This window comes from Giraffa tippelskirchi, chromosome X (genome assembly GCF_054371585.1).
Source record: "Giraffa tippelskirchi isolate mGirTip1 chromosome X, T2T-mGirTip1v1.2.pri, whole genome shotgun sequence".
NCBI classification, from domain to species: Eukaryota; Metazoa; Chordata; class Mammalia; order Artiodactyla; family Giraffidae; genus Giraffa; species Giraffa tippelskirchi.
The window spans coordinates 42,762,806-42,834,894 of record NC_137289.1 but is presented as its reverse complement, the minus strand read 5'-3'; the positions used below and the strand labels follow the sequence as shown (position 1 = coordinate 42,834,894).

The window sequence follows — 72,089 nt, the reverse complement described above, 5'->3', positions numbered from 1 at the left end:
GACATCGTTCCTCTCTAGAACGTGACACCGCCTCTCACATCTCCGTGCTATCTTTCCTCTCTAGGACATGACGCCGCCTCTCACTGATCCAGGAGGTCGTCCTCTCTAGGACTGGACGCCGCCTATCACTGATCCCAGACGTCTTTCCTCTCTAGGAGCGAACGCCGCCTCTCACTGATCCCTGACGTATTCCTCTCTAGGACATGACGCCCCCTCTCACTGATCCCTGAGGTCGTCCTCTCTAGGCGGCACGCCGCCTCTCACTGATCCCAGACGTCTTTCCTCTTTAGGACTGGACGCCGCCTCTCACTGATCCCAGACGTCTTTCCTCTCTAGGACTGGACGCCGCCTCTCACTGATCCCTGACGTCGTCCTCTCTAGGACGTGACGCCACCTCTCACTGATCCCAGACGTCTTTCCTATCTAGGATGTGACAGCACCTCTCACGACTCCAGTCTTTCCTCTCCAGGCCGGGTCGCCGCCTCTTATGGCTCCGTAGCGTCTTTCCTCCCTAGGACCGGACACCGCCTCTCACTGATTCCTGACGTCTTTCCTCTCTAGGAAGTCATGCCGCTTCTCACTGATCCCTGACGTCTTTCCTCTCCAGTATTGGACACCGCCTCTGACGGCTCTGTGACGTCTTTCCGTGACGTCTCTCCTGTCTAGGACCTGTCGCCGCCTCTCATTGGTCCTTGAGGTCTTCCTCTCTAGGACTTGAGGCCGCCTCTCACTCATCCCTGACGTCGTTCCTCTCTAGAACGTGCCACCGCCTCTCACATCTCCGTGCTATTTTTCCTCTCTAGGACATGACGCCGCCTCTCACTGATCCCTGAGGTCGTCCTCTCTAGAACGTGACGCCGCCTCTCACTGATCCCTGATGTCATTCCTCTCTAAAACGTGACGCCGCATCTCACATATCCGTGACATCTTTCCTCTCTAGGACGTGACGCCACCTCTCACTGATCCCAGATGTCTTTCCTCTCTAGGATGTGACACCGCCTGTCACTGCTCTAGTCTTTCCTCTTCAGGACGGGACGCCGCCTGTTATGGCTCCGTAGCGTGTTTCCTCTCTAGGACCGGACGCCGCCTTTCACTGATCCCTGATGTCCAAAGAGTGGGACACGACTGAATGACTGAACTGAACTGAAAATCTAACAGCACTCGTATATTCGTATGTGAAATAATAGAGTATTGCATATGTAGACCAAGGAAACCTGCATCCAAATGTCTTTGCGTGAAGTATAAAATATACCAAATTTCAGGTAAGATAATCTGTACCTCGATTTTCATTTTTGAAATGTACAAAGTTTCTATTTCATGAGTGAAAATTTGCATCGTGCTTTCATATTTGAGCTATGGACAACATACTTCATGTCAGAAGATGTTAATAGAGATTTTCATATAGAAAATATATAAAATTCCGTATTTCAAGCAGGAAAATGTATGCTCAAATTTTCCTATGTAAGATATACACAATTCCATATTCATGTAGGAAAAAGTGTGCACAGACATCCAGATGCGTAACATTCCATAAGCCATGTATCACGACCAAAAATATACAACTAGATTTTCAAAAGGGAAATGCAGATTTCATATTTCATGTAGAAAACTCTGAACCCATATTTTCATCTGTGAAACATAGAAAAGTACATATTTCATGCAGGAAAATCATCCTTCAGGTGTACATATGTATGAAGCGGGGCATCCAAAGCCAGTGATCTGGAAGAACCCAGAGGAATAATGTGGGGAGGGATGTGGGGTGGGCTTAAGGATTTGTTGGACACATGTGTACCTATGGCTCACTAAGGTTGATGTATGGCAAAAACCGTCACAATGTTGTATAGTAATCATCCTCCAGTTAAAATAAAGAAATCAACTTAACTTACTAACAAAATCAGAAAGAAAAGCACAAGGAACTCTAGTCAGTGCTCTGGAGACACAAATGGGAAGACAATCCAACACGGAGGGATCTATGTTAGCATATAATTGATTCACACTGATGTGCAGGAGAAACTAATACACCAATGTAAAGTAACTATACTCAAATAAAAATTGATTTAAAAATATTACAATGCAACTAGACCTCCAGCAGTGAATAAATAAATGGGTCCCCCATTTGCAATGTATATGTCTTTAGGGGCATTCCGCTAAGTAAAATATTTCAGTTAGAGGAAGACAAAAACTTGATCATCACATGATATTGTTAGTTAAAATACCTGAGTTATAGAAACAGAGAGATGAATGTGGTTATCAAGGGCTAGTGGAAATGGACCATGATGGCCCAAGATACCAACTTTAGTCATACGTTGAATAATCTCACCAAAGAAGATGCTGTAAGAGGGCAGGAGGAATATGGAGCTGCACACTTAGCTCATGTCCATTAGTGAAGTTCGAAATCCAGCTCCACCAGAGTCAGCCTCTCAGAAGAGTTTAGTTAAAGATATATTGCAGGCTTTGCCCAGGGCCCTCCAGGTCCTCTGGCCTCGTGCCGGGTAGCAAGCCAGGGCACCTGGGGACAGGCTAAAGGCTGTGTCTTGCAGTGGCCCAGAGCCGCTTGCTAGAGCCACTCACTGGCCTGGCTCCAGGTTCAGAGCAATAGCCAAGCGCTCCCATCCCCACCTCCATGACTGAACGGTTGTGGCTTCTGCATGAGTCAGTCTACCGAACCCAGCCCCTGCCCGCTGAGGAGACTGAGGGTCAGCTGCATGCTGGACACCTGGCTCCCTCATTGAAGATGGCTGGGCAAAGTATGGGGACCTTGGTAAGAGGAGGGCACAGAGAACTGAGAGCTGCCTCTTCAGCTGGGACTGGCTTCCTGTGGGAGGATCAAGACTGGGTGCTGGATGAATGCTCCCAGTCAGGATAACCAGCATGCCCAGGGCCCCCCCCCACTCCTAAACAGGACCTTGGAGTGTGAAAGTCACGCTTGGAAGCTTTTCTTTCAGCATAGGGAATCATATTTGTTTCGATAGAGGCTTACATGAACACTGTTACCTCACCGTGACCTTATTTCACTAGCAGAGGATCTGACAGGGATACGTTTGCAACGGTTAATCACACCCCTCCCTCACCTCTCCCAGAAGTGTATTTGGCTGAAAACCCTTGGGGAGTTCAGGATTTTTAAAGCCATATGCCATCCTTTCATGGCCCTGCAATAAAACTCTCTCTGCTTTAAGCTCCAATGTTCTGATATTGCTTGGCCTAACTATACTGGGTACGTTGGTATTCATTAACAGTAGCACCTAAAGTCCTATTTCTGAAGAGGGTAACTATCTGAGAGAATACCTCACTCCCAAACCACATTCAGTCATTAAATTATGTGCAATTGATCATTCTTCCAAACACTGATGGCTACAACAAATTACCAGGTGAATTTAGGACAAAAGAACGGTGACAAATGTTGTCATCAGGTCTTCTTTGAGGAATACATGTTACTTTGTAACCTTTGTAATGACTGTGCTTTAATAGGATCATTTCAGTCACTCAGTCGTGTCTAATTTTTTGCGACCCATGCACGCCAGGCTTTCCTGTCCTTCTCCATCTCCTGGAGCCTGTTGAAAGATATGCCCATTGAGTCAGTAATGCCAATCCAACTTTAAATCAGTATTGAAAGTAAGCAAAACGTACATTTGACTCATGATAACATATTAAATAGAAAAATATTCATCAGGCACAGTACCAGACATATGAAAACATGTGTCTTTAGATTTCTCTTCTCTTGAAAATCAAAAGCATATGAAAAGGTTGATTAAAATATCTTCCCCCCCAAAGAGAACTAGCACATTCTATTTGCTGACACGAAACCAAGGCTGTGGATAACTGAACTATAACAAAGCTCTAAGTTGAGCTAGTTAAAACTGAACATTAGATTTTCTGTAAATCTATGTTCTATTGAGGTGCTTTCTAATTTATCTTCTCTGTATAGACTACATGCAAGAACATTTGGACTTTCATAAATACAAAATACACTGAGAGAAAATTAATTCGGCTATTCAATAGCAAACAGTTTAGTTACTGTTCTTTTTGAAGTCTATTTTCTTCAATAACTATACCAACATATTTTATGGCTGTTCTCTCTTTCAAAGATTATATCAATGGGTTCGTTTGAATCTCGATGGAGAAGAGGCACAGACTGTTAAAAACTGGAATAATGAGCAATAGTTTTTCAAACACTATGAAGAACACACATAATACAGTGAAGACTCATATAAAATACACATATGCTTGTAGTGAAACTTCATGATAAATGTAAAACTGCAACTGCAACTGGTACGCATACCGATTTGGTTAACATCTCGAAAGGATAGAAGAGAATCAAAACAAACCAAAGAAAAAGGGGAGAAGTTCATCCTGAACTTCAAGTTTTGTGTGGAAACGCTGAAGAATAGTGGACAAAGCAATACTCAGGAAAAGAAAATGTGCTCAGTGTTGTTCGATTAAAAATATTTTTTTCTAATATGCATGATTTCAACTTACGGGTCCTTCATGAAAAAGTTATTAGAGGACTAATGAAGGAAAGTAATCACTGATGGCATAAACAGAAGCAGAAGTTTTGCTGAGCAGAAGATCTATTTAAACCTCAGAAAACCAGTGAAGTTGGTCAGTCGTGTCTGACTCTTTGTGATCCCATGGACTGTAACCTACCAGGCTCCTCCATCCATGGAATTTTCCAGGCAAGACTACTGGAGTGGGCTGCCATTCCCTTCTCCAGGGGATCTTCCCAACCCAGGGATCGAACCCAGATCTCTCGCATTACAGGCAGATGCTTTACCGTCTGAGCTACCAGGGAGGCCCCAAATGTAGGCGATGTCAGGAGTGAGATTAAACCTCAGGTTAAAGAAAAAACACCCGAAGAATTTATGGTAATAAAACACAATGGAAATATGGAAATAAGATAACTTTTTAGAGTAGACTGGTGAAACTAGAACACTGAGATACAACGACAGACTTATTGGAATGGTCAGATACAAAAATCTGACAAACCATTTGCCGGCAAAGATGAGGGACAACAGGAACTCTCATTCGTTGTTAGTGGGAATGCCATTTGGAAGCAATTTCTTACAGAGCTAAACATTGTCAGACCGCATGATCTAACCATTGTGCTCCTAGATAGTTCAGCAAACGATTTGATAGCCACTGCCCACACAAAAACATGCACATGAATTTTATAACAGCTTAATTCATGCTATCTCTCTCCCTGTCTCTCTCTCTCACACACACACACACAAACACAAATTGGAAGCAACCAAAGTGTGCTTTAATAGACGACTTGATAAACTACTGTAGTACATCAACATAAGAAAATATTATTGAAGAATAAAACAAAGTGAGCTATCAAATCACAAAAAGAAATGGATGAAACCTGAATGAATGTTATAAAGTAAAATAAGCTAGCCTGGAAAAGATCACACACTGCATGCTGCCTATTATATGACATTCTGGAAAAGGTAAAACTATAGAGTGAATGAAAAATATCAGAGACTTTTTTGTTTTGCTTCAGAATAGTTTTATTAGTTTGGATAATGTATGTCAACGTTTAACAATGCCTCTCCTACTTTGACTCACAAATCCAGTCAGTTGGATTCTTCGTTGCCCCAGAGCTCATAGGTCTGCAGGAACCTCGACATTGTGGGGGCGGTGGTTACCACCAGTTGACGTGGCGAATTTCAGATTCCACACACTGGACACAAATTTCACGAGGTCCATCTCGAGCAGGGTTAAGGTATGGAAAAGGTAGTCTTCTTCAGAGGAAGACTTTTCCTTTTTCCTTCTGAGAGAGCCAAATGAACGGTCCTAATGGGCTGCAGGAGGAGGCTGCACTTTACTCTCGCCACTCTCTCCTGCCAACTTCACTGTCACGTACATCAGCACAATGAAGAAAAGCCAAAGCAACGTGATCTCAAGCAAGTCTCGGACATGCTCTTGTAGATTCTGCCGAATTAAAAAGTGCCCTCCACAGAGCAGCTTCCCCTGGGGTTCTTCAGCTTTCTCTCTCAGAGAAGTAAACTTTAAGGCGTAGACACAGGTAACACCCATGGAAAAGCACAGGAACGATTTGAGAGACCACATGGTGAGCCGAGAGGAAATGGCTCCTGGTGCGCTGGTCTGCCCTGGCACCTGGAGACTGAGGTCCAGCCAGGGCTGGGCCCTTGGTGACGTTTTAGAGGCCCTGCCCCATCCAGAACCCATGAGGCCATTGTGATGACTTCAGGGCAGAGGATAAGGAGGCTTGCAGAGGTCAACTGGTAGTAGGGCTTAAAGGAAGATGGTGAAATTTCCAGCGGGTAGTTGCAAAAGGGTTGGGGGGTGACAGAATGCCATCTCCTTGCCAGTGTATTCTTTCTGAACCTGGTGCTCTACTGGGAGGGTGGGTCTATCTTTCATTTTTATTTTTCCATTTGTTAAATCCAGACACTGGGTGAGCAGAGCAGACCCATGGGCACGTGGCCCTGTGGAACAGAGGGCCAAGTGGGAAAGAAAGATAGTAAAGGAGAGACCGCAAACTAGGAGCCGCTGAGGTGTTTTGTGTGGCCTTCACTGTTCTAAGTCGTGAGTGACTCCTTGGGACCCCATGGACTGTAGCCCAGCGGGCTCCTCTGTCCCTGGGATTTCCCAGGCAAGAATACTGGAGTGGGATGCCATTTTCTTCTCCTGGCAGAGAGGATGTTTTAGGGCAGTGAAACTATTCTGTATGATGTTATGGTAAATAGATGACACTGCATATTTCCCAAAACCCTCAGAATCTTACAGCACATAGAGTGAATCAATGTATGCATATTAAACAAATTTTGACCTCAAGAATGGAATACAGAATCTGTCTAAACTATCCAATTATATTGCAAATATTTAAAACAACCTCAATCAGATTCCCTGACTTAAGTAACTTTGGAAATGAACAGAGTTTGAAAGACTGAAAGCAAAAGATAAAAGCACTGTAATCTAGTTGATCGTGTTCTTTCTAGTAGTGATACAGGTTAACAATCTTGATATGGTTGCACATGCGTACATGAATTAAACTGTTAAATAGATGGCACATGAGTATACATACATACATTTCTTTGTTCTGTGAGCTGAAAGAGTCTAAGAGGAATGATACTCCCCATACCTGAAAGAAACAACGATGTAGAAATAAGCACACATTTTGGTTCCCAATACTTTCCCCAAGGAAAGGAACCAGGCTTCTAGGAGAAATTGCTGATTATAGGGCTCAGAGAAGAAATATAGAAGAGGAGTCTGGGGCATCTTATGGTATCAAAACGGAAGTGAAAAAAAAAAAAGCCCCACAGTAATGGGGTTATGTCAAAGTAGACAGGAATGAGCTTCCAATGGCCAAAACTAGAACAGGATGAGCAACGGAATAAATTAAGTAAGTCATCCTTTGGGATTATACCCCAAAGTATAAAGCAACTATTCATAAAGCAATTTGGTGAGGTCTATCAAGACAGGCATCCATGATAGGGGATGTGGTACTATAGTGGGCCAGATGAGATGGTAGGGATGAAGAGGATATCCATGAAGACAAAGTAGCCTAGTATGGGGAGTCAGAACCCAAATAGGGTGAAACGCTAAGATCCACAAGAACAGGGAAAAGAGGTGTGTAGTATGAGATGTGATCACACCATTGGACTTATCTGTGTCATTAAGATCTTTTCTGTATAGATCTGTGTATTCTCGCCACCTCTTCTTAATATCTTCTGCTTCTCTTAGGTCCATTCCATTTATGTACTTTATTGTGCCTATCTTTGCATGGAATATTCCCTTGGTATCTCTAATTTTCTTCAAGAGATCTCTAGTCTTTCCCATTCTACTCTTTTCCTCTATTTCTTTTCCTTCATCACTGAGGAGGCTTAAACTCTTTGCTCTTCTTTGGAAGTCTGCATTCAGATGGCTATATCTTTCCTTTTCTCCTTTGCCTTTCATTTCTATTATTTGCCCAGTTATTGGTAAGGCCTCCTCAGACAACCATTTTGCCTTTTTGCATTTCTTTCTCTTGGGGATGGTTTTGATCACGGCTTCCTGTGCACTATGACGAACCTCCGTCCATAGTCCTTCAGACACTCTCTCTATCAGATTTAATGCCTTGAATTTATCTGTCACTTCCACTATAAAATCCTAAGGGATTTGATGTAGGGCATACCTGAACCATCTCATGGTTTTCCCTACTTTCTTCAGCTTACGTCTGAATTTGGCAATCAGGAGTTGATGATCTGAGCCAGAGTCAGCTCTCAGTCTTCTTTTTGCTGACTGTATCCAGCTTCTCCATCTTCATCTGCAAGGAACATAATCGATCTGATTTTGGTATTGGCCATCTGGTGAGGTCCATGTGTAGTGTTGTTTCTGGTGTTGTTGGAAGAGGTTGTTTGCTATGACCAGTGCGTTCTCTTGGCAAAACTCTGTTAGCCTTTGCCCTGCTTTTCATTTTTTACTCCAAGGCCAAACTTGCCTGTTATGACAGGTATCTCTTGACTTCGTGCTTTTGCATTCCAGTCCCCTATGATGAACAGGACATCTTTTTTGGTTTTAGATCTAGAAGGTCTTGTAGCCCACCAAAGAACCATTCAACGTCAGCTTCTTCGGCATTATCGTTGGGGCATAGACTTGGAGTACTGTGATATTGAATGGTTTCCTTTGGAAACGAACAGAGATCTTTTTCTCATTTTTGAGATTGCACCCATCCCATCGGAGGCAAGTAGCCTAACCTATCCGTGCTTCCGTATCTCAGCCGTGTGATCTTAGGCAGGTTGCCTGACCGTTCTCTGCTTTCACTCCTGAGCTCTATGATCCTAGGCAAGATGCCTGTATGTGCTGTTCTTTCATATTTCAGCCGTGTGAGCTTAGATAAGTTGCCAAAACTCTCTGTGCTTCTGCATGTGAGCTGTGTGATGTTAGGCAAGATTGCTAACCTCTCTCCTTCCACTTCTGAACTGTGTGAACTTAGGTAAGTTGTCTGATCTCTCTGTGTTTCCACTTCTGAGCTGTGTTCTTTGTCAAGTTGTCAGACCTCTCTGTGCTTATGTGCTTATGTCCTTATGAGCTATGTGACCCTAGGTAAGTTGCCCGACTTCACTGTTGTTCCGCATTGAAGCTCTGTGATTTTAGGCACGTTGCCTGACCTCTCTGTGCTTCTTCATATGAGCTGTGTGATCTTAGGCAAGTTGGCTGACCTCCCTGTGCTTCCACTTCTGACCCATGTGATCTCAGCACCCGGCCTGACTTCTCTGGTCTTAACATTAAGAGCTGTGTGATCTTGAACAAGTTGTCTGACCTCTCTGGGCTTCCACGTCTGAGGTCTTTGATCTTAGGGAAGTTGCCTAAACTCTCTGTTGGCTTCCCTGTCTATCAACAACTCCCGGAGCTTGCTCAAACTCCTGTACATCGACTCGTTGGTGCCATCAACCTACTCATCCTCTGTCATCACCTTGGCCTCCTGCAAACAAACGTTCCCAGCATTCACGTCTTTTCCAATGAGTCAGTTCTTCACATCAGGTGGCCAACGTATTGGAGCTTCAGCTCCAGCATCAGTCCTTCAAATGAATATTCAGGACTGATTTCTTTTATGATGGACTGATTTCATCTCCTTGAACTCAAGAGACTGTCAAGAGTCTTCTCCAATATTCCAGTTCAAAAGCATCATTTCTTCAGTGCTCAGCTCTCTTTACTGTCCAACTCTCACATCCATACATGAGCACTGGAAAAACCACAGCTTTGACTAGAGGAAAGTTTGTCAGCAAAGTAATGTCTCTGCTTTTTTCATATGCTGTCTAGATTGGTCAGCGCTTTTCTTCCTGCACGAAGCATCTTTTAATTTCCTGGATGCAGTCTTGTTTCCTTTTATTTTATTTTATTTTTTTGTTAGGTTTTACGTGTGTGTGTAGGGGGCTTCACAGGTGGGGCTAGTGGTAAAAAAAAAACCCACCTGCCAGTGCAGGAGACAAGAGATGTGGGTTCGATCCCTGGGTTGCAAAGATCCCCTGGAGGAGGGCATGACAACCCACTCCAGTATTCCTGCCTGGTGAATCCCTGGACAAAGGAGTCTGACAGGCTATGGTCCACAGAGTCTCAAAGAGCTGGTTGTGACTGAAACGACATAGTACGCACAAATGTGTGTATGTATAGCGAGAACACAATTAGATATACTCTTAACAAATTTCGGGGCTTCTCAGGTGGCTCAGTGGTAAAGAATCCACCTGCCGTTGCAGTATATGCGGGTTTGATCCCTGCACCAGGAAGATCTCCTGGAGGAGGAAATGGCCACCCATGTAAACTCTAGAGCCTGGAAATTTTCCAGCTAGCATTCTTGCCTGGAAAAATCCCATGGACAGAGGAGCCTGGCAAGCCACAATCCATAGGGTCACAAAGAGTCCAATACGACTAAACAAGCAACAGATTTTGAATAATACTTTAAAAATCTTCCTTCATTGTGCATTTAATATCTGAAAGCTCTGTATTGATGTCCCCTATGGCATTACTGAAATTGGTAATTAGTGTCACTACTTGCTTTTTCTCTCTCTTTTTTTAATCAACCTGGTTGAAAGTTTATTATTTTGTTAATCTATTCAAGGTATCAACAATTGGTTTCATGGAGTTTTCTGGTACTACTGATTTTCGGGTTTCTATTTAATTGATTTCTGTTCAGATGTTTGTTAATCTTTTTTTTTTTTTTTTTTTGCTGGTTGTGGATTAAATTTTATTGTACTTTTCTAGCTTCTTCAGTAAGAAGGTTATTGGTCTTTGAACGATCATTGGCCTTTTTCCTTTTCTAATACAACGATTTAATGCTATAAATTTCCCTCTTTGAAGATTTGGTGTCACCTCATAAATTTTGATCTGTTGTATTTCCTATTTCTCCTTTGATCTTGGCATTAATTTGAAGTGGTTTTAATTTACAAATAGTTTGTGATTTTCTAGCTATCTTTCCACAGCTAATTTCTACTTTAATTCTCCTGTGGTCAGGGAATATACTTTGTATGATTTCAGTCCTTTTGAACTCATGACGTTTTTAAAATCGCATATCTCATGAACTTCCATATTCACTTTAGAAGAATATGTATTTGGTTGCTGTTGTTCTGTTGGTCTTTCCAGGTGGTGCAGTGGTAAAGAATCTGCATGCCAACGCAGGAGAGGCAAGAGACGCAGGTTCAGTCTCTGGGTCCGGAAGATCCCCTGGAGTAAGAAACGGCAACCCACGCCAGTATTTTTCCCTGGAAAATTCCACGGACAGAGAAGCCTGACAAGCCACGATCCATAGGGTCACAAAGAGTCCAATACGACTAACCATGCAACAGGCTACAGTCCGTGGGGTCTTAATGAGTTGGACACAAACGAGTGACTGAGCACATTCTATAAATATCAATTAGGTCAAGCTGGTTCATAGTATTATTCAAGTCTTCTATATATTTTCTCATTTTTTTGCTCTCTTATTGTATTAACGACTGGGAGTGAAAAGTTAAAGTTTCCAGCTGCAACTGTGGATTTGTCTGTTTCTCCTTTCCATTCTATCAGCTTTTGGCTCCTATATTTTTAAAATAGCCTACACATTCATGATTGTTACGTCTTCTCAATGAACTGAATTCTCTATCATTATGCACTGTCCTTCTTTATCTTCAGTAAAAGTCCTCATTCTGAAGTATAGCTTAATGGGATTAATTCAGCCTCTCCAGCTTTGATTTGATTTGGAATTTGAAGGTGTAAGTATTTCCACCCATTTAATTTTAAATTATTAACTTTTTTAGGGTGAGATCATTTTTGACCATACATAATGTGATCTGACCAACTAGGTCTTTAAGTATTTATCTGGCTTCATGGGCCTTCGCTGCTGCGTGCAGGCTTCTCTCTAGTTGCAGTGTATGGGCTTCTCTTGTTGCAGCACAAGGGCTTCGTTGCCTCGAGACATGTGGGATCTTTGCTCCTAGACCAGGGATCACACCTGTGTCACCTGCATTGGAAAGCAGATCCTTAACCACTGGACCACCAGAGGAGTCCCCCAAAGTAGGTCTTTTAGTTGACATGTGTAGGCAAGTTACAATTAGTGTGTACACAGTTCAGTTTTAAATCTCCCATCTGGATATGCTTTTCTTTATATCACATATGTTCTTTCAGTGACCAGTTGTCCATTTCTTCTCTTCGTTTAGATGGTTGTTTTCTTTAATTAGTCCATTCTATTGCCTCTATTGGCTTTCTAGCTATACATCTTATGAAAAATCTTTCTAGGGAATTCCCTGGCACTCCAAGGATTAGCTCTTGGTGCTTTCACTGCCATGGCTCCAGGTCCAGTCCTTGGTTAGGGAACTAAGATCCCACGAGCTGAGTGCACAGCCAAAATAATCTTTCTAGCGGTGGCTCTAGAGTTTACAATATGCATTTTATACTTCTTCCAATAAGCCCTCAATTAATACTATACCCAGTTCCTATCGAAGAACCTTAAAACTGTGTGTTTCCCTTTCCTTCCTGCTATTCTTTTCTTACATTTTATTTTTGCATATGTAACAAACACCACGGTACGCTTAATATTTTTGCTTTCAATGATTATCATATGAGATTAACTACTTTTAAAATGTATATTTATAAAAAGTATTACTATTTCCAGTATGAGTCAATTCTTTGTACAGACCCACGTTTTTCTATCCTTTTCCTTCTTCCTTAAGAACTTCATTAAAAGACTTTGTATGGCAGATCTGTTAGCAATGAATATTCTTAGATTTTTAGTTTGATAGTCATTGGTTTAAATATTTCCACTTCATCTTCACGTTTCAAACAGCATTTGCACTGATTAGACAATTCTGGGTGGTATAAATTCTGATGAGAATTCTGCTTTCTCAAATTTGTTCCTGTGTATGAAACGTGTCTTTTTGTTTCTCTTTCTGCCACTGCTGATGTCACATCAGAGTCGCTGCTGATGTTTGAGTCAATCTTTTCAGTAGTTGAGCTGGCCTTCAGTTGTTTTCTGTCTATAGACATTTTCGATGCAATACAGTTTTTTACTATACTCTAGACATGGAGAATTGTACCTTGTTGAGTTCTGGATTTTATGATAATAGTAATAGCAATAATAATAATTCCTTTCAGTAGTTTTGAGACCGAGCCTGTGATGCATTTCAGATGCTTAGAAGGAGATTTATCCTTTTCAGGCTTGCTTTCAATCATTGTTAGATTGGACCAGAGCAGTCACTAATCTAGGGCTAATTTGCCCCGCTACTGAGGTAATATCTTGCTGAGTAATGTGCAAGATACCTGCATATTATGAGTGTTTTCTTCCCTCTGGCAGGTAAGAAGAAGAACTATCTCCATCCCTCTGTGAACTCTGAGATCGCTCCACCCACTCCTTTTCGGTGGTTCTTTTCGTGGCCTTAGGTGCATTCTTCACACATATGAGCTGATCGGAATGGAGCAGGGGGCTCCCAGGGAACCCTGTACAAATATCGGTAGCGCTCGCTCCTGTTCTCTCTCTCTCTCTGCAGTCCTCCCTGCTAGGTGCAGCTCCCCTTTCTCTTGTCCTGTGTTCCAGGATTTCTAGCTGTGTTGGCCTCCCTGAATGCTGTACTCTGTTTCGTCAGATCTGGCAGAGTGCTGGCCTCTGGGTGGGTTCCCTCTTCCTGCACTAATGCTTGAAAACTTCTTCAGGAAGTAAGCCAGGGAAAATTGTAGTTCTCACCTCGTTTTCCCCCTTCTCTCAGGCATCAGCATCTTGCAGGTTCTACTATGTATGAGAACCATCACAAAATTTCAGTTACTTAAAGTGGGAGGATAAATACAAGCCTGTTAACTCCTCATGGGCTGAACCAATTCCTAAGTCAGTCTTGTTGTTTTCTAAAATGTATTTATTTATTTTAATTGGATAATTGTTTTTTTAAAAAGTTTATCTTTAATTGATGTCTTTACAATTTACATTTCTGTATCTATTTTGTAAAAGACATAATTTATTAGCACAATAGTAAACCTGTACCATAAATAGAGTGTCTGTGCACCGCAAGGAAAGATCCGCAACTCAATTTGGGGTGCACGGACTCGCTAGCTGTGCCACAGGCTCAGTGGTTGGAGCGAATTCGCATGCCCTGCACTGCAACGTGAATTCTTAACCATAGGATTACCAGGGAAGTCCCCTCAAGTCCATCTTAGTTAGTTATTGAATTCTGGGTTCAGAGGGTCAGTTATCTTTCCTTATGACGTGTCTGTGTTTGTGTGTTCTGCGATGAAATGGTTGAGGGAAACTCCCAAGGAGTTGACATGAGTGCAAAGACGTAACAACTTTGATGCAGTCCTGAAAATTACCTCTATTTATGATGCGGCGGAGGCTGTCACGAGGGTCTGGAGTCTGCACCAACCCCATCTTCTCTATTGTACCTACACCAGAAGCGGATCAGCAGGGAACATTTACCGTGGCCATGTGCTGCTCTTCCCTACCCTCACATGAGCTGGGTTCCCTTATGCACACTAACTGCCTGGCCCTGGGCCATGTAAGTTTGAGAACCCTGTTCCTGGACATCTTCCAGAGGCCCTCACATACAAATGCTCTGTGCTACAGGTATTGTTTTCATCATATGACCTTGCTTTATATATTAATAGTTACTCAAATATTATCTGAGTACGGGGCTGGTGAGATTCCATTAGTATATCAGTACATGGACTACACAGGTCATCTCACTCCACGTTCTCTGCTCCCAGGACCTACCACTGGGGTTAGTTATCACTGCCTCCTTGTTCCTTTCAAACAGGTTTCTCTGTATTTAAACCACACACACACACACACACACACACACACACACACACGGCTTTCACAAACACACACACACACACACACACACAGGGCTTCCCTGGTAGCTCGGCTGGTAAAGAACCAGCCTGCAATGTAGGAGACCCCGGTTCGGACCTGGGTCAGGAAGAACCCTGAGAAGCAATAGGCTACCGACTCTGGTATTCTTGGGTTTCCCTGGTGGCTCAGATGCTAAAGAATTCACCTGCAATGCAGGAGACCTGAGCTTGGTCCCAGTGTTGGGAAGATCCCCTGGAGGGGGGCATGGCAACCCACTCCAGTATTCTTGCCTGAAGAATCCCCATGGACAGAGGAGCCTGGAGGGTTACAGTCCATGGGGTCGCAAAGAGGCAGACACGACTGAGCGACTAAGCACAGCAGAGCACACACACAGACAAATACACACACAGAGCAGGCCCCACTATGAGCATCTCCCATTTGCTTCCCCTCCCCACAACTATTAACAGCATCTCCTGAAGCAGTTCCATAGGATCAGTACACACTGGTCCCCTCATTGTGTTCCACGGCCAGTGCGTGCTGCATGCTCTACCATGAACCCCTCACCGTTAGTTTACCATCCAAAGATCATTGACAATTAATGGACATAAAGAGGTTTTGCACAATTATTTGCTACCACCTTCCTTCTACACACAGGTCTACGAATGTGGGTGTGTTGATTATACATTTTTAAAGTGGAGCTGCTGGATCAAGACTCAGTCGGTCACCAATCACCCAATGAGCACCTACTATGTGCTGGGCACTGGGGTGACTGACAAAACTGGACAGAAAATATCCTTCCTTCAGGGACAGGACAAGGATTTTGAAAGGAGTGTTCACTTTGATAGATGCTGCCACAGCGCTGTCCAATCTACAGTGCAGGAGAAGTCAAGCTTGCTTCCTACCTCCTCACATCATTCTCAGGGCGGACAGAGGGGAATCCCCTTTCTCAGATGTCCAGGAGGCCACTCCAACCCCCATTTTGCCCACGCCCGTCCCCTGCACATTAGCATACACAGGCAGCAGTTTTTGGTTGTGGGGCTTGGAAGGCAAGGAATACTAGACCACTCTGCACAGCCCACGTGGAAAACGCAGGTTCAGGCTCTCGCGGGGTACAGCGACAGAGACCCCAGATCAGACCAGGGCTCACACAGGCACTGAGGCTGATGAGCAAGAGCTTGCAGTGGGGGCCTGGGGCCTGAGCACCGAAGGGCCAGTGGAACCCAGTTTCCAGGAGTGTTTGCTGCCCAGTCAACAGGCTGGAGAGGCTTCCCCAGTCAGTGGCTGCTTTAGCGAGGTCACTCTAGGAGTCAGCAGGCATCCTTGGGCGGGGCTCTGAGTTTCAGGTAATCATCCTTCTGAGTTGCAGTGTCCTAAGCACTTCTAAGGTGCCATCTCACTTCTTCTTCACTAGGTCCCTTGAAGAAAACCCTGTCACACCTGTGGGACCTTGAGTCTGGCTCTTTCTCTCACAGACCCTCACCCTTTCCCAGCAGCCCTGAGGGAAGTGCCCTGGACTCCTGGTCTGGGTCTGGATATTCGCTGGATCTTGGAGAGATTTTCCGTTCCTCCCTCAGCAGGAATTTGTGACAGACCCCTGTGTGTGGGCAGGAGAGAGGTGTCCTGAAGAATGCAGGGAGTAGACAGGGTCCTCACGGGATCCTCTGAGGAAGGGGGGTGCCAGCTGAGAGGCCACAAATGGAGTGAGGGTGTCAATGAGGCCCTGGGAGTCGGGCTGGGGGAGGGGCTAAAGAGGCCCCTGAGGTGGGAGGGGAGGCCTCTTGGAAGATGAGGGGAGGGGTGGGAATTTGCGGAGAGAGAGGAGTTGTGGCAGCTGTCACCAGGAGAGGGACTCTGGAAGATGACAGATGATTAGAGGGATGTAAGGGAGTTGTCATAGGCACAGTGAGGGGAAACCCTCTCCGATCTCCAGAATTCAGTAGCCCACAGTGGGTGCTGAGAGAGACGACCAAGTCCCCGGGGCTTCTTCTCTGGATCTGGGATTCACTCTGAACCTCCCATGGGGCAGGATACAAAGTTACCATGACCAGAGGTGACCGGTGATGGGGGGAGGGTTAGGGCCTAAGTCAGGGACCCAGACATGGGAAATCAGTTTCAGAACCCCTCAGCTCTAAGGCACACCACACCCCTGGAGTGAAACTGCCTTCCTCAGAATGACATGCTGGTGAATGCAGACTGCAGGGGTTGCAAGACTTGCGGCCTCTCTCCCTTGGTGTTGACTTAACAGAGTCTCAGTGCCACTGCCCACACGGAAGTCCAGAGGGAAAGAATTGGGGCTCTGTGTCCCAGGGTGCAGCCTGTCGGCCCTGTGCGGAGGGGTGTGACGCCTCCGAGCTAAAGGGGAGCTGTTAGCTTGAGTAGTGTCTACTTAGAGAAAAACATACGGTGGAAGTGTTGGGAGTCTAAGTTGGATTCAGGGTCTTCTGGGGACTAGAACCCAGGACACAGCTACTCTGTTAGCTCTGAGGAACCTGCTCTGAGGAGGTAGCAGAGAAGTCAGTATGATTTTGGCTAGGAAATACATTCAGTCAAGTATGGATATTGGTGAAAGATTACTGTGAAACACAGAGATCAGATATCACAAGTTACCGCTTTTCATGCTTTTCTGTGTTTGGGAAGATGCAAGAATCTGGCGTCACTGAACCTTTTCCTGAGGTATCCGTGCAACGAAATAAAGGCCAGCTGGTCCAAAGCATAGTGTGCCTCATCCTGTTTTTCACTCTGAATTCCTTCAGGATGCAGTGTCATTCAGCAACCACAGAGGTTACAACCTCACCCGATAGAACTGGCTGTGAGCAACGCTGTTTGTCTTAGGGATCCTAACTCATCTGAGGCCACAGTGGGAATTTCTGAGCTGGTTAGGGTCTGTGTCCTCAGGTGTGACATATTTGAGCTGCTTGGTATTGGTGTCCAGGATGAGCAGGCTCGGAACTATTTGTGGATCTCTGTCCCAGGTATGGAGTCTCTGAACTATGGGGAGGAGGGGTGGTCTTTGTCCAGAGGGATGGGCCTCTGAGCTGTTCATGTATCTGCAAATGAGAGTGTTCTTGAGATGAAGGCTGGATAGACCCCACTCTCACGGGTCTAGAAGTAGACCTGTGATTTCACATTTGCTATGATTTCTACCATGCCTGCCTACAGAGATGAAAGCTTGGGGCCCCATCCTCAGGGAGAGTAAGTGATGTGCAGTTCACAGGAGCCCATGGAAATAACTCTGATAAGAACAAAACTTTCTGACATGATGACCACCCTTGATAGGGGCCCTGTGACCAAATCTGTGTTCACACACTCACTCATTCAATCTGCCCAACCCACAACAAGGAGGGCACTGTTTGTAGATGGGAGCCCAATCCAAAGCCCAGTGCAGATGGAAAGTCTCAGCACCGGAGGAGGGGAGAAACTGGATGTAAGCCTGGGTTCCTTGGAGGAGGCAGGGAAGACTCAGCACAACCCTGGCCAGGTAGTGAGGGAGGGGGGCATTTGCACAGGGCCGCAAGGACCCTGTGACTGACGCACTGTCAGGATATTTCTCTGTGTCTCCCCATCACACACTCAGCTGGTTACCGGATATATGGAATGCAACCTTCTCATCCCCTGGGAGGTGGTGCTGAAAATTACAGAGGTGAGGCTCCAAGCAGGTGGGGAGAAACTTCACACTCAGCAATTTTCATGAGGCTCCACCACAAATGCAGAGACCCCTGCCTCTCTTTCCCCCATTAAAGCATTCATTGGCACTGAGGTCAGCAGGAGTGTAGTCTGGACAGAAGAGGTTGTGAGGGACCCTGTGTACAGCATGAGCCTCCCCATGACTGGAACATGTCCTTGTCTTGATGGGCAGAGGCCCCTGATGTGTGTCAAGGGAGCATGACCGATGCCCTGGCCATGGGTAACTCAATCACTCCCTAGAGGCAGTCCCCGAGGAGGGGCCTCTTTTCTCCTGTAGAGACAGGTACATCATCCAGTAGCAGGGCTGGGCACCCATAGGTGGCTGCTAACTAAGTGGGGACACTTTGCTTCCAGAAAGAGTCTCTCTGCTCCTATCTAATGCTCTAGCTTTGTCTTTCTCCCTGACAACTCCGTGCCTGTTACATCGTCCCTCTTTGCCTCTGTAAGACTGAATGTGACCTCACTCACACCACGAGGGTCCTTGTTCTGGCTCTCCTGAGGGTATCATCCATTGACATGGATGTTCACTGGGAGCAGTAGGGGGCATTCCCCTTGAGAGTGGGGATTCGAGGAAAGGCACGTTCAGCTTCAGAGGGCCTGTGGTTTTCTTGGGGGTAAACCAGGCGTTCCTCAACAATCATTGTCTGACCTGGGCCTCTGAAGGAAGCATGGGGGCTTCTCTTGTAGGAACCCTCCTGGGGCTCAAGTCAAAGTCCTCCCCATGGCCAGTACGCCCTATGGGACCTGCCCCTCGTTACCTCTCTCATCCAATCTCCTGGCTCTGCCTCCATCACGCTGTGACAGTCACATCAGCCTCCTCACTGTTTTCACACACACGACACTGAGTTCCACTCCCCACTTTTTCCACTGGCCATTATCTCTGTCTGGGGTACTCTTCTCCCAGAGAGGCATCTCTTCTAGGCTTTTGCTCAAAAGTCACAATCTTAGAAAGAACTTCCGTGACCACTCTTTCTAGACATGATCCCCTCTCTCTATTTCACTATCCCGATTTAATTTTAATCACGGCAGTTACAAACGCCTGAAAAATTACTTAGAGTTTGGGGGTGTATGATCCCAACAGAATGTACATTCCATGAGGGCAAGGTTGATTTTCTCCTTCCTAACACTCATAGTTGTGCTTCACACATACATGTGCTTCACACATGACTGAATGACAGAATGAATAAATTTAAACTCGTTGAGAGAGGCACAGCTAGACAGGCTGAGGATTCTGCTAGGGAACATATTCAGGGATGACAAGATGATGACAAAGCTGTGGTCTTTATCTCACCTACATGGTGTCCTTGGGTCCCCTTGGAGATGACCCCTTTTCTAACAGAATGGAAAGTCCTGTTGTCCTTTCACATATCACTCGCAGTCAGCGACAGAGGCCGTCCCCACGCCAGGCCTTCGGATTCCATTCTCAGTAGCTTTATCTCTTCTGCCAGTTGGGGGACTGTGGCCGCCTTTCCCCATGAGACCTATTCTGTGTTAAGCAGGAAAGCACAAACAAGCACCAATGCCAATGCTCAGCACAGAGAAAATTCTTTGAATGCTTCCTGTTACAATAGTGGCCACCACAGAGGAGTAATCTTCAGTTTATGAAGACTTTTTTCCGAGTCCAAGAGTGTGGCAATCTGTGGGGTTTTCCTCCTGACTTTGTCTTTCCACCCTTTGCATTATCATCCTGGGAAGGTTGGGGAATCTACGTCTGTTGTTCCCCAATCTCACCACCAAGAGGCGCTCGAGATGAAACAGTTTTGTCCTGGGATGTACCGCTGAGGGGTAGCGGTAGGACCACCCACTCTGGAAGGTACCATTGGGAGAGTGCGTGTGACAACACAGAGGGTCCCCTGACACCGCGTCGGGCATCGACCACAGTTCCCAGCGGAGGCACTCATGGCGCCACTGGGTCCAACCGCATTCGCTCCACTCCGCCTTCCCGCCGCATTTGAATTTGAGTGGACACTGATATTAAGCCGCAACTTTCTTTGTCTCTTTTCCAACTCCACCCCTTCGTTTTGACATGGTCACATCCAAGGTGGGGATGGCTCCAGAGCGAGAGATTGGCTGCCGCTTTGGGGGTAAGGCGACCGGGAGATGGCCGGAATTAGTTCTTCCGGAGCGCGAGTATACGCGGAAGTCCGGCTACTCCCGCCCTCCTTTTTCTCCTGCTCAGTTCCCATTGGCTGCCTGTCTTAGACAGGCACTGAGGTCGCGGAGCTGGACCTCTGGGCGCGAGGCGTGTGTATACCAGTGCGCCTGCGTTCGTTTGCCCGGCTTTTCAGAGTGTGCCATGTTTTCTCCGAGTTTTACCGCTTTTCCCGAAGGGGTTGAATGGCTGCCTTGGTTACTGGCGAGGTTCGGCACAGTCAGTGGCTGTGCAGGGCGACCGTGTTTCAGTCTTACTGAGCTCTCCCTCAGTCTGGATCAGATGGCAACGCGCGGTAAGTCGCACAGATGCATGCAATTCATGACCAGGGAGAGGTCTCAGGGCTTGTTTCGTGTCTCTCCCTGGAGAGTAACCTGGGTCAGGGAGCTTGGGGTTGTGTATGGCTACGTGTGACATCACAGATGCTGTTTTGGGTACGCTTGATCTCTCTGAGCCATTGGCCAGGATTGTGGGTGATGGGGTATTTGATCGGAGTGGATTTTGAGAGCCATAGTCCAAAGCCTCTAGGATGTGTGTGCCTGTGTGCCGGGATGTGCATTTTTGGAGCTTTGGGGCACTTGAGTCCCTGGGTGTGAGATGTCTGTGTAGGCGTCTGCGCCCCAGAATGTGAGATCTCTGAGCTTTTGATTCTGGGTCCCAAGTTGTGCTGTCTCTGAGCTGCTTTGAGGAGGGGTTTGTCTTAAGGTGGAAACTCTCAGCTGCTTGGGGTCTGCGCACAGGGTGCAGGTTTTCCATTTGTCTGGGAACTTTATCTGCAGGTTGTATGATGTTCTTGAGTTACTCAAAGTTATGTCTTTCTGCTTAGCGGTTTCTGTATTAACTTAGTAAGTGTCCGGAGTGGTTCGGAAGTCAGTCTCCGTGATGTGAAGTATCTGTGCGATTCTCATTTGTTTCTGTCTTGACGACCTTGGTCTGTTTGGAGGCTCTTTGTCGCAGTGTGTTTGGTCTCTGTCGTATTTGAGGGTCTGAGGCTCGAGTTGTGAGCTCTCTGTGCAGATACTCAGTGACCTTTTTTTGTGTGTCTGGGTATCTACCTGAGCTGTTTGGAGTCGTTGTGTTAGAAATAAAACCTCTTGAGTTCTTGGCTGTGAGGTCTCTGTCCAGGAGCTGAGGATTTGGAAGCTGGCAGATATGATTCCGAAGCCTGGAACCTGACATGCTGACTGTGTGTCATTGAGCGTGTATGATAATTAATTCAGTGGGGCCAGTGTCGGTCTTGGAGGGTACCTGTGCATGTTAGCGATGTGTGTAAAGGGCCTGGCTCCCGACTGTCCTTCAGCAAATGTTTTCTGAGCACCTGCCATATACCAGAGCGCTATTCGAGGAGTTTGTAACAGGACAAAACGGACCAAGTCTCTCGTTTCAGAGACCTGGTAGTCAGTAAGTAAATCAAGGGTGGGTGGCAGGCACTATGAAGAAAGATAATACTAGATCAGGGGAAAGGGGGTGTGTGGGGTATGATGTTATTATTTTATTCAAGATAATGAGGGAAAATCTCCCTGAAAGATGGCAATTAAGCAGAGATGTGGAGGAAGTGAGGGAGCAGGCCATGGGCTTACCTAAGGGAAGAGCATTCCAGGCTGAAGGAGCAATAAACGCAACAGTCCTGGCAGGGAAATCTACTTGAGGTGCTTCTGAATGTCAAGGAGTCCCGTGATGCTCTGAGTTTGTCATGTTTCATTGGGTTTAGCACTCATTGCAAAGGGTCTGGTGCCGAAATCTCTGTTTCTCCCACAATTTGTGGTCATCCGCATTTCACAGATGAAGGACTCAAGGCTCCAACGTGTGCCCTGCACCTTCTCTCCTAGCTATACCTGAAATTAGGAGTGAAACCTTCTGGTCCATGATGAGACAGAAAGCTTGAGTATACCAGCTGCAGGGATGATAGCATCCAGCTGAATGTCAGTCAGCCAGCGGATATCAGTTACAATATGGGAATCGCGCCTCATAACACTGCTACTCTTGATGCAGGGCAGGACTTAAGAAGGAGGAAGCAACTGGGGCAAAGGAGGGAGGCAGGAAGGAGAAGCTGGAGGACAATGAGAAAATAAAACCAATGGCTTCATCACATTGCTTGGATTTGGCCCATTTTACCTTGAGTAACTGGTTGTGTTAGAATATAGTCACCTTTTCTCTGTCCCTACCCATTTTTTCCCTCCCTTTGTCTGTTGTGCCAGGGATACCACCTGGGCCTGGAGATTTCTGTAAATTTTTCAACTACAAGCTCGATTTTTAAATAGATTATCTATTTCTTTTTGGCTCAACTTTGTTAGTTAGTTCCTTTCACCGAAATTGCCAGATGTAGTTATTATAATCATTCACAGAATCCTTTTAATTTCTGTGAGATCTGAAATCTATTTTACTTCCGATATTCGTAAGTGTTGTCTTTAGATATCTTGCTTTTTTTGGTCTACATGAGTAGACGTTTATGAATTTGTATTGATCTTTTGAAAGAGCCAGCTTTGGGTTTTGTTGATCATCTCTACTTTTTTTTTTTTCTGATATGTGTTCTGATCGCTATTTCCCTTATTTTGCTGACAGTCTCGCTACTAATGAGGTTTACTAAAGTCCCTGAGAGTTTCCCAAGCATAGTGAAAACGGACAGATTCTAGGGCACTATTGTAGCTGCACTAAGTGAGATGCACCGAGTGCGGATCATGAAATCTCCATTTTTCTTTTTTTAGAATTCCTCAGTTCTGATTGACATGGACAACTTGTCTAGGCACTACTAGAGCAGAGGAATGGTCTTATTTTGCCTCCTGCCAGGCTCTGTCTCCACTGGGAGCATGTGTAGGTGACAGGGGTTTGCTGCCTTCTCTGATGCACAAACCCAAGACCTCCAGTCTAGGAGACTCACTGACCTGCTGTCTGCTGTTCTGAGGAGGCTCTCAGACTATCCTTTCTACAAAACATCCTGATGCAGTCTTGCCAAGCCTCTATCTGAAAGATTTCTGAAGAAATCCGATTTCTATTTCGTGTGCATTTCTATGAGGTAAGATCAATTTGTGTTATGTGGTAGCTGTTATTCTACATATTTTGCCATAGCCGTTGGATCTTAGCCTTGACTGAATAAATACAGAACACACTGAGGTTTCCACAATGCCTCGAGACCGGTGGTTCCCTGACTGCTGGGCGACTCTGAGCAAGTAACATAGTGTCTCTGTGCCTCATTCTTCCATTAGCCACATAGAAGCACTAGCTTGGGTAAATTTAACTACTTCATGGGGCAGTGTAGAACACTGACCATGTTAAGACAGGGGAAAGTGTCAGAACAGTATGTGCCATATGGTACGTTCCCGGTCAATTCTAGCTGTTGTCATTACTGTAGTTAATATTATTGCTGTTCCACATTTCCCTGGATAGTGCTCCAGGGACACAGTGTCAAGACCACCTTTGACTCACCGCATGGACCTTGCAGCATCACTTCAGCCCTTCAGGGCCTCAAGAATGGATTGTATGAGGCATGGGGGAAGGATTTTTTTTTTTTTTTTAGCATAATGAGTATTCGGCTCTTCCTGTGGGGACATTGTGAAGCCTAAATACAACACTGAGGCTTCATCATGTGCTCGTATGGAAAAATTTAGTGCATATTCTCTATGCAGTTACAAGTCTAATGACCCCTTCCTATGATATGTATAATGACAGGAAGTAAGTGGTCACTGGCCAGTTATAGAACTAGAGTATATAAAGTTTTAAAAACCTTACAGAGGGTCATTTAAAGGCCAAGAAACTTCTTCACATAGGTTTTTTTTTATTTTGGCTTTCTTTTTATCAAGTGTAATTCCCCTGTATCAAATTCTGAAAATCTCAATCTAATGAAGATATGAAAATGTTAATAGTCAAACTTTCATCATTAATGCTTTATTTCTTGTTTAGTTTTCACATTGCCAGTTTTAGTGTGTTTCTTATTTCTTCTGCTAATATTCATGATTTTTAATCCAAGGGTAATGGTATGGATATTTTCTGAGGTAAATCATGAGGAGATCGTCAGCCATGATTTTGGATGGAGAGTCTGAGGATGGAACACGGGTGCTAGAGAGCGGAGTTGGGGTGGGAGGGGAAAAGGGTGGGGGCGGGGACGGGGGTGTGAGTACAAGCAGAAACGGAAGTGAAGAGAGGCAGGAAGATAAGCTCACCCTTCTGAACCGTGGTTAGCTCTCCATGTGTGCACGTATAATGAAGTCTTTGAGTACTCATCACAACACTATGAGGTAGCATTTTTAATGCTGTCATCCCTTTCGGCAGCTGAGGAAGCAGAAACACGTAGCGGTTAACGGGTGAATGAATTTACCCAAAGTCACCTCCCTGGCAAGAGCTGAGTCAGATTGGTGCCAGGTGGAGAGGAACAGAGACGTGTTGTATCTGACCCCCAATCTGGAACACATTGCGGTGTCTAGTGTACTCTGGATCAAAAGGCAGATCCACATGTCCATCCGCAGGAAACTTTACCGTGTACGGATTGAACACAGTGTCTCCTAAGTGCATGAAAGACCATGGGATGTCAGGTCAGCATGCACATATCACAGAGAACAGTTCCTGGTCCAAATAATAGATACAGTATCATGAAGACATTAACTCCCCTATCTCATACTTTTTAAAAATGAAGAGAACGGAACCTGGAAGGCAATAGATCACATATTAAGGGGTTTTTTCCCTCTCAATTGTGACATTCTAGGTAATTTCCAAATTAACCTATTTCTAGCTTTTAACAAATATTTATTTTTCATTGATTGATTATTATTTACAGTATTGGTTTGATTTCTGTCACACCTCAACCTGAATTAACCATAGTTTTCGGTGTACATATGTCCCCTCCCTCTTGAATCCCTCCCACTTCCCGCTCATTCCCACCCCTCTAGGTTATTACAGAGCCCCCGTTTGTGTTCCCTGAGTCATACAGCAAATTCCCATTGGCTATCTATTTACATATGTTAATGTATATTCATCCATGCTACTCTCTCCATTTATCTCACCCACTCCCTCTCCTCCCCTACCCTTGTGCACAAGTCTGTTCTCTATGTCTGCGTCTCTATTGCTGCTCTGGGATCAGGTTTATCAGTACCATCCTTCTAGATTCCACATGTATGCGTTAATATACGGTATTTGTTTTTCTCGTTCTAACTTACTTCCCTCTGTATAATAGGCTCTGGGTTCATCCACCTCCTTAGAACTGACCCAGATGCATTCCTTTTTTTCTATGGCTGAGTAGCATTCCATTGTATATACGCACCTCAGCTTCTTTATCCATTCCTCTGTCGATGGACATCTAGCTTGCTTCCATGTCTTGGCTACCGTAAATAGTGCTGGAGTGAACACTGGGGTACGTGTGTCTTTTTCAGCTTTGGTTTTTGGAAGGTCATATGCCTAATAGTGGGATTGCTGGGTCACATGGTGGTTTTATTCCTAGTTTTTTAAGGCATTTCCACACTGTCTTCCATAGTGACTGTATCAATTTACATTCCCACCATCTCTAGCACTTGTTGCTTGTGGACTTTTTGATGATGCCCATTCTGTCTGGTGTGAGGTGATATCACGTTGTAGTTTTGATTTGCATTTCTCTAATAATGAGCTTCTCTGGTGCCTCAGATGGTAGAGAGTCTTCCTGCAGTGCAGGAGCCCCAGGTTCAATCCCTGGGTCAGGAAGATCCCCTGGAGGAAGAAATGGCAACCCACTCCAGTATGCTTGCCTGGAAAATTCCATGGACAGAGGAGCCTGGTGGGCTACAGTCCGTGAGCTTGCAAAGAGTTGGACACGACTGAGCGACTAACACTCTAATCATGAGTGATGGAGAGCATCTCTTCATGTGTTTCTTAGCCATCTCTATGTCTTCTTTGGAGAAATATCTGTTTAGGACTTTTGCCCACTTTTTGACTGGGTTGTTTGTTTCTCTGGTATTGACTTGTATGAGCTGTGTGTATGTTTTGGAAATTAATAGTTTGTCAGTTGTTTCAGTTGCTATTATTTTCTCCCATTCTGAGGGTGGTCTTTTCACTGTGTGTATAGTTTCCTTTGCTATGCAAAAACTTTTAAATTAAATTAGCACCTAGTTATTTATTTTTGTTTTTATTTCCTTTATTCTAGGAGGTTTGTCATAGAGGATTTTACTATGATTTGTGTCATAGAGTATTCTGCCTATGTTTTCTTCCTAGAGTTATATAGGTTCTGGTCTTACATTTAGGTCTTTAGTCCATTTTCAGTTTATCTTTGTGTGCGGTGTTAGGAAAGTTATGACCAACCTAGACAGCATGTTAAAAAGCAGAGACATTACTTTGCCAACAAAGGGCCGTCTCGTCAAGGCTATGGTTTTTCCAGTGGTCATGTATGGATGTGAGAATTGGACTATAAAGAAAGCTGAGCGCAGAATTGATGCTTTTGAACTGTGGTGTTGGAGAAGACTCTTGAGAGTCCCTCGGTTTGCAAGGAGATCCAACCAGTCCATCCTAAAGGAGATCAGTCCGGGGTTTTCATTAGAAGGACTGATGTTGAAGCTGAAACTCCAATACTTCGGCCACCTGATGGGAAGAGCTGACTCATTGGAAAAGACCCTGATGCTGGGAAAGTTTGAGGTCAGGAGAAGGGGATGACAGAGGATGAGATGGTTGGATGGCATCACCGACTCAATGGACGTGGGTTTGGGTGGACTCCGGGAGTTAGTGATGGACAGGGAGGCCTGGCGTGCTGCGGTTCATGGGGTCGCAAAGAGTCGCACACAACTGAGCGACTGAACTGAACTGAACTGATGGTGTTAGGAAGTGTTCTAATTTCATTCTTTGCACTGAGTTGTCCAGTTCTTCCAGCACCACTTACTGAAACTGCTGTCTTGTTCCCATTGTATATTCTTGCCTCCTAAGTCAAAGATAAGGTGCCCACATGTGTGTGGGTTTTTCTCTGGGCTTTCTATCTTGTTCCCTTGGCCTTTATTTCTGTTTTTGTGTACTGTCTTGATGACTGTGACTTTGTAGTATAATTTGAAAGCAGGTAAGTTGATTCCTCCCGCTCCATTCTTCTTTCTCAAGATGACTTTGGCTATTCAGGGTCTTTTGTGTTTCCGTACGAACTGTGGCTTTTTTTTTTCTAGTTCTGTGAAAAATGCCATTAGTACTTTGATAGGGATCACATTGAATCTGTAGATTGCATTTGGTAGTATAGTCATTTTCACAATATTGATTCTTTCTACCCAGGAACCTGGATTATCTCTCCATCTGTTTATATCATCTTTGATTTCTTTCATCAAATTATAATTTTCTGTATATAGTTCTTTTGTCTCCTTAGGTAAGTTTATTCCTAGATGTTTTATTCTTTTTGTTGCAGTGGTGAATGGAATTGATTCCTTAATTTCTCTTTCTGATTTTTCATTGTTAGTATGTAGGAATGCAAATGATTTCTGTGTATTGATTTTGTATCCTCCGACTTTGCTAAATTCACTGGTTAGCTCTAGTAATTTTCTGATAGTATCATGGTATTCTATGTACAGCATCACGTCATCTGCAAACAGTGAGTGTTATACTTTCTTCTCTTCCGATCTGGATTCCTTTTATTTCTTTTTCATCTCTGATTGTTGTAGCTAGGACTTCCAAAACTATGCTGAATAATAGTGGTGAAAGTGGACACCCTTGTCTTGTTCCTGATCTTAGGGGGAATGCTTTCAGTTTTTCACCATTGAGAATAATATTTGCTGTGGGCTTATCATATGTGGCCTTTACTATGTTGAGGTAGGTTCCTTCTATGCCCATTTCTTGAAGAGTTTTAATCAGAGCCAATGCCCCCACAGACTGAGGGGTCCACAGGTCATGATTTTAGAGCCCCCACCACTTGATTTACACTGGGTGACTCTGCAAACCCTCCAACCCCTCTTGCGGATACAAACACACACAACAGCACAGCAGAAATTGTGAGCCTGTCTTTGTCTCCTGAGGTAATTGCAGATTTGTGGACTCACTACCCAGAGTTGTCACTGGCCATCCTTTGCTCATTCTTGTCCTGAACAGGGTCACCGCAGAGATGCGTGGACCAGTCTCCCCTAGACTGTAGACGTCTCCTGCCTCCTCTTCTCGTTGTTAGACATCTCATGTTCTTTCGCCTTCATCTCCCATGTCAGCAGGGGGCTGGGCCCATGCACATACACGCAAACACAGGTGACACAAGCACACACCTGTACACACGCATGTGCAAGGCACAGGGACACAAACAGGGAACAAATGTGTCAGTACCTGAAGAACCAGTGGTTCACACGAAATGCAGTGATTTCATATTTCTCATAGGAAAATCCATTCTGATCTTCAAATGTGAAATATACAGAAGTCCAACTTCCATGAAAGAGTGTTCAAGCCTAGATTTTGATAGAAGAAATACAAAGAATTCCATATTTTGCGAAGAAGCAGTGGTGCACATATTTTCATTTGTGAAACAGAGAGAACTCCAATACCATATAGGTTCTCCATATCTTAAGAAAACCAACGCCATGATTTTCGTCTGTGAAATATAGAGATTTCCATATTTAATGTAAGGAAGTCACCACCCAGATTGTCATATATGAGGTATAGAAAATACCATATTTCATGTAAGAAACTCAGCATCCAGATTTTCCTAAAGTGAAATACAAAAAGTTCAATATTTCATGATGTAAATTCAGCACTGACATTTTCATATGTAAAATATAGAGAATTCCATTTTTAACTGAGTAAAATTTCACCCTGATTTTCATATGTGAAATATACCGAATTCCATAGTTTAGGTAGTAATATTGGTGCACAGATTTTGATATCCAGAATATACACAATTCCGGATTGTACATGGGTAAATTAGCACCCAGTTTTTCATGTGTGACATACATAATGTTAAGTACTGCCTAGAGGAAAATTTGAGCAGAGATTTTCCTATATGATATATAGAAGATTTCATATTTTGTGGTAAATGGGTGTCCAGGTTTCACATGTGATTCTATAGAGAGAACTCCACATTTCATGTGGGAAAATTGGCAACTGTATTTTCATATATGAAATATAGACTTCAGGGTTTTTTTGTATGAATGTCTGGGATGGGATTTCCTTATATGAAAGATGAAAAATTTCTTATGTCATGTGTGAAAATCTGTTCACTGATTAATATATGTGAAAAGTAGAGATTTCATATTTCATGTAGGTAAAGTTTTTCCCAGTGTTGTATAATGTGAAATATAGACAGTTACATATTTATGTAATAAAATCATAAGATTTTCATATATGAAAAATACAGAATCCCATGTATCAATATAGCAGAAAAACCCTTCCTCCAATTATCACCTGTAAAATATACAGAAGTCCATATTTCATTTAGGAAAACTTCTAATGTGATGTCCACATGCAAAACACAAAATTCCACATTCACATTTGAGAAACTATGCCTACAAAACCCATGCTAATATTTTAATATGTGAAGTTTAGGGAATTTAATATTTAGTGTAGGAAAATGAAAGTCTATATTTTCAAATGCTAAACACAGAGAATTCCATATACCATGTAGGAAAATGTGCAGCCAATATTTATAAATGCGATACGAAGAATTGAACATTTCATTTGTGAAATGTAGAGAAATACATATATTGTAGAACACACAACGCCAATATTTTCATATGTGAAATATAGATTAGTCTATATTTCAATCAAGGAAATCTGTGCTCAGATCTTTTATATGGAATGTAAAGAGTACCACACCTCATGTAAGACAAGCTCTATCTAGATTTTCATTTGTGAAATGTACACATTTCGTATTTCTGGAATGAATATTTGCTACTGGAATTTCATATTTGAATGATAGAGAATTGTACATCTCTTGTCAGAAAATTTAATTGAGAAATTCATTTATGAAAGTAGAATTCCATGATTCAGCAGGAAAATGGATACTCAAATTTTCCTATGTGAATAATACAGAATTCCCTATGCATGCAGGAAAATACGTGCACATATATCCATATGTGAAGCAAGCAATATTTCATATATCATGACCAAACATATACAGCTAGATTTTCAGACATGAAATACAGATTTCATACTTCCTGGAGAAAATTCTGTACCCATATTTTCGTGTATGAAATATAGAAAGTTACATATTTCCTGTAGGAAAGTCATCTTTCAGGCTTTCCTATATGAAATATAGAGAATTCCATATTTGAAGTGGGAAAATCTGCACTAATACTTTAATACAAGAAATGTACAGAATTTCATATTTCATGTAGAAAATCTGCACCTAGATTTTCAAATGTGAAATATAAAGAATTCCATTGTTCGTCAAGTTAACCTGCCCTCATGTTTTGCAAGGGACATACAGAGAATTCCATATTTCATGTGGGAGAATCTAAACCAAGATATTCATATATGACATGTAGCGAATTGCACATATTATGGAGCAAAATCAGGGTCCACATGTCATATAGGAAATATAGGGATTCTATATTTCATAGAAGCATATCTAAGGTAAGTTTTCCATATTTGAAACATAGAAAATTCCATAATTCATGTAAAAAATATGAACTCAAATTTTCGTATCTAAAATATACACGTTTCATATGTCATGTAAGAAAATCTGTACCCTGGTTTTCATATGAGAAATGAACAAACGTCCATATTTCATCTCAAAACTTCCTCATCTTGTTTTTACTTGGGAAATATAGAGAGTTCCATATATTTTCTAAAATATCTGGCCTGAGAGTCCCACATACGAAACGTGGAAAATTTCATATGTGATGCGTGAATATCTGTACACTGATTTCTATATGTGAAATATAGAGATGTCATAGTTCAAGTAGGAAAATCTGTTCCCAGATATCTATATGTGAAATTAGAATTACATATTCTATGTCAAAAAATCATAATTAAGGTTTTCTTATATGAAATATGCAGAATCCCATATAGCAATATAGCAGAAAATCTACACTTAACTTATCATCTGTAAGATATACATGATTTCATACTTCATTTAGGAAAATCTGCACTCAGATTTCCACACGTGAATCATACAGAATTATATAATTTCACAGTGAAAACCTAGGCCCACAACACCTGTGCCAATATTTTAATATGAGTTCTAAGGAGAATTTAATATTTAATGTAGGTTCCTGAATGTCTATATTTTCCAAAGAGAAACACAAGAGAATTCCATATGTCATGTGCAGAATGTGCACACAGATTTTAATAAGTGTAAAATAAAACATTCAGTATTTAAGCAGGAAAACCTTTTTCCAGATTTTCATATAGCATATTGCATGTTTCATGCAGGAAAACCTGTGTCTAGATTTTCAAATGGGAAATATAGAGAGTTACATATTTAGTGTAGAAACATCAGCACCCATGTTTTCATATGTGAAATACAGAGTATCCCCAAACAAGGAGATCTGTGTCCATATTTCTTTATGTGAAATATGAAATATGCCAACTTTCATGTAGGAAAATCTTTACCTAGATGATCATTTATGAGATGTACAAATTTCCTAGTTCAGTAATGAAAATTTGCCTCGGTGTTTCATATTTGGACTATGGAGAATTATATACTTCATGTCCGAAAATCTTAAGTGAGATTTTCATTAGAAAACTGCAAAATATTCCATACTTTATTCAGGAAAACATGTGCTCAAATTTTCCTATGTGAAGAATACAGCATTCCATGTTTATGTAGGGAAAAGAGTGCAGAGATATCCAGATGTGAAACATACAATAGTCCATCTATCATGACCAAAAATATACAGCTAGATTTCCAAACATAAATACAGATATCAAATTTAATGTAGAAAAAACTACACCCATAACTCATATGTGATATAGAGAAAATTGCATATTTCATCATTCAGGAAAATCATCATTCAGGTTTATATATGCATAAAGCAGGGCATTCAAAACCAGTGCTCTGGAACAACCCATAGGAATAGGGTGGGGAGGGAGGTGAGTGGGGCTTAAGGATGTGTGGGACACATGTATACCTATGGCTCATTAATGTTGATATATGGCAAAAAGCATCACAATATTGTACAGTAATTATCCTCCAGTTAATACAAATAACTTAATTTGAATTCAAAAACGAAAAAAGTGGAAGGAACTCTACTCAGTGCTCTGTGGTGACCTAAATGGGAAGACAATCCAAAAATGAAGGGATCTATGTATGCCTATAATAGATTGACTTAGATGTACAACGGAAACTAATATAAGATGGTAAAGCAACTCCATTCCAATAAAAATTGTTTTCAAAATATAACAATTCAACTATAGCTCCAGCAGTGAATGAATAAATGGTTCCCCCATTTGCAATATATATGTCTGAGGGGACATTATGCTTTTTAAGTATAATATTTCAGTTAGAGGAAGATAAAAACTATATCATCACATGATATTGTTAGTTAATTTACCTGAGTTATAGAAACAGAGTAGAATGTGATTATCTTGGGCTAGTGGAAATAGACCATGATGGTCTAAGTTACCCACTTTCAGTCAAAGTTTGTATAATCTCACCAAGGAAGATACTGTAATAGGGGCAAGATGGGCATGGAGCTGCCGTCCTTAGCTAAAGACCATAGAGGTTAGAAGACCAGGTCCACCAATAGTCAGCCTCTCAGCAGAGTGTAGTAAAAGGTATATTTCAGCCTTCGTCCATGGCCCTCCAGGTCCTCTGGCCTTGGTCTGGGTAGCAAGGGGTGGAGCCTGGGGACAGGCCACCGAGTCTTGCAGAGGTCCAGAGACCTTGCTAGAGACAGACTGGCCTGGCCCAGGGTTCAGAGCACTAGGCAACCTACCTTGCCATCCCCACCTCCAGAGCTTGCAATAATCTGATTGGGTCAGAGTCTACAAGACCCAGCTTCCCCCCCAAAGTTAGGGTAGACTGAGAAGACTGAGGGCAACTGTGGGCTGGGCACCTGGCTCCCTCCTTTACTGGCTGGGCAGGGTATGGGGACCTTGGTAAGAGGAGGGCCCAGAGACTGAGAGCTGCATCTTCAGCTGTGACTGGCCACTGGTGGGAGGACCAAGACTGGGTGCTGGATGAATGCTCTCAGGCAGGATAATCAGCTTGCCCAGGAAGCCCCTCCTCCTAAACAGGACCTTGGATGTGAAAGTCAAGCTTGGAATCTTACCTTTCAGCATTGAGACTAATATTTGTTTTGCTAGAGGTTTACAGAACACAGTTACCTCACTATGACTTTTCTTCAAGAATAGAATATCTGACAGCAAGAAGGTTGTCAGAGCTAATCACATTCCTCCCTCAAGTTTTGTATAAGTGGGCATTCTTGAAAGTGTTTGGAAAGTTCAGGATTGTTAAAGGCATAAGCCACCCATCTCCTTGCATGGCCCTGCAAGAAAATGCTCTCTTCCTTAAACTGCAATGTTCTGATGTTGTTTGTCTAACTAACCCATGGGTACATCAGTTCAGTTCAGTTTATTCAGTCAGTCAATGTCAGTCGTGTCCGACTCTTTGCGACCCCTTGGACGGCAGCACGCCAGGCCTCCCTGTCCATCACCAACTCCCGGAGTTTCCCCAAACTCATGTCCATTGAGTTGGTGATACCATCCAACCATCTCATCCTCTGCCGTCCCCTTCTCCTCCCACCTTCAATCTTTCCCAGCATCAGGGTCTTTTCAAATGAGTCAGATCTTCGCATCAGGTGGCCAAAGTACTGGAGTTCCAGCTTCAACATCACTCCTTCCAATGAACACCCAGGGCTGATCTCCTTTAGGATGGACTGGTTGGATCTTCTTGCTGTCCAAGGGTCTCTCAAGAGTCTTCCCCAACACCACAGTTCAAAAGCATCAATTCTTCCACGCTCAGCTTTCGTTATAGTCCAACTCTCACATCCATACATGACTCCTGGAGAAACCAAAGCCTTGACTAGATGGACCTTTGTTGGCAAAGTAATGTTCTGCTTTTTAATATGCTGTCTAGGTGGTCATAGCTTTTCTTCCAAGGAGTAAGCATTTTTAATTTCCTGGCTGAAGTCACAATCTGCAGTGATTTTGGAGCCCAAAAATATAAAGTCTGCCACTGTTTCCACTCTTTCCCCATCTATTTGCCATGAAGTGATGGTACCAGACGGCATGAGTTCTCTGAATGTTTAAGCAAACTTTTTCACTCTCCTCTTTCACTTTCATTGAGGCTCTTTAGTTCTTCTTCACTTTGTGCCATAAGGGTGGTGTCATCTTTATATCTGAGGTTATTGATATTTCTCCCGGTAATCTTGATTCCAGCATGTGCTTCATCCAGCCCAGCGTTTCTCATGATGTACTCTGCATATAAGTTAAATAAGCAGGGTGACAATATACAGCCTTGATATACTCCTTTTCCTATTTGGAACCAGTCTGTTGTTCCATGTCCGGTTCTAACTGTTGCTCCCTGATCTGCATACCGATTTCTCAAGAGGCAGATCAGGTGGGCTGGGGTTCCCTTCTCTTTCAGAATTTTACACAGTTTCTTGAGATGCACACAGTCAAAGGCTTTGGCATACTCAATAAAGCAGAAATAGATGCTCTTCTGGAACTCTCTTGCTTTTTCGATGATCCGGCGGATGTTGGCAATTTGATCTCTGGTTCCTCTGCCTTTTCGAAAACCAGCTCAAATATCTGGAAGTTCACGGTTCACGTATTGCTGAAGCCCTTGGAGAATTTTGAGCATTACTTTACTGGTGTGTGAGATGAGTGCAATTGTGCGGTAGTTGGAGCATTCTTTGGCATTGCCTTTCTTTGGGATTGAAATGAAAACTGACCTTTTCCATAGTAGGGAAGAAGTATTAAAAAAAAAAGGTACTTGACTGCTTTGCATTTCAGGATCCATCCATTATGATCCCCATATTATTGTGCTTGCTCAGAAATTTGTTGTGAGCATTGAGTAAGTACATATTGGAACACTTAGAACAGTACAGTGGGTATATTTCTGATGACAGTGTACAATATATAAAATTTGTTTTTTTCCAATACGGTCATTTTGGTTATTTAAAAAGATGATTTCTAAAAATGTGAGATACCCTTTTACTTGCCACTTATAGGCTGTAAAGAAATAATTTCCCATATATTTTAATAGAGAGACTCATATGATACTATTTGTTTAATATTTAAATTTTGCATGGAAATAAGCACGGTTTTCTCTATGCAAAATAACTTGTTTTAGGACAGTAGTATAAACATCTAAAATGTTAGAGTCTAACTCCAAATTTTACCAAATGAGGTTGTTCTAAGTCAGATCCTGCCCTAATTAATACAACTTTTCTTTCTATCGATATTATCACTGTATTTTCAGCACCAAATATGGTACCTGGTGCATCATCTGCTACTGCTACTGCTAAGTCGCGTCAGTCGTGTCCGACTCTGTGCGACCTCATAGACGGCAGCCCACCAGGCTCCCCTGTCCCTGGGATTCTCCAGGCAAGAGTACTGGAGTGGGTTGCCATTTCCTTCTCCAGGGCATGAAAGTGAAAAGTGAAAGTGGAGTCACTCAGTCGTGTCCGACTCAGTGACCCCATGGACTGCAGCCCGCCAGGCTCCTCCATCCATGGGATTTTCCAGGCAAGAGTACTGGAGTGGGGTGCCATTGCCTTCTCCAGGTGCATCATCTAGGTACTCAATAAATATTTGGTGAATGAAAGAATCTCATGCTCAACTAATTTTCAGTCTTTGTAGATGAAATCATTTTAATTATACATTATATGATCTAACAGAGAGATTCAGTTCCAATGTGGGATATTATCTGTTTTTAACACTTACTCAACAAAGTTTTTAATATCCAAGTAATTCATTCTTCTAAAAGAATGTGAGAAGTACAAAACATTAAATAAGAAAATATGCCCCAATCCCCAACTCAGAAATATTCAACTACTATAAGCACTTTGGTCTTTCCTTTATTTGCATTTTTATATGTATGGTTTTTTGATCAACCTGACTAAAGTCATACATTGCTTTTTTTTCAGATTACATGAGATAGATATTATAATAAGCCTTAAAATATTTGTGAATATTTATGGATTATTTAAAAAATAAGTCAACTTATTTTAAAATTTCTGTTTCAGTAAAATGATCAACCTTTCAGTTCCTGATACAATTGATGAGAGAGCAATCAACAAGAAGAAACTCACACCATTCATCATTCAGGTATGCACTCTTCTCCTCTCCTTCCATGAAACTATTATTTGAGGACCTGTTTTACAGACTGAAGGCTCTGCATTTTGCATTGTCTCATTTAATTCTTACAACAGCTCTGAGTTGAGGATTATTTTCCAGATTTCATAGAAGCTGAGATGCAGAAAGATTTCAGAGCTGTACCAAGGTTAATAGTGCTGGAACTAAAGTTCAAATCCAGGTGTAACTGCAAAGCCCTATATTCTTTTCATTACATTTTGCGTTCAAACATACAGAAATAAGCAAGCATGTTTAAGCTCTTAGTTAATTAGCATGCTTGAAGAATAGAAGGCTTTTATTTTCCATCTCGTATTAGGGCGTTATATAGCAGTATTTCCTCATGCAAGGCCATCTCTTGGGATGAGGAGATTCAGAACTTCTAGAACTCTCATGTGTATTCAGTAGACCTCTCATTTAGGCATTTTAAAAAATTCAACACATAACCCACATGGATATACTTACTCTAGTAACTCAGCCTTTTCCTTTAGGGTCGGTATCTTTCAATCGAGGCTAACTAAAAATGCTGTTAACTTGCCTTGGAAATCTGGAAAAGACTATAAAAATGAGGATAGATTTGTTTTAGCTATGCTTTTAACACCAAAGCTTGGATATTACTTTCTGTGGATCATGTATGGGTAAACTTAATACATAATGTCATTACTGAGTGTTATTTCAGTGAAGGGAGAAAAAGACTGTAAAAAAACAGAAAGGTCAAGAAGCAAGTGTTATAAATTGGCTGTCTTGCAGGAAAACTTGAACTTGGCACTGAATTCAGCTTCTGCCATTGGATGTCATGTTGTGAACATTGGTGCAGAGGATTTGAGGGCTGGGAAGCCTCACCTGGTTTTGGGACTGCTGTGGCAGATCATTAAGATCGGTTTGTTTGCTGACATTGAATTAAGCAGGAATGAAGGTAATGAAACACAGTCATGATCTTGAAAATTGTTTATTGGTTATTTTTTTCTAGTCATGCAGACTGTCACGCTTTCACCTAATTGAGGTGATTAGATGATAATTAGAATTAACAGAAGGTAATGTTATAGTGTTATTCAGGAAAACAGCCTAATTATAACTTTCTTCTTTAGTAGTAATTAACATTTGTCTGGCTCTTTAGAATTCATTTCACAATAAAGACACGAAAACCCAGAGAGTTTAAGGAATTTGTGCAAAGTTCTTTTCTGCTCTACTCACATAGTCCCCACCCCATTACCACCCTCAGGCACACCATCTCCTATTAATTTTAATACCTTTTCTATTCTATTATAGATTTAAGACTCTTCAAAAATATTCTAACCTGCCCTTGATGGTCTCATATTTCCTGAATTAGCAGAAGCACCGTTTTTATAGCATAGGGTTTGATATCACATCATAGACTTGTAGAATGTATAAGCATATGTGATACAATTGTCCTAAGGTCCTAGGAAGTGCTACACTGTCCTCTCCTTTTGAAGTTTAAAATATTAAGCATCACTCCAAATATTCACGTTTTTTTCCGGAAATCACCATATCAATCTTCAGTTACTTTGGGGGAAGAATATATATTGGGAGTTCTCAGTATTTCAGGGTCTCACAATACCTGTCAACAGTCCTATTCTGCACATTTATCCAAGACTTTATGATACTTAAAATTTTCAGTCCACTCAAAGTGGGCTGTATTTAAACAAATAAAATTTTTCTAGTTGCTAGCCTCTTCAGAGCAGTGTTTATCTTGTTAGAGTTAAAGTCCATTGAACAAGGAAAGGAAGACAACAAAATTAAACTACATTGGCTCGTGTAATAAGTCAAATGATTTATCTCTGACAAGGTCTCAGGTGCAGGGAGGTCAGGCTGTTTAATCCTTTCCAGCCTTTTGACTTGGAGATGGAGAGCATGAGGAGGTTTCTGTACAAGTGACAATGTTGCCTCTGCCTTTACTTAAATCCCTCAGTGCCAGAGTGACATGGTGTGAAGTGGAGTCTATGAAAGATGAAGTTTGCCCATTAGAGATATTACTTAGACCTCTTTGGAAGTCAGGCAGTTTTAGTCTTCTTGTTCAGTGTAAATCTCCTTTTATCCTATGGGAGGGAATTATTGCATAAGGACTATACAACTTCTCCATAAAAACAGTACCTAAATTTAGACAATTCTCTGTGCAGATGCCCAAGCTTCTACCTCTTATCTCTGGGGATATTTAACCAAAAACCCTTGGCTTCTTCTGCACATTTAATTCAATAACAAAAAAGTGTTGAGGAACCTTTACATATTAGGTGCTATAGACAATGTAAAGTTGAATTCTTTTTCTTTAAAAACAGGTATGGCAAAAGCCACTACAATATTGTAAAGTAATTAGCCTCCAATTAAATTAATTTAAAAAACCAGGTGTAACATTTCAAGAGTTAGTTATGCTTAAATATAAATACCATAGGGTTTGAATACTCTTTAAATCAAAAGGCTCCAAAGTTTTAAACATACTCCCCCAAGCCTCTGATTTTAATATTATTTAAGAATAGTTTATGTAAATATATGACATAATGTAACAATGTTCAACTTAAAGCTAGAACTTACTTGGTATTTGGAATGTGATGAATAATCAAGATGTTAAAATATGTAATGCTGTGTATTCTTATAATTAAGTGTTTCTATCTGTATCATCTTATAACTCATTATATACTTTCATTTATCTTTATTATTAGACTGTGAGTACCTGAAAACCAGGAACTAGGTCACAGTACTTTTTGTACCTCTGTTACTTACTTAACAGAGTGTCAAAAGACTCAATAAACATGTAATGACTGTTACCATATAATATATCGGTTGGGTTTTTCTTTTTTTCCTTTGTAGCCTTGGCTGCTTTACTTCGAGATGGTGAGACTTTGGAGGAGCTTATGAAATTATCTCCAGAAGAGCTTCTGCTTAGATGGGCAAATTTTCATTTGGAAAACTCAGGCTGGCAGAAAATCAACAATTTTAGTGCTGACATCAAGGTAACTGTTTAGTTAAATACTTCAGTTCAGTTCAGCTGCTCAGTTGTGTCCGACTCCTTGTGACCCCATGAGCCGCAGCACGCCAGGCCTCCCTGTCCATCACCAACTCCCAGAATCCACCCAAACCCATGTCCATTCAGTCGGTGAAGCCATCCAACCATCTCATCCTCTGTCGTCCCCTTCTCTTCCTGCCCTCAATCTTTCCCAGCATCAGGGTCTTTTCCAATGAGTTAACTCCTTGCATCAGGTGGCCAAAGTATTGGAGTTTCAGCTTCAACATCAGTCCTTCCAATGAACACCCAGGACTGATCTCCTTTAGGATGGACTGGTTGGATCTCCTTGCAGTCAAGGGACTCTCAAGAGTCTTCTCCAACACCACAGTTTAAAAGCATCAATTCTTCTGCACTCAGCTTTCTTTATAGTCCAACTCTCACATCCATACATGACCACTGGAAAAACCATAGCCTTGACTAGACGGACCTTTGTTGACAAAGCGATGTCTCTGCTTTATAATATGCTGTCTAGGTTGGTCATAACTTTCTTTCCAAGGAGTAAGCGTCTTTTAATTTCATGGCTGCAATCACCATCTGCCATGATTTTGGAGCCCAGAAAAATAAAGTCAGCCACTGTTTCCACTGTTTCCCCATCTATTTCCCATGAAGTGATGGAACCAGATGCCATGATCTTAGTTTTCTGAATGTTGGGCTTTAAGCCAACTTTTTCGCTCTCCTCTTTCACTTTCATCAAGAGGATCTTTAGTTTTTCGCTTTCTGCCATAAGGGTGGTATCATCTGCATATCTGAAGTTATTGATATTTCTCCCAGCAATCTTGATTCCAGCTTGTGCTTCCTCCAGCCCATCGTTTCTCATGATGTACTCTGCATATAAGTTAAATAAGCAGGGTGACAATATACAGCCTTAACCGTTTAGTTAAATACTTGACAGGGACATAATAACATGGAGACTTCAGGTCAGCTTAAAGGAGGGAAAATCCTATGAGTTTATCACCCAACCTTGTTGCCTCTAGGCCCTGATGGTAGATTTCAGTAGAGAGACTGAGCCAAGTAAGAGCACCAGCACTAAGTCTAGCTTTCATTTTGTGGAAAGGGGTTTAAATATTACAGTGCTAACATTTTCTATTCTGCCTACTGTTCAACATGCTGTACGAAAAGATCGGCAGTCATGACTTCTGTTCCTAACTGCCTTTCCCAGGCCTCAGTGGATCTGTGTTAGTAAAGGCCTAGAGAGAAAGGGCCTCAGGATTCCCCATTCCCTTTCTTATTTGGCTCCTCTTCTGTCATGTGCTCCCTCCTTCAGGCATTCAGTTCTTGGGGGTAGTTATATACTCTTATGTATGTTTGTATTTCTTACCTCAACCCTGCCCCTATTTTTTAAATTTAAATATATTTTTAAAAATGTTACAATGTTATATTTGTTTCTGCCATACCACAACGCAAATCAGCCATACATTCCCCTCCCTCTCTGGCCTCCTACCCCTCTCCCCATCTCATCCCTCCAGATCATCACAGAGCACCAGACTGGGCTCCCTGTGCTACACTGCAACTTCTCACCAGCTATCCATCTTACACTCCATAGTGTGTGTGTGTGTGTGTGTGTGTGTGTGTGTGTGTGTGTGTGTGTGTGTATATATATATATAGATGCTACTCTCTCCATTCGTCCCACTCTTTCCCTCCCCCACTGTGTCCACAAGTCCATTCTCTGTATCTATGTCTCCATTCCTTCCCTGTAAATAGGTTCATCAGTGTCATTTTTCTAGATTCCATATATATGTATTAATCTACTATATTTGTTTCTCTCTTTCTGACTGACTTCACTCTCTTTAACAGGCTCTAGGTTCATCCATCTCACTAGAACTGACTCAAATTCGTTCTTTTTTATGGCTGAGTAATATTCCATGGTGTATATATACCACATCTTCTTTATCCATTCATCTGTTGATGAACATGTAGGTTGCTCCCATGTCATGGCTGTTGTAAATACTGCTGCTATGAATGTTCGGCTTCCCTCGTAGCTCAGTCGGTAGAGTCTGACTGCAATGCAGGAGACCTAGGTTCAGTCACTGGGTTGGGACGATCCCCTGGAGAAGGAAATGGCAACCCACTCCAGTATTCTTGTCTGGAGAATCCCATGGATAGAGGAGCCTGGCAGGATACCGTCTATGCAGTCGCAAGAGTCAGACACAACTGAGTGACTAAGCACACGTGAATATTGGGGTACATGGATCCTTTTCAGGGTATATGCCCAGTAGTGAGGTTGCTGGGTCATATGGTATTTATTCCTGGTTTTTTAAGGAATCTCCATACTGTTCTCCATAATGGCTGTATCAGTTTACATTCCACCAACAGTATAGGAGGGTTTGCTTTTCTTTACATCCTTTCCAGCATTTATTGTTTGTAGAATTTTTGATGATGGCTATTCTGAATGGTGTGAGGTGATAGCTCATTGTAGTTTTGATTTGAATTTCTCTAAGGATTAATGATGTTGAGCATCTTTTCATGTGTTTCTTGGCCATCTGTATGTCTTCTTTGGAGAAATGTCTGTTTAGGTCTTTTGCCCATTTTTTGAATGCGCTGTTTGTTTTCCTAATATTGAGCTATATGAGCTACTTATATATTCTGGAGATTAATCCTTTGTCAGTTGTTTCATTTGCAATTATTTTCTCCCTTTCTGAGGGTTATCTTTTAATCGTGTTTATTGTTTCCTTTGCTGTGCAAAAGCTTTTAAGTTTAATTAGGTCTATTAGGTTTTTTTTTGTTTTTATTTTCATTACTCTAGGAGGTGGGTCACAGAGGATCTTGCTGTGATTTATATCAAGGAGCATGCTGCCTATGTTTTCTTCTAAGCTTTATAGTTTCTGACCTGATATTTAAGTCTTTAATCCATTTTGAGTTTATTTTTGTGTATGGTGTTAGGAAGTGTTCTAGTTTCATTCTTTTGTAGCTGTCCTGTTTCCCCAGCACTACCTATTGAAGAGGCTGTCTTTTCTCCGTTGTATATTGTTGCCTCTTTTGTCAAAGATAAGGTACCCATAGGTGTGTGTAAGCTTATCTCTGGACTTTCTATCTTGTTCCATTGGTCTATGTTTCTGTTTTTGTGCCAGTACCATACTGTCTTGATGACTGTAGATCTGTAGTATAGTCTGAAGTCAGGAATGTTGATTCCTGCAGCTCTGATTTTCTTTGTCAAGATTGCTTTGGCTTTTCAGGGTCTTTTGTGTTTCCATTAAAGTTGTAACTTATTTTGAAAAAAAAAAGTTGCAACTTATTTTGGTTCTATTTCTGTGAAAAATATTATTGGTAGTTTGATAGGGATTACATTGAATCTGTAGATTGCTTTGAGTAGTATAGTCATTTTCACAATATTTCTCCCAATCCAAGAACATGGTATATTTCTCCATCTGTTTGTGTCATATTTGATTTGTTTCATCAGTGTCTCACAGTTTTCTGCATACAGGTCTTTTGTCCCTTTAGGTAGGTTTATTCCTAGGTATTTTATTCTTTTTGTTGCAATGGTGAATGGAATTGTTTCCTTAACATCCCTTTCTGATTTGTCATTGTTAGTGTATAGGAATGCAAGGGATTTCTCTGTATTAATTTTATATCCTACAACTATACCATATTCATTGATTAATTCTGGTAATTTTCTGGTGGAATCTTTATGGTTTTCTATGTTATCATGTCATCTGCAAATAGAGTTTTACTTCTTGTTTTCCAATCTGGATTCCTTTTGTTTCTTTTTCTTTCTTCTCTGATTGCCATGGCTAGGACTTCCAAATCTAGATTGAATAATAGTGGCAAGAGTGGGCACCATTGTCTTGTTCCTAATCTTAGAAGAAATGCTTTCAGTTTTTCGCTATTGAGAATAATGCTTGCTGTGGGTTTGTCGTATATGGCCTTTATTATGTTGAGGTAGGTTCCTTCTGTGCCTACTTTTTGGAGTGTTTTTATCATGAATGGGTATTATATTTTGTCAAAAGCTTTCTCTGCATCTATTTATATGATCGTATGACTTTTATCTTTCAGTTTATTGATATGGTCAATCACATTGATTGATTTGCATATGTTGAAGAATCCTTGCATCCCTGGGATAAATCACCCTTGCTTATGGTGTATGATCCATTAATGTGCTGTTGGATTCTGGTTGCTAAAATTTTGTTGAGGATTTTTGCATCTATATTCATCAATGATATTAGCCTGTAATTTTCTTTTTTGGTGGTATCTTTGTCTGGTTTTGCTCTCAAGGTGATGGTGGCCTCATAGAATGAGTTTGGGAGTTCTCCTTCCTCTGCAATTTTCTGGAAGAATTTGAGCATGATAGGTGTTAGCTCTTCTTTAAACTTTTGGTAGAATTCACCTGTGAAGCCATCTGGCCCTGGGCCTTTGTTTGCTGAAAGATTTTTAAATCACAGTTTCAATGTTGGTGCTTGTGATTGGTCCGTTTGTGATTTCTAATTCTTCCTGTTTCAGTTTTGGAAGGTTGTACTTTTCTAAGAACTTATCCATTTCCAGGTTGTTCATTTTATTGGCATATGGTTGCTCACAGTAGTCTTTTATGATCCTTTGTATTTCTGCGTTCTGTAGTAACTTCTTTTTTGTTTCTAGTTTTATTGATTTGAGTCTTCTCCCTTTTTTCCTTGACGAGTCTGGCTAGTGGGTTGTCAATTTTATATTCTCAAAGAACCAGCTTTTAGTTTTATTGATCTTTGCTATTGTTTCCTTCATGTATTTTTCATTTATATCTTTACGATTTCTGTCCTTCTACTAACTTCAGGGGTTTTTTTTTTTTTGTTCTTCTTTTTCTATTTGCTTTGGCATAAAGTCTGGTTGTTTATGATGTTTTTCTCATTTCTTGAGGTAGGCTCGTATTGCTATAAACTTCCCTCTTTTGCTGCGTCCCATAGGTTTTGGGTTGTCATGTTTTCATTGTCATTTATTTCTAGGTATTTTTAATTTCCTTTTTGATGCCTTCAGTACCTGTTGGTTATTTAGAAGCAGGTTGTTTAGCTTCCATGTGTTTGTGTTTTTTTTTTTTTTTCCTGTAATTCATATCTAGTCTCATAGCATTGTGGTTCAGAGAAAATGCTTGATACAATTTCAGTTTTCTTAAATTTCCTGATGATTGTGATTGAAGATGTGATCTGTCCTGGAGAGTGTTCCGTGTACACTTGAGAAAAAAGTGTATTCTGCTGTTTTGGAAAGGGAATCTTATTTTTAAATGAATATTGTAAAAAATTCTCCTTTGATATTTTTTTAAAAAAATATTCTGCTTTTAATAGTTTTAAAAAGCAGAGGATTTCTGGGTAATGTGAAAAGGAAGTTCCAATTTATGTTCACATTCAAATTTTCACCTAAAGCCCCTTTTTGGGGTAGTAAGTTACAGACTCTTTGGGGTTTACTCTTCACCTGTCTTTCTCAAGTGCATAGGGAGAAGGCACATACAAATTATTTCTGCACCCTTAGTAGATAGTTGTAAGTGAAAGCACTTTCACAACTGTAATGCCCTACTCCTTAGGAGATAACCTCTGTGCCACTAATGTAAGATCTGGGTTTGCGTTCCATGAATTTCTCTGCAGTGGCTTTCACTCTCACCTGATTCTCCCCATTCTTAGAATAATTTCTGACAAGTGTATCAAACGTACATAGTTGGCTCATTGAAGATACAGCTTTCTAGGCCTCTCCCAGAGCTCTGTACTTAGCAGGTCAGAGCTTACATCTGGCCATCTCCATATTCAGCAACTTCCCTGGGGGATTAGGGTGTACACAATCCATAGGAGTTACCATGAGAAACATTCCTTTATAATCTGTTTGGACTGTCAAGGCCCAGTAATAGAAAACTACCAAAGCTGGGAAGGTGATCTTCAGATGTAACATTGATCTCAGGTGGCCTCGGCCTATAGCAGCTTGAGGCAGGGATTCTGTTCCCAGCCAGAGATTGAGGTCAGGCTACAGCCGTGAGAGAACTGAATCTTAGCCACTAGACCACGAGGGACCAGTGGGACCAAGGCCCTGGCCCATCAGCTGTGTAGAAATGAATTTCCACATAGAGACTGAGACAAGTAAAACAAGTGTTTATTAGGAGGAAAACGTATATGTGAATAGACTCACATGGGTGGGCTCAGAGAGACAGTTGCACCCTCGTGGTGGTTGAAGTCACTTTCATGGAGCATTTCTTCTGGGTTTCCCTTTGCCAGTCATCTTGCTTTGTCTGGTTCTGAGTCCGTGTTTGGTTTATCTCAGGATCCTCCCATGTGTGCATGTGTATCTCTTAGCCAAGATGGATTCTAGTGAAGAGGCCTATGGGTAGGTTGACATCACTTACTATGAGCTTGAGACAGGAGATACATGGGTCCAGACTGAAGAGTTTCTCCCCTGTGGACAGAAATTCTATAATAGAAGAAACTCCATAAAAACTGGATGATGGAGGAGGCTGGGCCTTGCCCAGATAAGAAATAAAAGACCATATATTCCTCATTCTTGAAGTCAAGGATACCTTTCTGACTACACAGGCACAGGAAGGCTCAATGGAGGTCAAAAGGAAGGGGGCAACACCTCAATTTCTGGCTGGGAACCAAAGCCCTGCTTCAAGGCACTGTGGACTGAGGCTACCCAAAATCACCGTGATGCTACCTCTTCTATCTCTTATCTGGACAGGGCCCAGCCTGCTCCATCATCCAGCTTTTATGGAGTTTCTGCTATTACTATTATGGAGTTTCTGTCCACAGGGAGAAACTTCAGCCTGGGGCCCATGTATGTCCTGCCTCAACATGATAAAGAAACTTCACTCCAGTTCCTGTCCTCTGGTATTCCAGAGAGGCAGAATTGTACTTGACATGTGTGTTGGAGACCCTCATTAAATGTTTACACTAATATAGTGGTTTTCAGGTTTTGTTCTGTGTAGCATCCACACAGCCTGAATTCACCCAGCCCACATCCCATATGAGCAATACCATTTTGTTTTAGGTATTGGTATTCCAAGTAAAAGTGTTCCAGTGTTGAAAGAGGTCAAGGGCTTAAAACAAAGAGAAGCTCATTTGGTTAAATATATTCAGATGATTAAGGGTTTACTGTTATTTCACCACCTCAAGTAGAAATCATTTAAAAATTTTTGTCATTTCAATTTATAATTTAATGCATTGTTAACACAACTAATCTCTTCTCCATAGGTTATGGTATATACATATTATGCTTTGTAATGATATAACCTGTTTATTTTCTCTTTCCCTATGCTTCCTGGATTTCTCCTATCCTACTTGTTTCTCGTGCTTGTTTTATCTGTCAAGCTTATTGACTTCAGTAACTCAGTGAAGGTACAGAACTAGTTATATGTTTTCTAGCATTATTATATTGATGATTTCAATAAATTGTAAAGTCATGACAAAATCCAGTTCATCCATATTCAAGGCAGACATAAGGCCAGATAGGTGGACTTTTCTGGGAAAAGGAACTGTTAAATAAGAAGATAGAGATTTGTGTCACATTCTTACAAAATCCAATGCAAATATCCTTCCACACATGGGACAATAGGATACATTCATTCTTTGTAAATGTGATCTCACTGACATTTGCAATTCATTTTTAGGATTCCAAAGCCTATTTTCATCTTCTCAATCAAATCGCACCAAAAGGACAAAAGGAAGGTGAACCACGGATAGATATTAACATGTCGGGTTTCAATGTAAGTATAGATGTTCTTGTGAATTCTACAAGCTTACAAAATTGTCAATTTCTTATAGATAACAAGAATGCTTATAATTGCATGTTGTGATGTTGGCAGTTTTAAGTATTATCTTAAATTTTATTACTGTAGATGTAATTTATAGACAGAAAGACCAGCTTTGATTTATATTAATAGTTTATTGGTGAGTTCTGTAGTTATGGTGTTGTTGGTTTTTATGGATGGCATAAAATATTCAGAGTAAGTGTGGGGAAATAAGCACTAGAGGCTAACCTTTTCTGAGTGTTTGGATTATAATCACAATGATAGATTTAATGAAAACATATTCTTATGTTGAGAGTAATGTGAATGTGTTTACAAACTCCTGATCTCTCAAATCCAATTTGGTGAATTACTGTCACAGACCATGTTCCCTTGTTACATCACTTATTTGCTCAATGACCTTGGACAAGTTCCTTTGTTCATACATGAAGTAACAAGTTGGCCTAGACTATTGAGTCTCAACTTTCTAGGATCCTGTTGTTCTTTGTATTCATTAGATATGGAATGGATTCTACTGATTTTTAAAAAATGCACATTTCTAGCATATTTCATATCCACTTCAGGATTGAGTGGATTACACTTGCTAAACATTTTATGCAGCCCTTATCAGAACTGAATTTGTCACTGACTTGTAGTACTTACATTTCTGTCTGTTTTTAAATCTGAAATTCTTCAGTTCAGGTCCCTCTTGGCACAAATGAGGGGCCCTCCTGTGCATGAAGGAAGCTATCTGGGATGGCTAGCCAGGTGATCTTATGCCTGGGTAGATAACACCAGTGTACTGATTCTGATTATGATACAGCTCTTCTCTAGTCACTTCTCCCTGGTTGATCTTAAAGCACTCCCTTCGCTGTCTCTGTCCTCCTCAGAATCCTTTAAGGATTCCCCGTTGACTTAAGAGTTCAATCTGAAATGTTCTGCTGTGCACGTGAAGCCCTGCTACACCATCTTGCTCCATTTCTTCTAGCCAGGGCAATTTCCTACTGCTCTGTCCACACATTCATTTTACTGTTGAGCCTTTCATCATGCTTTTCCTTTGTTTTTCAGTGTCCTTTATCTTTGTCAGTCTTATACCTTCTTTAGGGATATGTATCTCCATCATAACATCCAGTTTCCTCATGATCCTTTGTGATTCCTCTCTGCCTCCATACTCCACCATCCCAGGCAACCACTGATTTGCTTTCTTTCAATGTAGTTTGAATTTTTGAGAATTTTATGGAATCATATAATAGGTGCCCTTTTTTTAATCAAGCTTCTTTCAGCGTTATTATTTTGAGATTCATCTGTGTTGTTACATAAATCAGAAATTCATTCCTTTTTATTGCTGAATAATATTTCAGTGAATGGATATGCTATAATTTGTTATCCATTCACCCCAATGAACATTTGGATTGTTTCAAGTTTGAGGCTATTACAAATACAGCTGCTCTGAACATTCATATACAAGTCTTTGTGTGAGTTTATGCATTCATTTATCTTTGGTAAATACCTAGGAGTAGAATGGCTGGGTAATGGTATATGTGCGTTTAACTTTTCTAAGCAGCCGCCAAGTTGTTTTCCAAAATGGTTGTACCATTGCACATTGCTACCAGTAGCACATGAAAGTTCCAGTTCATCCACATGCTCACTGACACTTTAATGTGGTTAGTTTAAACATTAAGAATTTTGGCAGTGGTAGAGGTGTCTCATTGTGATTTTAATTTGCATTTCCCTAATGGCTAATGATGTTGAACATCTTTTCATGTAGTTATTTGCTGTCTATACATCTTTGTTTAAACACTTTACCCATTTTAATTGCATTGTTTGTTTTCTTATCAAGTTTTGAGTGTTTTATATATTTTGGATATAAGTCCTTGATTGGATATGTGATTTGCAGATACTTAGTCCCAGTGGTTTTCCAAGAACAGGCATTGTTTAATTTGAACAAAGTCAGATTTAGTCATTTTTTTTCTTTGACAAATCATGCTTTTGATGTTGTATCTAAGAAATTTTAGCCTAACACAAGGTCACAAACATTTCTTATGTCTCCTCTTAGAGGGTTTATAGTTGGGGTTTTATATCTAGTTTTTTATTTATAGTTTTGGGTTTATACATTTACATGTGTGTGTGTATTGAAGGTTAATTTTGAATATGATGTGAGGTATGGGCTGAAGTTCTTTTTGGCATATATATATATATTTATTTGATTGTCTTTTGTTTCATTATTCTGTATCTTAATTTTTTAAAATTGTTGCTATTTCAACGTTTCCTTCTACTCCAATATCATCAATGCTTTTTGTTTAAGAATGCCGAGATGATAAAAAATATGAGATTTAAAAATAAAGATAGTAAATAGCATGAACCAGAAGTATTAAAGTAACAGAAAATAGAATAGGCTCTATGAGATGAACTCACTAGGCTCATGGAGAATCCCAAAGGCTGAATCCCAGTCAACTGCTCATCTGCTGGTGGTTACTGATTGCTCTGCAATGGTAACAGTGAAGGGTAACACAGTAAATACCCATTCTTCTGGAGACCTAGATGATCGAGGCCCCTCACTGGAGATGAAAAAAGTAAAGATAGCATCACCCATTAAAGACAGAGTTAAGACTCAAATTATAGAATCTGAACTGTGTTGGTTTGTAAGTAACATTCCTCAAATTTCCTTTATCTCTTATTTCCCCCTTATTATAAAAATCCCTTCTTACCTGACACTCTTTTCCAGAAGACATACATTTACCCTGGGGCATACTGGGGTGGCCACATCTATAGTAACTGCCAAGAGAAGTCTAGAGGGGGCAGATCACTGGAAACGAATAATCCAAAAGCAATTGTTCCTCCTGCAGCTCCAGTTTTTTTTTACTTTTATTGTTGGGAGGTGGGGATGGTGAGCACTTGGGAAACTATCTTTAATTTGGTATGAAATTATCAGATCTGTAACTTATACTCCTCACCAAACTGTATGTTAGTCAAGAAATCAGCATGCATCTTTCCAAAAGGAAAGAAGTTGGGGTTGAGGGGGTGGGGGGGACAAAACAGAGAAGAAGTTAGGAGTCCTAGGAATTAGCTGAAAGTAAGTATTTTACACAGAAATAGACAACTTTGCTTCCTGGATGGAAAAGTAAAATCAAAAACTAGTTTAAGAGAAAGATGATAATTTGAAATATGTAATTTAAACCTCAAAATTATTGGAGCCTGGTATCCTTGATTATTATTGTAAAAAATTTCTTCATAATTCCTTCATCTTTTTCAGCCTTACACCCTCTTTAGGGCCTAAATTTAAAATCTGAACAAGTTTCACTTTTTTTCTTAATGAATTTTGGCATGAGAGAAGTAATTTCAGTTGAGTGAAATGTATCCTGTCCTTAGATTCGTGATCTGGTGCCATCTAGGGTATTTTCAAGGTACTGCATATCCAGCACAGGCAACTTTTTTTTTTTTTTTTTGCATTCAAAACAGTAATATAAGTACCATGTGTTGGCTAAGAAAAAATAGAATTGTATACCCAGCTTATCATTGTAGGGCAAAGTTTCTATATTTTTAGTATGGCCTTTTTTAAAAAAAAGTCTTATTTTACTTCAACAGGAAACAGATGATTTGAAGAGGGCTGAGAGTATGCTTCAACAAGCAGACAAATTAGGTTGCAGAAAGTTTGTTACCCCAGCTGATGTTGTCAGTGGGAACCCCAAACTGAACTTAGCCTTTGTGGCTAACCTGTTTAATAAATACCCAGCACTCACTAAGCCAGAGAACCAAGATATTGATTGGACTCTATTAGAAGGTAATAGAGTATACAGGTTTAGTATACAGGTTTCTTAAATTATATTTGGGGCTACACAGTAGAAATACATAGGCCACGATGATTTCATAATCTTGATTTAATAAGTTTCCTTATCTACTTTCCTTTAGCAACTGTCTACTATAAGTAGTCCCAAGGGCTGAGTAAAAAGTGGCAACTGATAGAAAGGGATGATACAAGGGAACTTTTATTTTAATTTACTTATTTTTGGCTGCTCTGGGTCTTTGTTGCTGCGTGTCGGCTTTCTCTAGTTGCTGCACCCGGGGGCTACTCTTTGTTTTGGTGCTCAGACTTCTCATTGGGGTGGCTTCTCTTGTTGAGGAGCGTAGGTTCAGTAGTTGGGCTTCGTTGCCCCATGGCATAGGGGATCTTCCTGAACCAGGGATCGAACCTGTGTCCCCTGCTTTGGCAGGAGGACTTTTATCCACTGTACCACCAAGGAAGTCTGGGAACTTTTAAAGTAAGCTAGCCTAGGATCACTTAGTATAAGGCCACTTAGTAAACCAATGTTTTATTTTAATATTTTGTATTTAGGTCACTTATTTTTAAACCTCCCTCCAAAAAAATGCACGTGTGCATAAAATTTGACCTATGTAAATCTGCAGTATTTGATTCATTCTTGCATAGTCAGACTAACTGAAACTGCTCTCATTTCCTTTCACCTTTAACCTACTCAAAAAATAATAATAATGCATGTAAATATTCATTTAATTTGGGAAAGGCAGAGTATACCTTTGCCAGATTATATATGCATGAAGTATAGTACTTAAAAATTAACAAATGTAATTAGTAGCTCATTGCATATCCACTAGCATTATTATGAAATCAGATGGTAAAGAATCTGCCTGCAGTGCAGGAGACCTGGGATCAATCCCTGGGTTGGGAAGATCCCCTGGAGAAGGGAATGGCTGCCCACTCCAGTGTTCTTGCCTAAGAAATCCGTGGACAGAGGATTCTGGAAGGCTACAGTCCATGGGATCACAAAGAGCTGGACACAACTTAGCGACTAATACTTCAAACTCTCAATTAGCAGCTCATTGCATATATACTAGGATTACTGTAAAATCTTTAAATTTTATGCTTTTGAAGTTTCAAATAATTTGTTGCTCTAATATAGGCACGTAAAAAAAAGTACATATATGTAACTTAGTATCAGTATTTTTAAATGGGTAGAGAGAAGATGTAAATTAATGTGAGTATAGAGGTTTGTATGACCATGGTAAATTTTTCTAATAAAAACTAAACCAATAATATCAGTTACTTTAGAAGTATGGGGATTTGGGGAGATACTGGAGAAGGATGAGATAGGGAAGAGAGTATAAAAAGTTCATATACCTCTTAGCTGGTTATAATAAGGTTATATTTTTACTTTTAAAAGAAAGTCATCCAATTTAAAAAACAAGAGAGTATGTATTTAGAGAGACTGCTTAGAGATTCATATTGGAGAAAACCTTTAGATCTGAAAAAAAAATAATCATCTAATTGTGGGTTGATGTTATATGCACATATGCAAGGTGTTTAATGATTATATAAACACTGTGAATATTTTTAATAGGAGAAACTCGCGAAGAAAGAACCTTTCGTAACTGGATGAACTCTCTTGGTGTTAATCCCCATGTAAACCATCTCTATGCGTAAGCCTTCCAATGCTCTTGTAAAGTTTTGAACATCATGAATGGATGCTGCATAAATAATTATAGCTCTAAACCTTTTCTAAATGTTAGTTTGTAGCCATTACTTTATTGGAAAATGTGGTGACTTCCGTTATCATTTCCCAAATACACAAAAGCCCAGATTATTTCTTTACATGGTCATTAAGTGAAAAAATGTATAAATATCTTTCTAACACCCTAGGGAACAGAGACTTTATATTTTGAAACGGAGACCAGAGAGCACATTAAGTAGACCATCCATGATGCCTTGAGGTCTTTGTGTTCACTGTTCTCTCAGCCTGGAATGTTCTTTTCCACATCAAATGCTTTATTCCCTTGCTATATTCAAGCCGCTGATTCAGATCCTAACCACCACCTACCACTCCCTAACTCCTAACCTCTTTCTTTTTGTTTTTCATAGCAATTAAATACATTCCCCTAACCCATTTATCCATATACTTGTTTATTCTCTTTCTTTCTCTGACTCTAAAGGCCTGGAATTTTTCTCCTATGAGCCCAGCTTCTAGAACAGTTCTTTGCAAACAATAAGCTCTCAATAACTATTTTTAAGTGAATTGGATGGTGTTAGCTCCATTTTTAGCACAGATTAATAAAATACATGAGTCTTTTGACAGTGTAGTGTCCTTGTTTTTAAGGAAACAGGCTCTGCTCTCTGAAAACACTGATCAAACTCTTTTTAAATCATCAGTGACCTGCAAGATGCCCTGGTAATCTTACAGCTATATGAACGAATTAAAGTTCCTGTTGACTGGAGTAAGGTGAATAAACCTCCATACCCGAAACTTGGAGCCAACATGAAAAAGGTAGCTAATTAAGTTGCTGCACATATTTGTTACGGACTGTTTTTATTCTCAATTTGTTTCTTTTGTTTGGGAAACTCTTTGACTCTGAGCTTCTTGAGGACAGAAACTGTGTCTTACTTTGTGCGCACCTGCATATAAAGATTAAACAAGTGAAAATCTTTAATCATTTGCTTTTGTTTGTTTGCAGCTAGAAAACTGCAACTATGCTGTTGAATTAGGGAAGCATCCTGCCAAATTCTCCCTGGTTGGCATTGGAGGGCAAGACCTGAATGATGGAAATCAAACCCTGACTTTAGCTTTGGTCTGGCAGCTGATGAGAAGGTATAGTATACAATTTTAACTGCTCAAGTTCACTATCATACAGGTCTGTGATCTAGTCTTTACTATTTCTAAGGAAACGTATCAATGACTACACCTTTGAAATTTTTATGTTTAGACTCCGAAGTGAGTTTAAGTAATGAGTATATGTTGGATGGTCAATGGGAAATGCCTTCTCGATAGTGAGGCAACAGAATTGTGAATATTTCCCTTTTTTATAATCTGCCTGACACAGACCTGAGCCTCATTTAGAGTTGGTGAATAAAAACAGCAAAAATTATGAACATGTATACATTTGAGAAAGAAGATCTCTTAACTGTAATGCTAAAAAGCAATTCATTATAACTGGGTACCAGCCAAAGCACAGCTTACTTTAAGTCGTTACCAGGGGTTGGCCTAGTACACAGTGAGCCTGCAGTAAGTAGACTGGTGGACTTACTCAGTAGAGCGCTGAAAATCTTCCCACCAGCAGTGCAAAAGGCAGCTCAATGGCAAGCCACTACTGCCTGAAATTTTTTTTTTCATATAGTGTGAATGTCTTCTCGTGAAATCTTTCCTTTAATCTCTCAAACCTAAGGAAAAGAAATGAAAGATAAAGCATTCTAATAATTGTATTTTTTTTCTAATAAACTAGGACAGAAACTGTTCTGCTGCTTTTTTAAAATTAATTTCTATTGGTGTTTAGTTGCTTTACAATGTTGTGTTAGTTTCTGCTATACAGCAAAGTGAATCAGCTATATGTTTAAATATATCCCGTCTTTTTCAGCACAGAGCATTGAGTCGAGTTCCCTATCCTATGCAGTAGCTTCTCATTAGTTACCTATTTCTTCTGCTGCTTCATTTAGATATACCCTCAATGTCCTGGAAGATCTCGGTGATGGTCAGAAAGCTAATGACGACATCATTGTAAGCTGGGTGAACAGAACATTGAATGAAGCTGGAAAATCAACCTCCATTCAGAGTTTTAAGGTAAGAATTCCATGTTTGACTATTAAACGTTATGTTTGCTATAAAAAGTATCTATAGTTTGGAAAGCTAGCCTTTGGATTCTTTGTGAGTGAGATCATTGTGGGGCTAACGACATGATTCTTTTCTAATTCACTAGACTTTGTTTTTGACAGCGTTATATAAGTGATCATGCATTAATTTGTACACATGGAAATTCTCAAATGTATTGTCCTTTTACTCTAGGATAAGACGATCAGCTCTAGTTTGGCAGTTGTGGATTTAATTGACGCCATCCAGCCAGGCTGTATAAACTATGACCTTGTTAAGAGTGGCACTCTGACAGAAGATGACAAGCACAATAATGCCAAGTAAGGGATGCTGCCTAATATCCTCATAAGGGCATAGACATTGTAGGCAGGCAGATCTGCATTATCATTCAGGTTCTGCCACTCAAGAATGGTGTCAGCTGGGGGAAGCATCTTCTAGCCTCAGATTCCTCATCCATAAAATGGGAGCAATAATACTTACCTTGGAGATTTTGAAATGAGTAAAATACGTTAAGAGCCTAACATTGCTGCACCTGACCTAATAGGTAGGTGCTCAGTCAGCCATTGGTTTGTAGGTTATAGAAATAATGTATGTGTTAAAGCAACTTAGCTGCAAACTTAGAACAGAAGAAAAATGGGCTAAGGATAACCATGCCTTTGATAGGGTTTTCTTTTGTTGCACTCTTTTCAAACGTTTTTAAAACTTACTGTGCATAGCCCACCTTACTACATACACTGAGTTTATCTTGGTCCCTTAAGTGGGCAGGATGCTAAACCCTCAGCTGAAACCGTGCCTTGAAAGTTCCCTGCATTTTGACAACATGCAGAAGGTCCTTCCCACCTGCCTCTTCCCTTCTTCTCCAAAGATCTAGACTGTGATCTGGTTTCATGGGCAACCCATGAAAGCTCTCCTAGTATACACTGAAAATCAGCTCCCAACAGGGCTTCACAAGATAGCTAAGAAGCATTACTGTAAAACTTCATTTTGGCATCACATACTGCATCACATCATTTCTTCCCTCCTTGAAAAAAATATTTGCAGCATAATATGATAAAGATTTATAGAGAACTCCTCAAAGTTCTTTTTCCAGAAACTTGATCATATTTAAAGATTCCTGTTATAGAACACCTAGAAATGCCTTGTGTATTAATTGAGGGGTGCTCCTGCAAATTTCCTCGGCTGGACATGTCAGTTCTTAACTCCTTTCCTTTTTCTACCCTTTTCATTCCTTGCTTCAGCCACACTGGCATGTACCATACAGACTGTCTCTCCTCCCTTGGATATTTCGAAGTATTCACTGCATCTATGAAATTGTATTTTGCATCTGGCACAGTTTTCCATTCTGTGTCTCTAAGATCTCGTGATAGCCACTGTTATCTTATTACATGCTCAATGAGAATATCAATATCTGAGTAATTATATATACATATTTTCAACATCTGGGTATATATACATATATGTATATACACACACACACACATATTCTAGAAAAGTGTTTTTTCGTATCAGTGCTCCTAAATTGTTCTCATTTTACATTGTAGAAAAGGAGTGAATAAATATCATCAGCCCCAAATAGTAGAGCTTAAAAATCTGGTATCACTTATGAGTGACCTCAAAAAATAAAAGAGAAGACAATGAAAAATAAAGTCATTCTGATCTGAACTCTCACTGTAGAAGTTTTGCATCCTAGACAGTTGAGTATATAAGAGGAAATAGATGCCTCATGTCAGTGCCCATGACTGACCAGAATTGCACTTCAATTTTTGTTTCCTCCAAAAAATAGGTACGCAGTGTCGATGGCTAGAAGACTTGGAACCAGGGTGTACGCTCTCCCAGAAGACCTTGTGGAAGTAAAGCCCAAGATGGTCATGACTGTGTTTGCATGCTTGATGGGCAGGGGTATGAAGAGAGTGTAAAATAACCAATTTGAATAAAAAACAACCTTGCTCCCAGGTGCATGATTAGCAGTACAGCAATTTCTGGCCGAAGTGCTCATGGCTTAAGAAACTATTGGTTATTGAAAGGACTTTTTAGTTTTCACAAGACTAAGCTCATCATGGGAGCCCTCAGGTGAAAGAGTTTTAGTAGCAACAACTCCTCTTTCCCATAGTCAAGGTGGATTTGTCAGGCCCACCTGAAATGTGCCCGTAGTCAAATCATTTACTCGCTCCTCATAGATCGCTGCCCTTGACATTTTCCATTGCTGTACGTATTTCTATGTATCTGTTTTCCTCTTAGAATGTCCACCTCGTGGGACTTGCTTAGATGATTGAATATGAATATTATTGATATTAGGCAATAATTTGCTTTCCATCCAGTATGCTAGTTCTTATTCAAGAACTGTGGTCAGAGGGTATTTGTATATGAGTATCCTTTGCTTATCTTTCTAGTACTGAAAATTGACAGAAGTAACTGGCTGTGCAGAATGTAATAGAAGCTTTTCATATTCTTTTATTCTTAAAATCAGTATCTTTTTACAGTATTCTGTCTACATGATCCTTTTTTGTACATTTAAGAATATTTTGATTACGTTAAATAAGACTGCTGATTTTGCTACTTTTTTAAGGGGTCTTCAAGTAAGTAAAAAACATAGAGGGAAATGTACCTTGAATTTCCATCTTCCCTCCCACACTAAAGCTGTAAACACTTGACATATTTTGTCCTGAAACATTGGTTCAATATATGCTTATTTGTTTTAAAACATGTACCATCAAACTCTCTCTTTAGATTTAAAATGCTGTTGAATATGACACTTTTGAGGAGAGAGTGGGCTCAGAATTTAGGAAGGATATGGTAGGCCAAGTATGCTAAGTGTATATTAAATTTTCTAATTTTACACCTAAGATAAGGAGATGTGGTCACTAAAAAATAAACATATATGTAGGACTTAATGTACTCTAATGTACTCTTGCTTTGTCAAGCTGTTTGCTATAGTTTTTAAGATCATAATGTTACTCTAACTCTAATGTAATCTGGTAGCGATTATTAGTTCAAATAAAGGCATTTACATAATTAGTCTCTTCGTGCCTCTGTCCCTTCTTAGTATGCCTATAATGTTTGCCAGTTTTTTTTCTCCAATATTCTAACTCATTTTCTGGTGTACTTTATAATATGATGTTTGTTAAATTTATGCTTTTGGAGCTGAATTACACAGATGGACAGATTAAGGTTATAATCCTCAATGAGGTAAGATGGTTTTCTCCAACTTACCAAAATTTCTTAGTCCATTTTCTCCCTTTTTCTTTCTTTTCATGTCATTCAATCTTTTCAGTGTTCAGTAATGACACGATATGTGTTTGCATGCGTGCTAAGTCACTTCAGTCTTGTTGGACTCTTTGTGACCCTATGGACTGTATCCCGCCAGGCTCCTCTGTCCATGGGATTCTCCAGGCAAGAATACTGGAGTGGGTTGTCATTCCCTTCTCCAGGGGATCTTTCCAACACAGGGCTAGAACCTGCATCTCCTGCAACTCCTGCATTGCAGGCGATTCTTTACTGCTGAGCCACCAGGGACGCCTGTTCTATGGTATACAGAAGGTCAAAACAATGGGGATCCAAACAACCAGGGAGGAGAGGTGGCTTATGACAGGTTTTCTTAGCCTCATCACTATTGACATTTTGGGCTGGATAATTCTTTGTTGGAGGTGGGAGGGAGCTGTCCTGTGCATTATTGCAGAGCATTTAGCTGTGTCCCTGGCCTCTATCCACTAGATGTCAGTAGCATACCCCCAGTGTGTAGACCAAATATGTCTCCAGAACCAGTCAAATGTTCCAAGGTGGGGGCAAAATCATCTCTAGTTGACAAAATGTTGTTTATGGTACCGTTTTAACGTTTTGTGTGAATCAGTAATATGAAATGCAATCCTTTAAGGAACTACATGGTGATACTATAAAATAGTTTTTATTTACAGCCTAAGAATAAGAAAGACCTTTCTTAATATGATATAAACCCCAGAGCTATAAAAGAAAGATAAATGTGACAATTCTACTTTTGCAATAAATGAGTAAGCAAAGTCACAATATAGATGACTGAGAAAAAATGTTTGGTCCCATTGTCTTAGTCCATTCAGGCTGCTGTAACAAAGTATCATAGACTGCGTGATTTATAAATACCAAATTTATTTCTCACAGTTAGGCAGTCTGGAAGTCCCAGATCAAGGCACTGGAAGGTTTGCTGTGTGGTGAGAGCACACCTCCTAGTTCACAGATGGCTGTCTTTTAGCTGTAACCTCACATTGTGATAGGGACAAGGAGCTCTGGAGTCTCTTTAATAAGGGCACTAACCCCACTCATGACTTCACCTTTATAACTTAATGTCCCACCTCCTAATACCGTCACACTGGGAGATTGTGTTTCAACATGCAAATTTTGGAGGAGCCTGAAACATTTAGTCTATAGTACCCGTATGATGGATTTTCTTAATATAAGGATAAAAGACCAGTCTCTGCAAATATATACCAGGGTAACTGATAAGACAGGACAGTTATCCCTTATGACCTGTCTTCTACTTTGTATTTCCCATGCTTATCTACATATGTTTCCTTCCAGGTACAAAAGTTCTCTGTAAGTAATGCCTTGAAGTGGCTTTGAAGCAAGATATTAATAAAAAAGACTTATTCCATCTTGCCCTTTATTCAAAACAGGAGCTAGTTTCTTGGGTGGTTCACTGTACAGAGCCCACCATCTGTAGGAATGCACCTTTGGTTACTTAAGTGTTCACATGAGACAGTTGGCCTGAACACACCATTCTTCTTTCCTCCAAATAAAGGGCTAAAATCACTAATATATTAAGAAATCTAACAAATCTGTAAAAGAGAAAGTTCCATTAGAAAAATGGGCAAAGGAGATCAATATCCAATTCAAAGCCTATAATCAAACAAAGAACATTAAAAGGGAATGCTGATTCTCAAAAAGTAACGAGGGTTATGTAGTTTCAACCAACAAAGAGCTGCCTTTTTTAGTAGACTTTATTTTTAGAGCAATTTTAGGTTCACAGCAAAATTGAGTAAAATGTACAAAGATTTTCCACATACCTCCAGCCCACACACATGCATGAGCCTCCCTCACTAACAACATCCCCCACCAGAGTGGTACATTTGTTATAGTTGATGAACCTACATGGACACATCCATAATCACCTAAAGTCCATAGTTTACCTTGGATATTCTGTGGATTTTGACAAACGTGTAATGACATGAATCTACCTTTATAGTATAATATATAGGATTTTCACTGCCCTAGAATCTTCTGTTCTCTGCCTTGCCATCCCTCCCTATTCCCTAACCCCTGGAAACCACTGATCTTTTTACGATCTCCATAGTTTTGCCTTTTCCAGAATGTCAGAATCATACAGTATAGCCTTTTCAGATTGTTTTCTTTCACTGAGTAATAGGCATTTAATAGAACTGCCTTTTTTATGAACTGCCTGCCATTGATTTTTTTAAACAGTAATTGATAAATTATTTGATGCTAATGAAGGTATGAGCATACAGGCATTCTCTGACACCACAGATGGAAGAGTGATCAGTTTATAGCTTGTTGAAGGCAAGTTGGTAATTACAGAGAAACCAAAAACTAGCATATCCTTCAACTCTGTGCAGCCAGCAAGTACAGCAGTGTGCCATGATACATCTTGTAATATAATAAAGGGTTGGTGAGATAAATATGGTCCATCTACACAATGCAATAGTTATGTAGTTGTTAAAAAGATGGCTGTGACTCAGAGCACCGGCTTTGAGTGCCCTGCTTCCTGCATAGAACTTGCACTGGTCATCTATTTTACATATGGTAATATACATGTTTCAATGCTATTCTCTCAAATCATCCCACCCTCACCTTCTCCCACTTAGAACAAAAGTCTGTTCTTTATGTGGAATCTAAAAAAAAAGGCGAGGTACAAATATTTACAAACCAGAAGTAGAGTCACGAATGTAGAAAACAATTTTTGGTTACTACAAGGAAAGGAGGGGATAAATTGGGAGATTGGGATTGGCATATACACACTACTATATATAAAATTGACATTTACACACTGCTATATATATAAAATAGATAACTAATGACAACCTACTGTATAGCACAGGGAGCTCTACTCAATACTCTGCACTGACTTGTATGGGCAAAGAATCTAAAAAAGTGGATATATGTATAACATACACTTTGCTGCATAGCAGAAACTAACACAATATTGTAAGTCAACTATTCTCCAATAAAAAGTTTAGAAAAAAGATGGCTGTGACTCTGTAATGACGAGGAAAGATGTCCTGTGTTAATCCCACTTTAGAAAAATAAATGATAGTATATATATAGATAAAGGGACTTCCCTGGTGGCTCAGACGGTAAAGTGTCTGCCTACAATGTTGGAGACCTGGGTTCAGTCCCTGGGTCGGGAAGATCTCCTGGAGAAGGAAATGGCAACCCACTCCAGTATTCTTGCCTGAAAAATCCCATGGACAGTGGAACGTGGTAGGCTACAGTCCATGGGGTCGCAAAGAGTCGGACACGACTGAGCGACTTCACTTTCATATAGATAAAAGTGTTAGAAATTCCATAAATATATTTGTGTAGTTATACTTGGAGGGATGGAGTGTGATTAACAAGGGGTTTTTACTTTTTATATTACATATTTCTATAATATCAGAAGGCTAAGATTAAAATACACTATTACCATACTCAGGCAAATAACACAAATTTTTTTAACCTACAATGAAGTTAAGAGTGTTATAGTGAACATGTATATATTCTTTACCTACATTCCTCAGTTGTTAGCATTTTGACATAGTTGTTTTGTATCTGTGTGTTCCTCTGCTGAACCATTTGAAAGTAAATTGTAGATATTGTGACATTTTACTCTTAAATATTTCATCATAAATCTGAGAATAAGGACATTCTCCACAAGCTGGAATCAAGACTGCCGGGAGAAATATCAATAACCTCAGATATGCAGATGACAACACCCTTATGGCAGAAAGTTAAGAACTAAAGAGCCTTTTAATAAAAGTGAAAGAGGAGAGTGAAAAAGTTGGCTTAAAGCTCAACATTCAGAAAACTAAGATCATGGCATCTGGTCCCATCACTTCATGGCAAATAGATGGGGAAACATTGGCTGACTTTATTTTTCTGGGCTCCAAAATCACTGCAGATGGTGATTGCAGCCGTGAAATTAAAAGACACTTACTCCTTGGAAGGAAAGTTATGACCAACCTAGACAGCATATTAAAAAGCAGAGACATCACTTTGTCAACAAAGGTCCGTCTAGTCGAGGCTATGGTTTTTCCAATAGTCATGTATGGATGTGAGAGTTGGACTATAAAGAAAGCTAAGTGCCAAAGAATTGATGCTTTTGAACTTATGGTGTTGGAGAAGACTCTTGAGAGTCCTTTGGACCGCAAGGAGATCTAACCAGTCCATCCAAAGGGAAATCGGCCCTGGGTGTTGATTGAAAAAGGACTGACGTTGAAGCTGAAGCTCCAGTGCTTTGGCCACCTGATGCGAAGAGCTGACTCATTGGAGAAGACCCTGATGCTGGGAAAGATTGAGGGCAGGAGGAGAAGGGGACGACAGAAGATGAGATGGTTGGATGGCATCACCGACTCAATGGACATGGGTTTGGGTGTACCCAGGGAGTTGGTGATGGACAGGGAGGCCTGGTGTGCTGCGGTTCACGGGGTCGCAAAGAGTTGGGCGCGACTGAGCGACTGAACTGAACTGAACCCACATGCTACAACAACATTGTCATGATATCTCCAAAGTATAACATAGATATGTCTAATACAAAGTCTAAATTCAAAATTTCCAGATGATTCCAAAAATATCTTTAAAAAATTTTTCTTGGCGGATAGTTAATTTTCAATGTTGTATTAGTTTCAGGTGTCCAGCAAAGTGATTCAGTTATACATATATTCCTTCTTTTTATATTCTTTGCTCACACAGGTTATCACAGAATATTGAAGAATAGTATTCCCTGTGCTATCAAGTATGTCCTTCTTGGTTATCTATCTTATGTGTAGTAGTGTGTATGTGTTCATCCCAAGATTCTGATTTATCCATCCCTGCCAGGGTTCTGTTTTGGTAACCATAAGTTTGTTCTCAACATCTGTAAGTCTGTTTGTATTTTGTAAACAAGTTCATTTGTATCTTTTTTTTAAATTAGATTCCACATATGAGTGATATCATATGATATTTGTTTTTCTCTGTCTGGCTTGTGTGATAATCTCTAGGTCCATCCATGTTGCTGCAAATGGCATTAATCCATTGTTTTTTATGGCTGAGTAGTAGTCTATTATATATGTATACCGCATCTTCTTTATCCATTTCTCTGTCAATGGACATTTAGTATAGCATATCTCTCCATTTAGTTAGGTCTTCTTTGTTTATTTAATCAGCATTTAAAATTTTTTAGTATACAGATTCAGTACATTTTTTAAAGTTTATGCCTAAGTATTTCATTTTATTTGGAGTTTTTGGGTAAGTTTTTTGGGACTTTCTACACAGACAATCATGTCATCAGCAAAAATCTGTTAAGACGGTAGATCTCATGTTAAGTGTTCCTAAAGTTAAAAACAAATCATTGCTAATTTAATGGGAAGTGGTTCTCTGTCCTTCATATACTTTCCCAGAAGCACTGCATGGGAAGGTTTATTTCAAGGATCAGCAAGATGGAGATGACGACCACTTACTGGAAAGCAAATAGTATTGGTGAAAGGTTTTTAAGTAAAACCATTAAACCCCAGGTAAAGGAACTTGCAGCAACTCATGAGGTATTTATCAGATTTTGTCCACTTTGTGAAATGTCCCTCAGGGAAGAATTTAGGACTTCAGTCTTCCTCTTTGTCACCTTTTATTCAATATACTTCCTGTGCCTAGAGAAGTTCTCCAAGTTACATTTTACTTTGAGTCTTATGTTAAAATATTTTTCATTAATGGTCAGTTAAACAATACTGAGCAACTGCTTAATTTCAGGCTTTTGTCTAAGGCCTGAATAAAATGAATGAGACCCATTCTTTTCCTTGAGCTCAACAGTTTCAGATCTGGGATATGAACACTTACCACTAGGTTAAAGTGTGACTGTGGAAGTTTGTATCCAGAGTACAAAGTCAAAAAGGGAAAATTTGGACAGGGGTAGACAATGTGTGTGGCTTGGGGTCATGGTACTTGGCAAAATCCCCAATGCAAAGTGATGCTTTAGCTGCTGATTTATTTCTTGCAAATTTGATTGGCGATAAAGGGTCCCAGAAAGGTTTTTCGAAATCCTGCAGGCTTCTTCCGGAGAAGGCAATGGCACCCCACTCCAGTACTCTTGCCTGGAAAATCCCATGGATGGAGGAGCCTGGTAGGCCACAGTCCATGGGGTCGCAAAGAGTTGGACACAACTGAGCGACTTCACTTTCACTTTTCTCTTTCATGCACTGGAGAAGGAAATGGCAACCAACTCCAGTATTCTTGCCTGGAGAATCCCAGGGACGGCGGAGCCTGGTGGGCTGCCGTCTATGGGGTCACACAGAGTCAGACACGACTGAAGCGACTTAGCAGCAGCAGCAGCAGGCTTCTTCTTGAGATACAGATTTGACCCATATTTACTCCTGGGTTTCAAAATCTTAATTTCAAAACTGCTACAACTGGCTGAATTTCATGGAAGGGGCCCCTTGTAAGGCTTGACAGCCAAGACTTAAAATATAGATAAGACAGTCCTCTCAGAGTCTGTCACCGATGAGAAAGCGGAAAATAGCCCCTGGCCTATGGAAGCTGGCCTGGCATTCACGGCTCAGTCTGTTCTCTCGTGAGCATGAAGAAATTCACGCGCCAACATCCGACAAGGCCCCTCTGGGGTGGTGACAAAATGAGACCAAAACAAGGCCACTGTGTAATCTTGTCTGAACACAGACAAAACATGAATGTCCTCTAAGTCTCAGAAATGAGCAAACATCCTCTCCTCGCTGATAGGAGGTACTGCTGCTATCTTTTCCCTAATACAGCTTTAGCCTTGGTAAAATCTAGTGTGGTTTTATGGTGTTGATTATAAATATTTCTTGTCTTTAGATACTTAGGACTTACACCTTGTCTTCTCTGACAACTAGCCTTGATTTTGCCTTTCCCAAATCTAGGCTCCAAATTCAGAATCATACAATTACTAAGACATCGTCTATGCCTAAACTATCTTTGGGTGTCCTGAAGTGGCCACTAGAGAATATGAAGATTTGAGTCTCAATTCTATATAAGAATAAATTTTTCTACCACTTAATCAAGTCCAAACTAAAAATAATGGTGATGATCAACTTGACAAATTAAGAGTTTTTATTCCTATGTTAATTTTGCATAAATAAAGCATGGTAGTTATGTCTTTCAATGACTGAATACATTTCAAGTTAAAAGAAACATACATTTAAGCACAGAGACTGACGCACTGACTCTGCCAAGTATTTTTGCAGGATTCTGGATTCACGGATTGTTTTTCTTTTTTGTTCAAAATATTTGTGGGTAGGCACTGGGGGTACTGACTCAGTTACATAGGATTGGTGAAAAGTCTATTTTTTAGATTCAGTAACCAAGACATACCCTCTTTGCAAGCTGTAACAGCAACAACAAAACATGTGAAAACTTCAGTAACTTGGTTCTCAAGTCTTCACTAAATGTAATTGCTCTAGTGCTGTATACACTCTTCCATGAAAGAAAAGCGCTCACCACCTTTCAGCTAGTCACCTAAGAAATATTGCAATATTTCAGAGCTAGTCACGCGCCTTCCTTCACCTGAAACGGAAAACCGCTATGGTTGCTTATGGCTTTTAGGAGACTGTCTATGTGCCCTGGACAGACCTCCTAGAGACTCAAAGAACTGTGATGCATTTGTATTTGTTAATGGTTCCAACAGAAAAAGTAAAACCAAAAAATTGCTACCTAAGATATGCTATTACAGACTTAAATATCCCCTTGAAATATTGAAAACTTCTCATAGAAATTAAATCAGTTCTTATGGCTCAATTAATTGTCTGTGCTCAGACTAACCTACAAAATATTTAAGAGAATATTTTATATTGATAGTAAACAGGTGATTTTAGGTTAACTACATGATGTCTACATGGTATAGAAACAAAGATTTCCTGACTTCTCCAGGAACCCCTATAAAATAAACAATGATTTAACAGACCTTGAGATGCTTGGCCATTATCTAAGAAGATAACCTTGATAAAAACAGATTTTAGCAAAATTGCTTCATGGTAGCACACTCAATAGCAGAGCTAGTTTGACCACAACATTGAACTAACAGTCAGGGAAATGGTAAGAAGTATTGCTGAGGGTGGTTTCAGGGCATGTCCTACCTGCAATCTCACACATTCTCAAAGTCTGTAAATGTAGGAAATAGGAACCCAAACTTCAAGGTCCCCTTAAACATTTCCAAGTGGGCGATGACTGGGTTCTGGTTATTGTATATTCTTGGGGTAGTTTGAGGCCTCTCTGCTGGAGAGCCAAGTGAAATGATTTCCAACTCCTGATGTTAGAAATCCCAAGGTATCTCTCTAGTAACAGGGACACACATTTTGCTGGTATCGTTATTTTTAAATCCTTTAAAGTATTAACATTTTACTCAGAAATTCCTCTGTACATACCATATTCAATCTCAAAAAATAAAGAAAGTTAGGAGAATTCTAGAATTTTAGCTATTAAAGCTCTCAAAAACCCTTGGACTTCCCAGGCCTAAAGTACTGCCATTAGCCCTATGATGATAAACTCAGGCCACTCAAGGTTCCACAGTTTTCTTCCTTGTATGTTAATAAAAAGCTGCCTCGTGCATCTGGGAATTTCACTTCCAATTCCAGATTCTACTTTATTTACAGGCTAATGTGACTGAGTACTCCAGGAGACTTATGAAATATCTCCAACTTTATGAATAATGGATATAAGGCACATCTTCAAACTACTTACCTAAACATCCCCTGTGAGATCTGCCACCTGGAGGTTTGGTCTTCTGAAATAGACAACAGAGATAAAACTTCATTGAGTTTTAGTGAAAAGTATCTTGTTGGTACTGTTAACAACCGATATATCAGTAAAACTCCAAGATACTGATACTTAGACTTTTTTTTTTAAGTATATCAAATGTTTACCTTAAAAGATATACATCATTTCCTCCCACATTACTGGACATTCATTTCATCAGAAGACCTTAGACTGAGGATTTGTAGGAATCCTCCAGACGCTGCTAACTGCGGAAGTGGGCAGCTTCTGCCCGAGACAGCAAAAGCTTCTGTCTTCAGAACTGGATAGGTTCCACCCAAGATGACAGAATGGAGATTAATTTTCTCTTTTTTTAACACTCTTTCTGTCCCTTTACCCTTCTACTGATATTACCTATTATGACACTTTTACACCCTCCGGAACACTCTTGTGATCTCTCTTCTATTGCTGTTCAGTCACTAAGTCATGTCCAATTCTTTGCAATGCCATGGACTGCAGCACACCAGGCTTCCCCATCCTCCACCATCTCCTGGAGTTTGCTCAAACTGCTCAAACTCATGTCCATTGAGTCGGTGATGCCATCCGACCATCTCATCCTCTGTCACTCCCTTCTCCTGCCCTCAATCTTTCCCAGCATCAGGGTCTTTTCCCATGAGTCAGCTCTTCACATCAAGTAGCCAGAGTATTGGCGCTTCAGCTTCAGCATCAGTCCTTCCAATGAGTATTCAGGGTTGATTTCCTTTAGGTTTGACTGGTTTGATCTCCTCGCTCTCAAAGGGACTCTCAAGAGTCTTCTCCAGCACCACAACTCAAAAGCATCAATTCTTCGGCACGAAGCCTTCTTTAAAGCTTATCTTCATCCTATTATTTTCATCTTTTTAATTTTTTTAATCTTTTCTTATTTCATCCCATTATATGTTATCTTCTGTTAGATACTCTATCACCATCCAGTTAGTTTTAAACCCCTATTGCCCTCTTCTGCCACTTTAGGGAAAACAAAACTCTCCTATATGTTTTTCCCAGTCATAGCTGCTGCTCTGAATTTATCTGATTGCTAGATCTAATATCCTCCACCAGACCCTGGGGACACTAATTTAATATAAGTTCCTTTAAACATCTTGGAAGGAAGACTCTCTGATAAGCCCCTTTTGGCACTTAAGCTCCCCTCATATCATTAATCCCACTCTTCAGCCTTATAAAAATGGACCTTGACCTTACAGTATCAGAACACTTCTGCTAAGGTTTTTATAATACCATCAGCAAGACCTGCTAGTCAGTAGTAGACAATAATATTGAGGCCTCTTGACCATGACAGTCAGTTCACCCTCTTTCGAAAACACCCTGCTTTGCTGACCTATTTAATTCCACTCAAAAGATATGTCTTATCGTACTTAATACAATTGCACTATACACTTAAAAATTGTTAAGATGGTGAATTTTGTTATGCATATTCTACCACAACAACAAATAAAAAATGCACTCTGAAAAGAAAAAAAGTATCTTCCTTGAAGGATACCAAGCTGGTCTTCCCTTGTGATAAATGATACTTACACTTCCAGCATAGTCTACTTCCAACTAGGGTACTCCATTTTACATGGATAGGCTTCCACCGATCTGCCACACACTGATTTATTCTGTGTACTCAGGATAATTATGAGGCACTTCTACATATTTAAAGGTACCATCCTTCCTGTGGATCATGTGAAAAAAAATAGTACCCAGAAACCTTCAAAATGCAGTGCACCCAAGCTCATTAAAAAACAACTCCTCCAGAAGTTCTGGTTAAATGCATACTTTATAAGTGGAAATTCCCTCTGACGAGTAATATCACTGACAAACACAGCCCAAAACTTGCCTTAGACCTTAATAAATCATAAGTAATACAATTTCAACTTTGAAAGACAAACTAGTCTAAACCCATCAGGATTGCTATGGACAATCACTCAGGCCTTGATAACCTCTTAACCAGCCAAAGTGGAATTTACTCTATGGCAAACACTCCTTGCTGTACCTATTGATAAAGGTGAGTCATATATCAGGACCCCAGTGGCCAGGCCCACATCACAAATATAAACCTAAATCAGCAGGCACTTATAGGAAACACCTGTCAAGGAATCCTTACACACCGATAACTATCCGCCAACTCCGCTTTAACTAAGATTTACCTTAGAAAACAGGGCTTACTAGCCTTAGAAGGAAATCCCCGACCTCCTAGCAAGTCATGCCGTCTTTTGGCACTGCCTCTTTTACCTCTATAAAACTTGCTCTTCCCAAAATCCCTCAGGAAGAGCGCTTCACTGTTTGTGAGGCACTGCACTTCACCATCCAGGGACTGTTTTCCCCTACATAAAGGACATCAAACTCGTAACCAAATTGTTTTGTTTCATCAACTGACAGTTTTGGCAATGAGTTGAGACCTGAAGAGAGCTACTGAGATTCCATGAACTGCTCCAAAACACAGGTGAAGATACTCACAGAACCCTGTTGGTTTGCTGCCTCTTCAGCCATTCGGAGAAGGCAATGGCACCCCACTCCAGTACTCTTGCCTGGAAAATCCCATGGATGGAGGAGCCTGGTAGGCCACAGTCCATGGGGTCGCTAAGAGTCAGACACGACAGAGCAACTTCACTTTCACTTTTCACTTTCATGCATTGGAGAAGGAAATGGCAACCCACTCCAGGGCTCTTGCCTGCAGAATCCCAGGGACAGGGGAGCCTGGTGGGCTGCCGTCTATGGGGTTGCACAGAGTCAGGCACGACTGAAGCGACTTAGCAGCAGCAGCAGCAGCCATTCTCTGGGATCTCAGGTAAGCTTCTCTCAGGTTTATCCCTGCTTATTTTGTGTTCTGAGCTTTTGGAGTTTGTTTCTCCTAATCCTTCTGAGTGGAAAATTGGGGCGTGAAAGACTCCAGACTTTTCTAGGTGAGACTTACTGGGCCACAGCATGTGAGTTTGTTGCCAACTTCCCCTAGCACATAAGCCAACTTCAGGAGGTTTTGATAGGTCTCATGAGCCGTGCACAGGCAGCCAGAAACAGTAAGTCTCATTGAACTAGGGAGGGTTATTTCAACAAGGGAAAATAATGGATACCCTTCAATCTAAGAAAACAAGATGGGCACTGTTAGGGGCTTTGCAAATCTTCAAGGTAAGTCCACAGCATAAACCAAAGGGGGACTCGGGGAAACAAGATAAGAAATTCTAACTGCTTTGACCAGTGATACATCAGAATCTAAGTAGGCACATGTCAGACTATTTAAAAACATTAGGATGTCTGCCACTGTAAAGAAATCTTGTGAAAGAAATAATAGATCTATTGCTAATGCAAATCTTGGAAACCATAGCCACAAAATTGGTGACTACAGGTGAAGCACTTAAAAGCCCTTAAGAGTGCTTGCTACCTAACTCTAACCTTACCTGCCAACCTCAAGAAGCGTGTGCATGCTCAGTTGCTTCAGTCGTGTCCAACTTTTGTGACCCATGGACTGTAGTCTGCCAGGCTCCCATCTCCATGGGATTCTCCAGGCAAGAATACTGTAGTAAGTTGCCATACCCTCCTCCAGGGGATCTTCCCATCCCAGGGATCAAACCTGCATCTCTTATGTCTCCTGCATTAGCAGGCGGGTGAAGGTCTATACAAAGAGGTATGCTGTAAAACACCACAAAATCCCCAACCCAGTAGCACATTCCTCTTAGGTATTAATTTGTCTCCGAGAGACCTAAGACTTAGCTGAAGAAATGGCATCCTCAAGTTTCAAAGAATTAAGCACACCATCTTCTGGCACACCTGCTAAAACTGTGTTTCAGTAATGCACTCCCTTCTGAAGCTATCACTACCTACAAAAATGGCAGAATCTTACTAAGACCACCTAGAATCACAGTGGTCACTGTGGGGTACACTTCAATTAGACAAGGTCATTCATTTAAGAAGTGTACTCAGAGATCAAATTGCCAACATCCATTGGATCATCAAAAAAGCAAGAGAGTTCCAGAAAAGCATATACCTCTGCTTTATCGACTATGCCAAAGCCTTTGACTGTGTGGATCACAATAAACTGTGGAAAATTCTAAAAGAGATGGAAATACCAGACCACCTGACCTGCCTTTTGAGAAACTTGTATTCAGGTCAGGAAGCAACAGTTAGAACTGGACATGGAACAACAGACTGGTTCCAAATAGGAAAAGGAGTAAATCAAGGCTGTATATTGTTACCCTGCTTATTTAACTTATATGCAGAGTACATTATGAGAAATGCTGGACTGGAGGAAGCACAAGCTGGAATCAAGATTGCCGGGAGAAATATCAATAACATCAGATATGCAGATGACACCACCCTTATGGCAGAAAGTGAAGAGGAACTAAAGAGCCTCTTGATGAAAGTGAAAGAGGAGAATGAAAGGTCGGGTTAAAGCTTAACATTCAGAAAACTAAGATCATGGCATCCGGTCCCATCACTTCATGGGAAATAGATAGGGAAGCAGTGGAGACAGTGGAAACAGTGGCTGACTTTATTTTTTGGGCTCCAGAATCACTGCAGATGGTGATTGCAGCCATGAAATTAAAAGACACTTACTCCTTGGAAGGAAAATTATGACCAACCTAGATAGCATATTAAAAAGCAGAGACATTACTTTGTCAACAAAGGTCCATCTAGTCAAGGCTATGGTTTTTCCAGTGGTCATATATGGATGTGAGAGTTGGACTGTGAAGAAAGCTGAGCGCTGCAGAATTGATGCTTTTGAACTGTGGTGTTGGAGAAGACTCTTGAGAGTCCCTTGGCCTGCAAGGAGATCCAACCAGTCCATCCTAAAAGAGATCAGCCCTGGGTGTTCATTGGAAGGACTGATGTTGAAGCTGAAACTCCAATACTTTGGCCACCTCATGTGAAGAGTTGACTCACTGGAAAAGACCCTGATGCTGGGAGGGATTGGGGGCAGGAGGAGAAGTGGATGACAGAGGATGAGATGGCTGGATGGCATCACTGACTCGATGGACATGAGTTTGGGTAAACTCCAGGAATTGCTGATGGACAGGGAGGCCTGGCATGCTGCAATTCATGGGTTCACAAAGAGTTGGACATGACAGAGTGACTGAACTGAAATGAACTAATTTGATGGGACCAGATGCCATGATCTTAGTTTTCT

At 40.8% G+C, this 72,089-nt stretch overlaps 1 protein-coding gene across 2 annotated transcripts; it reads left to right on the top strand.

The window, feature by feature from the left end:
* The first annotated feature begins 20,236 nt into the window (after positions 1 to 20,236).
* LOC145537112 (plastin-3-like) lies at positions 20,237 to 58,012 on the top strand. 2 transcript variants are annotated; one of them, XM_081567809.1, is made up of 13 exons: positions 20,237 to 20,880; positions 23,291 to 23,598; positions 36,620 to 36,701; positions 37,476 to 37,641; positions 39,549 to 39,691; positions 47,292 to 47,387; positions 50,994 to 51,189; positions 52,763 to 52,841; positions 53,569 to 53,683; positions 53,871 to 54,004; positions 54,847 to 54,970; positions 55,193 to 55,317; positions 56,781 to 58,012. In XM_081567809.1, the coding sequence occupies exons 2-13, from the start codon at positions 23,594 to 23,596 to the stop codon at positions 56,911 to 56,913; spliced, it is 1,398 nt and encodes a 465-aa protein (XP_081423935.1). In that variant the 5' UTR covers positions 20,237 to 20,880; positions 23,291 to 23,593; the 3' UTR covers positions 56,914 to 58,012. The 2 variants fall into 2 exon arrangements, with proteins under 2 accessions (XP_081423935.1, XP_081423936.1); XM_081567810.1 differs by lacking the exon at positions 23,291 to 23,598 and having other exon boundaries at positions 20,562 to 20,880.
* The last annotated feature ends 14,077 nt before the right edge of the window (positions 58,013 to 72,089 follow it).

Coding starts and splice junctions, on each gene's coding strand:
- LOC145537112 (XM_081567809.1), top strand. Junction 47,388..50,993: donor TTAACATGTCGGGTTTCAAT/GTAAGTATAGAT, acceptor TTACTTCAACAG/GAAACAGATGATTTGAAGAG. Junction 51,190..52,762: donor TGATTGGACTCTATTAGAAG/GTAATAGAGTAT, acceptor TATTTTTAATAG/GAGAAACTCGCGAAGAAAGA.